The sequence below is a fragment of the Apium graveolens genome, chromosome 4 (assembly GCF_009905375.1).
Source record: "Apium graveolens cultivar Ventura chromosome 4, ASM990537v1, whole genome shotgun sequence".
In the NCBI taxonomy this organism is placed as follows: Eukaryota; Viridiplantae; Streptophyta; class Magnoliopsida; order Apiales; family Apiaceae; genus Apium; species Apium graveolens.
In genome coordinates, this window is record NC_133650.1 from 302,257,045 (window position 1) to 302,329,133 (window position 72,089).

A 72,089-nucleotide genomic window follows, 5' to 3' on the forward strand; every position below is an offset into this window, starting at 1 on the left:
CCCGAATTGACCAACTGGTTGATTCCACAGTTGGGCACACATTACTTAGCTTTATGGATGCTTATTCAGGATAGAACCAAATCCCAATGTATAGGCCAGATCAGGAGCACACCTCCTTTATCACAGGTCGGGGGCTTTTTTGATACATCGGGATGCCCTCTGCGCTCCTTAATGCTAGAGCAACCTACCAAAGATTGATGAACAAGATGTTCAAACACCAACTGGGAAAAACTATGGATGTGGATGACATGCTGGTGAAGTCGAAGAAGGCAAAGGATCGCGTTCGTCACCTATCAGACATGTTCCAGATCTTGAGGGAGTACGTGATGAAGCTCAACCCCCAGAAATATGTGTTCGGGGTCGATTCTGGGAAGTTTCTAGGCTTTATTGTCAGCCATAGGGGTATTAAGGCCAACCCCGCGAAGATACGAGCCCTAATCGAGATAAAATCTCCACGACGGGTGAAGGATATGCAGAGCTTGATAGGAAGGTGGACACTCTGAACCGCTTTGTCTCAAGGTCCTCCAATAAATGCCATGAATGTTAGTGTTTGTGCCCTAGAGACAACACTATGATGTTTTAGTTTAAGACATTAGAATTATTAATGTTTATGTTCTATCGATTATTCTCTTTATAATTTATTAATTCTTAATTTACTTCGATATAAATGTTAGATTAATAAATTTCCTTGGAATATGATATGCAATTCTATATCTCTAAGTACGTGACTTAGAAATAAGATTATGAGAATAATATCAATATTCCTAATGGTCTCTAGTCGAGTATTATTATTAAGGGACAATAATAATGCATTAAGACTGGTGTCTTTGTTAACCGATGATCACATCTCATCGATCATAGGTATAGTGATACTAAAGTAAAAAATCAAAGGCAGATGTATATGTACATGGTGCTGAACAGACCCAATGTGAGATTCTACATGTCTGTTGTGTCATAAGTAATTCTCACAGTGATAATGATATAATGGTTCTTAGACCTGAAGTTATTATATTTCTATACGAGAATAATATATATTGATTCCATTAAAAGTTATCCTTGACCGGGTAATGATAAAAGTGGACATTGGGTATATTATAAATCGTATGAGAAATATGAATGATCTAGATAGGATTTAACCCTCCTATTTTAGGAGTGATATTATTGGCCTCTTGTGTGAGCTAGACTATGAAATTCGTGGTCACGCTCAAATGTTAATTTGATATGATAATCTACTCATTGATCAAGGAAACTTGGATTAAACTATGATGAGGATGACACATTACATGCCTCTAGTTTAATCTATAATATCTGGTTAAAGGGATTATATTACATTGTACATTTTTCACGAAAGGTTTAATCGATCACCGATTTAATTATTATTATTTGGGTAGCAATGATGTATTACTAGATGTCGCTCATTGTTTACGATTTTTAATTAGATTTAAAATTCGTTGCCAACGTAATAATAACCTATAGGGTCACACACAAAGAATGCTTGAAGGATTATTTAATTTAAATTGGGTTTAAATTAAATTAAAGTAATTTGAATTATTTATAATATTAATTAAGTTTGACTTAATTAATTAGATAAATATTGATATTCAAATTTACTAATATTAATTATGAAATTTATTTATTAAATAATTAAGTGAGTCTTAATTATAATACAAATAGGAATTTCAAATTAATAATAACCCCTAATTAGTTAAGAGTTATAATATGTTTTTATACTCTCTATATAATTTCTCTTGTGTGGCTGATTTTTGGTGGGCAAGCAAAAGACTTTTACTAAAATCCTAGCCACCAAGAGGGAAGATGGAGAGAGCAAGAAGAAACGAGTTTGTGCTAGTACACATCCAATCCTTGAGTTCAAGCATTTGTGTGGATACCGATAGAGCGTAGATCGCGAGAGCGGGATGCGTGGTAATTGAACAAGCTTTGGATCTCCATTAATCAACCAATTGGTAAAGCTTCTTAAGGTAAACAATTTGATCTACAAATTAAATATATGTTTTTTGCATAGATCCTGCGGCGGGTTTCGAAAATTATGATTTTTTACGTTTGTAATTACTGTTTCCGCTGCGTTTATGTGCTCGAAACCCAACAATGGCATCAGAGCTACTTGCGAAAAGTATTTAATTCGTTTATGTGTTTACTGGTTTTATGATGATAACATGTATACAATATTCCATGACTGTTATGTATGCGATTTTGTATATTTTACATGTTGTTATGTTTATATATGCGTATGTATGTATATATTTTGAATATATGATATTCATGAGAGTTGTATAATCATATGATGATTATATAATCTCTATATATAATGATACATACATGTTTTGTGTTTGTTCTTATTATATTAATCGTATTTGATACGATTCTGAATCGGATGCAGCGGATTTGCTGAAATCTGGGTCTGGTGTCTGATTTTGGCGAACGAATATGCTATTTCATATGGAATTGAGCGTCTGAACAAAACTGATAGCTAAAGTTATCATCGACTGATCTGTAAGGCGTTTGACGTCGTTTAGACCCTGTAATTTATGATTTACTGTTATCAGATTTAATTTCGAATTTTCTGATTTTTGCTATATTTGGTTTTTATAATTAGATCATAATGGGTATGATATGTTAAGATCATATTATGTGTTTTAACATGTTATTATGTGTTAATTGAGCATGGTGGATGGTTATGGCTTATGACCTTAGGTTAATGGTTTTGGTTTTTTTAAATACGGCTTGCATGTCGTTTGATCTTGTAATTATTAAATCTCGAATGTAACTCGAGTTCTTATTGTAAGTACATTAGATTAGTTTTTATTTTTCATTCGTGTAATGTACATGAAGATTTGAAGATCAAGGAAGGGTAATCTCACATGGAGGCTATACAAGGAAGCAATACAAGAAATAAGACATGTAATAGTTAACCTGTATTTATTTTTCACCTTAGATTGACCTAAATCTTTGTAATTAACTTGATGAAGATCACATAGGAATAAACCATAACCAACCACGTTTATTTATTTCACTTTACATATATATGAGCATATGATGAATGTATGTGTAGAGTAGTTTATAAAGATGCATGCTTAATTAGATTAAGGATGTATGTATTATATACGACACTCATGCCATGCTTTCTAAACAAGATAAAATATGTAACGACTCAAGATTTTCAAATGAACAAACGATTATGAGATTCTCGTGTTTATGAAACACAAAATGAAATAGGAATCTTCTTTATTTCCGATATGGGGCGATTTTGTCAACAAGGGGTCTTTGAACTTGTAAGGTTGTGGGTTTTAAGCGAGACCGTTGTGACTCCTTCACTACCTGGAAATCAAACCGTTGATGAATATTGATTTGAAGTATTTTATTCAAGGAAAAATTGGGAATCTCTTTATGATGGGATCATGATCGTTTTAAAATTAACAAAACCCTAAAGTTAATATTAAGTTGATCAGATGCCTTCCAATGAGTCCAATGCGTTAACCCCTAGATCGACCAGGAATGGGTTCGCTAAAGTGAAGTACTCCTATCTATCATGGGAGATGTGTTGAAGTATATTGATACTTTTTGACTATTAGGTTTGACTTAACTAAGTTATCACAATAGGATTGTGAACTTAGAGGCATAGAGTTTGGCGAGATTTATTAGATTAATATGAACAAATATTGTTCCACCAAACTATCCAAGAGTTATATAGTTGATATAATTGACAAATGTTGTCTACCTAAATAATCATATTTTAGGAGAAAAGCCAAAGCTGACCTAACGTGTGGTGAAATATGGATCTTGGCTCACTGGAAAGGATATAGAAGATATTTTTTTCGAATTAATAGTTAGGGCTATTGATTTGATAAAAATTGTGGGAGATATATATTGTGAATATATATATGAATAATCACTTGAACATAATTTAATGATCATTAGTAGACTAAGTCATTTTATGCACTTTAATATTGTAGATATCAAATGATAAAAAACACAAATAACTTCTCTATGTAATAGTCCTTAAGAAGGACAAACTGACATGAAATAATTTCCTCGATTGAAATGGGAACTTGAGGATTGTCCTCGGGTTCAAGGATGTCACTCAAACCCCTCCCTTATTTCTTCTAGCTGAGAAATAAACATGTGCAGAACAAAATGCTTACCAGAATCAAATTAATTGTGCAACTGATGTTTCATGTCTCATACTTGTAATTATGAGTGCTGAGCTTTAGAAGCAACAAGAGCATAATGATGCTTATGATAAGATTGAGCACCTTCAAAAGATGTTTGAAGGATAGGCTCGTCAGAAAGATTTGACAATAATAAGGCACCATATTTTGCATTAATGGGAGAATCATATCTGGTTGGACCACATGTTCTAAAGGTGATAGGCATATGTACCTTGATATTTTGGGTTTCAAGAATGGTCTAGAGACTCAGCGTGATTTGATCAAACGATCTTTGAACAACTTCTATTCTCAGCTTTTCAAGAACAAAAGGAATGAGATAGATAGAACACTCTCTGAGTTGTTAAGCATGTTTAGAACTGTTGAAAATAACACGGTAAAGGCATGAATTACGTCCATATTGATGATGTTCACATGGAATACAAATGGGAAAGGAAAGTGGACAGGCAAGGTGAAGATTTGATCTTATTCGGTGCCAAACCAAAGTCCAATCCCAAAGGGATTTTGAAGCCAAATAGTGGTGTTGCTAAAGGAGATGATTGTCATTTATGTGGAAATAACTGGATGAATGGAAGTTAAATTGTCGAGCTTATTTGGAAGATCTAAAGAAGAAGACTAGCAATGGTCAAGCTTCAGGTATAGGGTTAGAATTGGAGCAAAAGTTATTGCTCTAGTTGAAGGAACTCGATACCTAATGTTGCCCATAAGGCGATATTGAGAACTTGATAAATTGTTATTACGTGCCTGCCTTTAGCGGATACATTAAGTCAATTTCTTGTCTGGACAAGAAAGGTTTTCATTTTAATTAAATAAAAAATAGTTGTTTATTATATTTCAATGATAAGACTTATAATGTTGCACAATTAGTTAACAATTTATATGTTCTAAGTTGACTCAAATCAAACATTACCTCTAGCATTGTCGTTAAGCCATATTAATGAGAAACACATTTCTGAGTTACATATAGATGAATACTTGGATAAGTTTGATTTTGAATCATACGAAAGATGCAAACTTTGTCTCATTGGAAAAATGACTAAAGCTTCTTTTACTTGATCAGGTGAAAGGGCCACCAAACGATTATGACTTATATATAATGATGTATGTGGTCGAATGCGTATGATGGCAAAGGGGGCTTATACTGCTTCATAACATTTACTGATGATTTCAGTAGATATGGATATGTGGTTCTTATGAAGAACAAACCCGATTCTTTTGAAATGTTCAAAGAGTATAAGGCCGAAGTAGAAAAGAAAACAAGGGAAAAGTATAAAAGTTTTACGATCAGATCGTGGAGGAGAATACTTAAACCTCAATTTCAAGAGTTTCTTGAAGGATTGTGATAGTGTATCATAACTTACTCCTTCTGGAACACCTCAATGGAATAGAGATTCTGAGAGGAGAAATCGTACCTTATTGGACATAGTGTGATCGATGATGAGTCAAGCGGATCTTCCATTTAGTTTCTAAGGTTATGCTCTAAAAACGGCTGCATATACATTTTACCAAGTTACGACTAAAGCGGTTCAAAATACTCCGTATGAGATATAGAGTGAAAAATGTCAAAGCATGTCATTTATGAAAATTTGGGGACGTGAAGCATTTGTAAAACGTTTAGCCTCTGACAAGCTTGGACCAAAATTAGATAGAACCTATTTTGTGGGATACCCAAGTGAGACTAGGGTATAGTTTTTTTAATCCTTCCGGGAACAAAGTGTTTGTTGCTCGGCCTGCTGTATTTCTTGAGGGAGAACTACTTTCTAAGAAAATCAGTGGGAGGATAATACATCTCGATGAAGATCGAGAACCACATGATAACATTGAACCAGAGTTGGAATAAGATCAAGATGTACATCAAAATGTTGAAAGTAATCATGTCCAAGAAACACATGTTATTCGTAGATCTAGTAGGATTCACCATGAGCCCGGGAGAAATTATGAATTTTTTTTGACTCAAGATGGTGATGTGCTGCTTACGGATAATGATAAGCCTCTCACCTACCAAGATGTTATAAACAGTTCAGACTTCAAGAGATGGCTAGAGGCCATGAAATCTGAGATGGCATCCATGTATCAAAATAAAGTACTGACTTTAGTTGATCCGCTCGAAGGGGTAAAACCTATAGGGTGCAAGTGGGTTTTCAAGAAGAAAACTACCATGGATGGTAAAGTACAGACTTCTAAGACACGACTAGTGGCAAAAAATTTCAAACAAATTCATGGTATAGACTATGATGAGATTTTTCACCGGTTACTATGGTCAAGTCCATCAGGATTTTGTTAGCAATAGTTGCTTACTTTGACTATGAGATTTGGCAAATGGATGTCAAAACTGCTTTCTTATATGGGAGCCTTGAAGATGATGTATATATGATACAACCTGAGGGTTTTGTCGATCCAAAGTTTGCTAGGATAGTTTGTAAGTTGCTTCTATCTATTTATAGATTGAAGCAAGCCTCAAGGAGAATGAATATTCATTTTGATGAAACGGTCAAAGAGTTTGGCTTTATTCAAAACGAAGATAAACCATGTGTTTACAAGAAGGTTAGTGGGAGCCATGTGACATTCCTAGTATTATATGTAGATGGCATATAACAAATAAGGAATCATATACCTTCTCTACAGGTTGTTAAGACTTGGTTGAGAAATAGTTTCTTGGTGAAATACTTAGGCGATGCTACCTATATAATAGGGATCAAGATCTATAGAGATAGACTGAAAAGATTAATCGACCTAGTCGGAGTACATACATTGATAAAATATTGAATCATTTTAGGATGCAGGAGATAAAGAAATGATATGTTTCGATGTCTCATGGGATAGTGATCTCAAAAGATAATTTCCCTCTAAATTATTAGATGATAAGGGTTGTTTGAGAAAGCTCCATATGCTTTAGCAATTGGATCTATAATGTGTACAATGATATGTATTTATCCTGATGTTTCGTATATTTTGACAATGACGAGCAGATACCAGTCTAATCCAGGTGAGGGTCACTGGATAATTTTCAAGAATATTCTTAAGTACTTAAAGAGGACTTAAGATTTATTTTTGGTGTATGGAGAAGATAGGGAACTGGTTGTAAAGGGTTACACTGATACTAGTTTCTTAACCTAATTTCTGGATAAACAATGATGATTATGTGTCTATGTCTGGTTTGTGTTTTTTCTAAATATAAGTGATGTTAACTGGAATAGTTCACAGCAAGAACATTGATGATTCTATAAAGGATGCTGAATATATTGATATTTTTTTGAAACAGCCATGGAGACTGTTTAGGCATGTCCTTAGGCAATATCGCCTTATTAATGAGATTAATGATTAAGGAGATATAAATATAAAGTGCATAGTAATGATAGTGTTTCAGACCCACTGACTAAGGCTTTGTCGCAGCAGAAGTACGATGGTCATACTAGTTCCATGAGTATTAGATACATGGGTGATTGGCTCTAGTGCAAGTGGGAGATTGTCAGTGTTTGTGCCCTAGAGACAACACTATGATATTTTAGTTTAAGATATTAGGATTATTAATGTTTATGTTCTATCGATTATTCTCTTTATTATTTATTAATTCTTAATTTACTGCGATATAAATGTTAGATTAATAAATGTCCTTGGAATATGATATGCAATTCTATATCTCTAAGTACGTGACTTTGAAATGAGATTATGAGAATAGTATCAATATTCCTAAATGTCCCTAGTCGATTATTATTATTAAGGGACTATAATAATGCATTAAGACTGGTGTGTATATTGACTGATAATCACATCTCATTGATCATAGGTATAGTGATACTAAAGTCAAAGACGCAGGCAGATGTATATGTACATGGTGCTGGACAGACCCAATGTGAGATTCTACATTTCTGTTGTGTCATAAGTAATTCTCACAGTGATAATGATGTAATGGTCCTTAGACCTGAAGTCATTATAATTCTATACGAATATTAATATATATTGATTCCATTAAAAGTTATCTTTGACCGGGTAATGATAAAAGTGGACATTGGGTATATTATGAATCGTATGAGAAACATGAATGATCTAAATATGATTTAACCCTCCTATTTTAGGAGTGATATTATTGGCCTCTTGTGTGAGCTAGACTATGAAATGCGTGGCCACGCTCAAATGTTGATTTGATATGATACTCTACTCATTGATCAAGAAAACTTGGATTAAACTATGATGAGGATGACACATTACATGCCTCTAGTTTAATCTATAATATTTGGTTAAAGGGATTATATTACATGTACATTATTCACGAAAGGTTTAATCGATCACCGATTTAATTATTATTACTTGGGTAACAATGATGTATTACTAAATACCGCTCATTCTTTACGATTTTTAATTAGATTTAAAATTCGTTACCAACGTAATAATAACCTATAGGGTCACACACAAAGAATGCTTGAAGGATTATTTAATTTAAATTGGATTTAAATTAAATTAAAGTAATTTGAATTATTTATAATATTAATTAAGTTTGACTTAATTAATTAGATAAATATTGATATTTGAACTTACTAATATTAATTATGAAATTTATTTGTTAAATAATTAAGTGAGACTTAATTATAATACAAATAGAAATTTTGAATTAATAATAACTCCTAATTAGTTAAGAGTTATAATTCGTTTTTCTACTCTCTATATAATATCTCTTGTGTGGTTGATTTTTGGTGGGCAAGCAAAAGACTTTTACTAAAACCCTAGCCACCAAGAGAGAAGATGGAGAGAGCAAGAAGAAACGAGTTTGTGCTAGTACACATCCAATCCTTGAGTTCAAGCATTCTGTGGATACCGATAGAGCGCAGATCACGAGAGCGGGATGCGTGGTGATTGAACAAGCTTTGGATCTCCATTAGTCAACCAATTGGTAAATCTTCTTAAGGTAAACAATCTAATCTACGAATTAAATATATGTTTTTTCGCGTGGATCCTGCGGCGGGTTTCAAAAATTATGATTTTTTATGTTTTTAATTATTGTTTCCGTTGCCTTTATGTGCTCGAAACCTAACAATGAATTCTTTAAAGCGATCAAAAGAGTTGGGAAGAACTTTGAATGGATAAAGGAGTCTTAAGATGCATTTCAGAATATAAAGAAGCACCTTGGCAACCCTCTCATGTTGTCTAATCCAAAGGCAGGAGAAGTTCCGATTCTCTTTTTGGCGGTGTCCGACTTTTCAGTCAGTGCTGTGTTGGTGAGAGAGGAAGGGGATGTTCAACTCCCAGTGTATTATGTGAGTAAAAGATTGGCTAATACAGAGACCCAGTATACGAATCTCAAGAAGCTGGCATATGCTCTAATCCTGGCTTCTCGAAAGCTTAGACCCTGTTTTCAGGCCCATATGATAGAGGTAAGAACCTCTTATCCCCTCAGGAAGATGATGCATAAGCCTGAGGCTTCTGGTCGAATGTTGAAGTGGACAATAGAGCTCGGCCAGTTTAAGGTGGAGTATAAGCATAGGACCGCGATCAAAGGCCTAGCCTTGGCTGATTTTATCCTAGAGTTTCCCCCACATCAGGAGAAGGTTCAGGGAGCCATCATTGTCATACCAGGGGCAGAAGAGAGTGAGCAAGGGAAGGAGAACTTCGCCCTATGGTGGAGCTTGTTTGTAGATGGAGCCTCCAAAGGGGAAGGGGCTGGAGCTGGAATTGAGTTGATCATCCATGAGGGGCACAAGATAAGACATGCGACCCATTTGGCTTTTCATGCGACCAACAACGATGTTGAATACAAGGGCCTAATCAGTGGCCTCAAACTAGCCTTGGAAATGAGGGCTTAGAATTTGAACGTGTTCAGTGACTCTATGATTGTGGTTTACCAGGTAAACGGGGGGTACCAAGCTAAAGGGCCGAGGACAGGACTTTACCTAAAATATGCACAAAGAATAATCAGCATGTTCCATGAAGTGAGGCTAGAGCTTATCCCACGCGGACAGAATGAAGGCACAGATGAGCTAGCCAAACTAGGCTCGCGTCATGAGGCCACTTTGCTAGGGGCCATTTCCCTTGATATACAGAGGTGACCTAGTATGCCCGAGCACGAGGTTAGTAATATTGGAGGCAGTTTTGGCTCGACATGGATGACCCCTATCTTGGCTTATATAAAAGAAGGAATGCTTCCGAATGATAAGAATGAGGCAAGGAGATTAAAGTGTAAGGTAGCTCGTTATGTGATATATGATGGGATCCTGTACAAAAGAGGGTTCAGCGTGCCCCTTCTCAAGTTCATAGACGGGGATGAATGTAACTATATCTTAAGGGAGGCGCACGAAGGCATTTGTGGCAATCACTCGGGGGGTATCTCTCTAGCTCAGAAAATCCTCCGTCAGGGTTACTATTGGGCAACGCCGAAAAAAGATGCCTTTGAATCTTCTCGAGCTTGTGATAAGTGTCAGCGGTATGCCAATTATTACAACAGCCCCGTGGCCCCTCTCACATCTCTCATGAGCCCTTGGCCCTTTGCTATGTGGGGGATCGATTTGATTGGAGAACTCTTGAAGGCCAGGGGGTGTCAAATATGCAGTTGTTGCGGTGGATTATTTCACGAAGTGGGCAGAAGCTGAGCCTTTGGCCACCATCACAGCAAAGAAGCTCAAATAATTTGTGTATAGAGCTATTCTGTGCCGGTACGGCATCCCATAAAAGCTGGTTTCGGATAATGGGAAGCAATTTGACAACAAGGAGATGAGAGAATTTTGTGAGCAAATGGGGATTCAGAAGAGCTTTAGTGAGGTTAATCACCCTCAGAATAATCGGCAGACGGAAGCTGGTTAATAAGATCATCAAACATACTTTGAAGGCAAAGCTAGAGGAGAAGAATGGAACATGGCCAGAAGAGCTCCCACAGGTTTCATGGTCCTATAATACCACCCCGAGAACTACCACCGGGGAGACCCCTTTCCCTATGGTATATGGGTGTGAGGCCATGGTGCCGATTGAAGTGGGGGCAGGATCTTTTCGAAGGGATAATTATGACTCAGGGGAAATTGAGGTAAACCATCGACTCTACTTGGACATGATCGAGGAGACTCGAGAGGATGCTCAGATCAGGATAGCAGTGTATCAATAGAGGACAGCTCGGCACTACAATAGCAAGGTTCAAGCCCGGACTTTTAAGGTGGGAGATTTTGTTCTGCGCCGGGTCATGCCAAACACCAAGGTAGTGAACCACAGAGTCTTTGGGGAAAATTGGGAAGGCCCCTACAAGATAAAATCAGTACTTTGGGAGGGAACCTACCACCTCAGTGATATGCGATACAAGTTGATCTCGCAAGCCTGTAATGCCGAGCATCTCCGCAAGTATTATCAGTAATATTGTTCTTTTCAGACTTAGTATTATTAAAATATTCCTAAGTCTCGGGGGATAGTGTTATATAGGTGCCTCCCCGAGGCTACAAGCATGTAATTGACTCACTTTCCGTTATCTATGAATGAATGATTGTTATTTACTTGTTGTGTGTCTTGATTTTTGACATTTGACTAAGAGACCAGCATGAGAACACTCCCTAGGGACTCCCATGCGAGGGCAAAACAATCACTTTTTTATATACTCGAGCTGGGCTCCGGACCGTTTCGGATCAGTATTATAATAACCAGCTTATATAAAGCGAGGTCATTACATAATAAGCAACATGAGCTCGTCATGAAGTTGAAGGCAGCCGCATATGCGAGCCCGTATATGCGGGCCTAAACTTGTAAGGCTGAGCCCGCGATGCCGAACGTCTAAGTCGGACGCGGGGATAAAATACTTGACAAATATTGGATGTTTTTTTTAAAAATGATTGACATACGATAAGAGCCGCTGAGCTCGGTCCATGATAAAATAAACTCACCATACACGACCAGGGTTATTATAACTTTAGGCCAGTAGTGGCAAAATTTCACCATACTGAAGGGTAATTTTTAACAAAGGAAGAAGATTGTGAGAGGATCGTATTTGAACCATCCGACTCGCATTATGCGAAAAGAGAATACAATAACGAGATACGAGCTCATGGGCCCGGCTCACTAATGCGAGTACACATGCAACAATTATGATTCAGCAGCGATGGGAGCCTTTTTATCATTAATTAATTTTACTTGTTGTACATAGGAGTAACGCGGGCATATAAAAGTACAAAACAAAAGAAAGGAAGATAACGCGAGCTTGTGGGCTCGGCCCTGCTGTCAAGGTATAACACCCGCCATATGTGGCCAGGGCTATGATAACCCTAGGTCAGTAGGGGCACATTAAACTTACACAAAATAAAGAAAATTAACAAGGGAAATTGGCTAGCATGGCAAGAGTAGGTGCGAGCACAGAAGACTTGGAAACTTTTACAACAACCATAGTTCAGAGTTGAGGCCCAAAGGCAAGATACTATAAATACATACACGAGGAAAACGGGGTGCCCACTTCCCCATAAAAAAATTATTGAATTAAATTAAATTAAGACTTGTTAGCTTCTTCCTCCTTCTGGGCCTGCTCAGCTGTGACCCGGGCCTGCTAAGCTGCTACCCGAGCCTCTTCTGCTCTCTGGGCATCTCTTTCCATCTCCAGCCTAAGTTTCTCGCCATGTCTGGTCGTGCCCGCACCCAGGAGACCCCAATCGAAGTCAAGGACCTTGCTGATAAAGACTTTCATAAGATTTCTGGCCCCTAGATTCTTGACATCTGTAAGAGCGGCCTCCTGGCTCGCGGCCTGGCTGAAAGAGACCCCTCTAACTCAGTAACTCTCTTATCCAGGGCCTCCTTCCCCCTCTTTGCATCCTCCGAGGCTAAATCATGGGCCTCATTCTACTCCCTCAACGCCTTCTCATGAGCAGAAGACAAGTCAAGTAGCTTTTGATTATAGTTATTCACAAGCTTAACCTTCTCCCGCACGTGCTCATTGACCTGATTTTGAAGGGATTTGACTTTAGCATCCAACCTCACGCTAGCCTAGCCAATAGCTCGAATTTCCTGGGTCTTGGAGAGCTGACGGAAATACACTTCGGCAGTGGCCCGGGTCAAGGCATCATTTTTAGCCTCAAGAGAAGTGGAAGTCTAATCATTAACATCCTGGTCGCAGATGTTGGCTTCTGTGAGCCGGACAAAGATGGACGTGACTGCGTTGGCAGATGAAGAAGATGGAAGGGGAACGTCAGCAGGAATTAAGAGAATGGTTTTCTTAGGAACGGGCTTGATTGGTCTCCCTTCCTTCGAGATGCGATGCCTTTTTATCCAAGGAGAAGGCCCACCACTCTTGAGATGCTCCGTTAGGGTTGTCATACGAGCTGAAGAAATATCTTGGTTGCGAGCCGATGTGGTCGCAGCAGCGGGCTGAACCAGACCCGAGGTTGCGGCCTGTTCAGCCTCCTCCATAAAGGGAATGGGTGAGATGACAATTTCTGAAAATATTAAAACAAAAAAATATATTAGCACCGCTAGATAAGGACATGAAAAAGATACAATTTAAAGTAAGATGCGAGCAAATAGGAGATGCAGATGAAAATGCAATATGGAAGATGCGAGTAAAATATAGGGTGCGATCCCATCAACTCGCACGTGCGAGCCCAATATTCCAACCATTCCTATTTCTCTTTTTTGGTTTTTTCTTTTGAGGAGTGAGTCTCACTCCTTCTTTCAAAAACCCACACTCGACCAGGTTCGAGGTGGTAATGAGTTTACGGATAACTATGTCTGTTTTGGGAAGCTCTAAAAGGCTGTCTACATTTCTTTTTTCCTGCCCTTGAAGGACAGTGCGAGGAGGGGTGGCTGGAGATAAATAAAAAAGATTGATTGTTAAAAAAGAACTATTATAAAGAAAAGAAATGCGACCATAAAGGACTTGTCTTACATGGATTGTAGTAAAAGTGAGTTTGGACTCGAGGCACTTCATGAACGTAGAAGTAAAGGCTTTTCCACTTCCCTAAGTTGCTCGGTCCGTTATGGATGAGATTTTTCTTGCTATAACATGGCCAGATAGATAGGTAGAAATATCCAAAATCATTTGGCAAATGTTTCAGGTTGAGAAAATAATCGAACTGCCTCACGGTAAGAGGAGGGAACCCGCGCTTGTGGTACATAATGTACAAAGCGATAGCGGCCCTATATCCATTTGGATTAATCTGAAGCGAGGCGAGCTGGTAGTACTCGCACACATCTCTAATGAAAGGGTGGAGGGGTGAAGAAATTCCTAGCCTGAGTAAGAAGGTGGACAAGAACATGCGAGGCACCCTGCCTCCATTTTCTTGATGATTAAATCTGTAGCATCGCATATGCGGCCTGAGAAGAATCACATGTCCCTCGAGCTGGAACTGGTCAACGATGTCGGCCAGATGCTTCTGGGTAAAAGAGGTGGCCAAGTCACGGCAAGCGAGCACTTTTGCCTCTTCATGGGCCGAGGTAGAACTCTCCTCCCCATCTAGAATGATTTACTTTCTAAAGATGATTTCACCCTCGAGTTCGGGCTCGGCAGGAGGCACATATGGTTCAGGGGAAGCAGCGGGGACGTAGGCATAGTAGCATACATTGACCTGACTTATGACATCAGCCACCTCCTCGCTCATTGGAGGAAAGGATGGCAATCGGGTCGGATCAGATCGAGTATTACAGAATCCATATCCAAACCCGAAAATTTTATCCATACCAGAACCCGACCCGAACCTGAAAAATACTCGAAAATGAATACCTGAACCCGATCCATCGGATTTCGGATCGGATTCGGGTATACCCAAAACCCGATTTTTTTTAATTGGATATTCATACCCGAACCTGAAACCGAACCCGAAATTTGAAAATTTGTATAATTATTAATATTGTAAGTGCTAGGGATTGAACACGCGACTTGCAGAGAAAGAGTAATTTTAACGTGTCATCTTCAACCACTCCACCACATCATTAATTGTGTTATTATATGTATAGCTAATATTTAAAAAATCAACTCAATTGATACCCAATTTTTTAAATTTATTACTAAAAGATGTTTTGTTAACCTTATAAAGCTTATCACCCGATTATATGATTGAATAATTATATTTCATTAAACTTTATATTTAGTTATTTTTTTAACATAAATATAAAAATATATGTTCTAATAATTATTTAATAATATATATAATGTGTGTGTATATATATATTACAATGTGTAATATATATAATTCTAATATTATATATATAATTTATATGTGTAATAATAATAATAATTTGGGTTTTTTTTCAGATTTCGGGTTCGAATCGGGTTCAGATAGAGTTTCGGATTTCGGATCGGGTTTCAGATCGGTATACCTAATATCCAAATCCAAAAATTTTCGGGTTTAAAAATTAAATCCATATCCAAATCCAAAAAATCGGGTTCGATAAATCCAAAATTTCAGGTTTCGGATCGGGTATCCATCCGTCAGATCGGATTATTTTGCCATCCCTAATTGGAGGGTCATACGACCAATGCTAGCCATCCTCTTCACCCTCGAGCCCTAAGATGGGGTATTCTGTGGCAATATGACTCTTTCCTTTATTGGTATCATAGTGAGCGATGCCTGGATCGCTGTCGGTTCATTCAGAATCGAGATAAATGGGGTCGAGGTCATCGGCTGCAGCTTGCTTAAGGAGCTCTCTCGAAACATTTCCCTCAGAATCTCCTTTGCCTGCTCTTCGTCGATAAGAGTGGGCTCGTGTATTAAAAGTTCCTCTACTCCAAGTGATGCAGGAATCTTGGAGAGGTCCACGGGTCTATTTCTCCAATCGTAAATATTGGTCTCCTTGGTGTAATCTTTAGGGTTGGGGTCAAGATGGATGTTCAGCGAGCTAGAACCACTAGCTCGCATCTCATTTTCAACTCTGGCTATGTTCATGGCTCCTTGTGGGGTGATAGCGGAGCCGGGAGAAATAGGTTGGCTAAGGCGTCCAGAAATGGAGGTGAGCTCGCGTTGAAAGTCCTTTGAGCCTTGCTACTTAGGAGGATATTGGTTCAAAGGAGACGGGGTAGCTGAAGAGCGAGTCGGGCTAGAGGAAGAATGAGATGACCCATAAAAGCGAGCAGAAGACGCACTCGACATCTGTAAGAGATGGTGGATGTTAGTGTGTGACCCTATAAAAAATGTATATATATAGATAAATTATGGGTCGCACATAAGTGTCCTCGCATCACACACGAAATTGCACCTAAAAGTCTACGTGAGCTCATGGGCTCGCATCGTGGGGATTCAAACGAAAAAAATGGGTGATTGTGGATCAAAATGGTACCTGTAGATGATTCAAACAAAGATCCTGAAGAATTTGTGGTCGGAAAGTAACGTCACCGGTAGACGGTTGTTGTGGCGATGATGGTTTTAGTTGCGGTAGATCCTTGGGCAAAATGGACAGTAGTTCGTTAGTGTTCTTGGAAATGTGAGAAATAAAATGAGGATCTCACATATTTATAGGGGATGTGAGAGAGATAGGGGTGACACGTGTCATCCTCTCAGGGGTTGACACAAATCCCTATGTCAACTGAGAGAGAATTGTGGATTCATGTGTGAGTTGGGCCAGCACTTGCGAGCTGAGCTTCACATACGGGATGGGCTCCCACATGTGATTTGTGCTCTCACATGTCTCTCACATGCGAGCTGGGCTCTCACATGTGAGTTGGGCTCGTGATGTGCGAGCTGGGCTCAGGTGCCCATATGTGAGCTGAGCTTATGTGCCCATAGGCGAGTTGGACCCATGAGCCCATATCTTGTGGAAAATAAAGGAAATATTTTATTTATTGATTTAGAGAAAAGGCGGTGCGGACTGAGGCAACCAGGTCGACCCGCGTTTGAGGACTTTGTGTGTAACATGGAAAGTGACTCATAGATGACTGAGTTGCTCGTAAATTTCAGGGCCGACATGGGGTATTTATGCAATCACGGGAAGAAATACGGAGATGCCGCGAGATTGTAGGGAGCGTGTGGAGCCGGTCGAGATTTACGTGACTAATTGGCTGAAGGCCTGACTTTATCATAGGCTTGGGCTGCACGGGTCGAAGAACCCTAACCCTAGACTATGTGACTTGTTCCCCAATAACTACGTGAGGCTTGATCCCTATAAATAGGGTACATAGGCACTTGTATAGGACATGAGTCAACACTTGATAAAGAATAAAAAAAAATACCCTATTCTTTCTTGAGAATTCAACATACAAGCTCAGCCACCACCATACATAACCTTCCTCCGCTCAAGAACACCATATTTGATCTGTATTCCGGCCAATAACCTCCAAAATACTTTTATACGAAATTCTCCCTATTACAGGGCACATTATTGATAGAAATTATGAACTTTCAAAATTGTGTCACCATGTATTTGTGGCCTTAGCAAGCTGTTGAATTAAATTATATGTTATGTCATATGGATTTTTGGACAATGATTTTGGTTTTATAAATTTATGATACTTGATTCAGTAGTGTAGAATTATTTTCTTGCTGGGCTCCTTGGCTCATTACTTACAAATTTTCACGTGCTTAGTTTTTGGGACATCCTAAAGTTGGACTTGATTTGAGATTGCTTTCGAATAATGTTTTTTAGTGATTATATTTGTATTGGAGGTGTGTCTCCCATGATTTGCTTTATTTTTGGCTATATGATGTTATTTATGTTTGGGATTAAAAACCGTGTAGGCTTATTTGAGACTTATTTTAAGCATGAATAAAATTTGTAGTTTTAGTTTGATATTTAAGTATAATTTATTATCTAAAAAGTCGGGGTATTACAATAATAATTCAAAAATATATCATAATATAACCAAAATGAATTAATTACATGATCACAAAAATATTTGGAAAAAAACTCGTAATGAATTCAACATTCTTTTTAATTAATTTGTAAATTTTTTTGCGAAAATATTAATTTGTAATTTGATCGTACTGTATAATCATACATTCTATTGTTGGTAACGTAATTTATTAATGTTATTTAGCAGTGTCATACTATACTATAAATAAACTTCTGAGCTTACAATACAACCTTAGAGCATCTCCAACCTGTATAACCCTTAGCTAAAAATCATTAATACATACTATAAATAAAAAATATGGAGATTATGTAAAAAAAATCCATCTCCAATGATACATTCCCCTTGTCTATATATATAGCCAACATCTTGATGTTGGCTATATTTGTTGAACCAATACAAATCTGTAAAAAATCTGTAAAAGAAATTCTAATCATTTATTACCATATTGAAGTAATATATTCTATTTATAACAACATAAAATTTTAAAAACATCATATTTTTAAAATATAGCTAACCAATATAGCCAATACCATTGAAATACAATGTCTTACAGATTCAACAAATTTTATATATTGTCTTACAGGTCCGGTTTAGCGAACCAATTATAGCCAACACCATTGGAGAGGCTCAACAAATAAACGAACTAAATAAGTAGTCACTTTGTTTTCAGATCGCTTAACATATATAATAAAATTATTTGAACTATAAAGGATTATAATAGTTTTTCTATCGATTCAACCTACACCATCCCCGAAACTATCAACATCGCAGTTGACTTTCACATAAATGTCAGATATATCCCAATATTTTGTTTTTTGGTTACATTGACTAAAACGGGGGAATAGATGCCCCCAAGTTACGAACAGTCTTTTGTTGTGAAAAGTAAATTTTTGCGATATTCATCAGTGTCCCACTTTAAATAAAAGAATTTTAAATCTCCAAGAAAGCCATATAACTCATTTTTAATGAAGCCACACCAAAACACATAAACACTTCAAATAAAACATGCTAACACCAATAGATGGGTACAACCTTGATAACAATGTACAAACAAAATCCCACCCAAAATTGATTAGATCCCACCCGAAAAGGATGTTTATTCGAAACTTTTGAAAAAACTGAAAAATAATAGAGAGGATGAAAGAGCGAAAGGGGTTTAATCGGTAAAAGACGATTGTGAATCTGTGAAACGGAGAATGAATGAGGAGGAAATTAGAAATCTAGATCTGAAAAATAAGAGTCAGCTCTCAATAAGATTTTTTATGATCAATCCATCGATAACATTATTTGATTAGTAGTGTCGTTTTTAAATCAACTGATTTTCCTATTTTTATCTTTATCTTCTTCCTGTTTTAAGTTTTCTTATTTTTATGTTTCTCTTCCTATTGTTTTGAACTTGAAGGCTTGAAGCATTGAAGCATTATCATAATAAGCAAATAGAGTATCCTCAATTTTTTCACACTAATTCGTAGAAACCCTGCTTTATAATAGCCCGATATATGAGAATAATTGGTTGAAAAACATATATTCCTGAATAGAGCAGCAGAACATTTGCACAAACACACAAAACAACCAACGTATAATGCATTGGATAATAAATTTGAAAAAGAGTAGTGCTAGAGGTCCAAATTGGGTACCAAAAAAAATTCAAACAATGTGGTATATGTGATGTGCCAGTATAGACTATTTTAATTAGTTTTTTTATGTGAATATATGGGGGTTCATATTTTTAATTACATCATAACCAATTAGGAAATGCCACGTGGAATTTGTAAACCATTTTGAGATCCAATTTGGGCACTGTACTTTCCTTCAAAAAATCATATTCAGATTCTCAATTTTTTTTATCAAGAGATACGTTATACGTAGCTGAATTGTATCAGAATATGATAGTTGGAGCTAAGAGTTTCTTTTATTCAAGAAAGTTTACCATCTAACCGTCGGATATGCAAAGATGACCACAAACATTTAGACGATAAAATTTTAATGTTTGAGAAGAAAACACCCATTTTGTACAAACACCCATCATCCTGAAGCAACTTGAAAAAATAAAATAACAAAGAAAAAGATGTTGGGTTTTGAGGCATAAAACGCAGCGGAAACAATGTTTAAAAACTGTAAAAACCAGAAAAATTGAAACTCATCGCATGATCCATGCAAAAAGACACTATTTAATTTGTGGTTAAGATGTTTACCTTAAGTAACTTTACAATTTTGGTTGTCTAATGGAGGTCCAAGCTTTCAACAATCACCACGTATCCCGTCGTGAAACGATCTACGTCTTGAAGGTATCCACGCGAATGATCGAATGGAGGATGAGTGTGTACTAGCACTCGTAAATCAGAAGCCGACTTCTCTCTCTCCCTCTCTCTCTCACATACACACACACATAAGCTGCTAGGATTTGTGTTAAATCTTATAAAAACGTAAAACCCTAGTAGAGGTTTAATAAGATATTATATAGGTAAGAGAAAAATACTTTTGACCCTAAACTAATTTAGAGTTTTAATAAAACTGAAAATCCTAGTTATTATTAATTAAGTCTTACTTAATCATCCAATAACTCAATTTGAATTTAATAGTAAATTCAAATTTCTTATTTATGTAATAAATTAAGTCTTAATTAATTAATAACAAATTATTTGAATTACCTACATTTAATCTAAATCCGAATTTAAATTAAATAATCCTCCAATCATTTTTTGTGTGACCCTTTAGGATATCATTACATTGCTAACAATTTTAAATCTAATTTAAAATTGTAAACAATGAGCGGCATCTAGTAATACATCATTGATATCCAAGTAGTAATAATTAAATCGGTGATCGATTAAACCTTTCGAGAATAATGTACAATATAATTTAGTCCCATTAACAATATAATATTGATTAAACTCAAGGCATGTTATGTGTCATACTCTTCATGGTTTAATCTAGGTTTCCTTGATTAATGAATAGACTATCATTTCAAATCAATATTTGAGCGCGGCGCCGCATATTTCATAGTCTATAGCTCACGCAAGAGGTCAATAATATCTGTCCAAAATTAGGAGGGTTAAATCCTTTGATTTAACTAATGTGAGCCTTTGATTACACATGTATTTTAACTAAAATATAACCCAATGGGTCCTTTGGATATAATATATATGATAAACTAATATTGAAATTTAAACTAAACCGTTATACACCAAACATCATTAAAAAATTAAAATTTGGTACACACCAATATATAACATTTTGGTATGCAACAACACATAAATATTTTGGATATAATCCAACAGCCCTATTAGAGGTACAAAAATTCAAATCTTAAGCTCATGGCTTAACTAGCACTAAAATATCCATTAAAGGTACATAGAAGACCTTTAGTTAGATCCTTAAACAAGAAGTTGAATAAATACATACAAGAACAATACCGCCAACTCTCAAGACACCATCAATTTCAATAAAATGATACATATAAGAAGAATCAAGTAGTTTATCTTAACTCCACATATACCACACTGAATATCTATATTGAGTACGAGGTAACACAATAAGAAATGGGTTGCAACAATCAAAATAATAATTTATTTGACTTTACAAAGCAAAACACATACTTTCTGTACACAAGAGACAATTTAAGCTTAGCCGGTGAATACATATATCATAAGTATAGTACTAAAAAATCAGCCACAAAATTGATTGCAACAAGCCAAAATTAAGTCTGTAGATTAAGCATCAAAACATGAATTTAAGAAATGGTTGTACACTAGTCAGAATTGTCAGTTCTATTAAGATAAAACAAAATTAAGATAAATTCTTAATATTTTAAACAAAAGAGGTAAATTCACAAATTAAGCCAAGTGCACAGATTATCTCCAATTAATAACATAGAGCAATCAACCAGAATAATGTCCACTAACCTCAATACAACACAATCTCGATTATTTATCAATTTACCACAATATTGATCATAATTTAGGATTTGAGTGTGCAAACCTCAGCCATGGCATTGAATCGATATAAAATTACCTTTATCCATACCTTAAGATATGAATAACCGAGCTAGTGATATATATTGAGCTTCGCTGAGTTAACTCACCCCGAGTTGTTGGGTGGACTCAGTGAGTTGAGTCGACAATCATCGAGTTTGATGATACCATAGCCTTGTGGACCTTCGTCTTCATGTGGATACCCTGGAACCGCATTGTCCCATCTTAGAATCTCCATCGAAAATGGTGCATCGTCATTGTAGAACTGGAATCGCCGAACTGGGAGCAAAATCGTCGAATAGAGCTTCGAACAAACAAGATTAAGATTATAGCATTCTATTTATCTACAGATTAATGCAAAATCGAGGAGATATCATCAATTTTATGAGAAATTGAAGAATTATAAGAAATAATTTAGGGTTTGCGCATGTAAACAATTCGGGAATGGAGATATATTAATATGTATATGAATTGAAATCTGGAGAGTTGTAGAACATAAATTCATGATCGAATTGACTGAAAGAAGGAGGGTTTGGCCGAAATTTGCAATTGAAGTACTAGGGTTTTAGTCGGGTTTAAATAATCGAATAAGGACACATAAACAATTAATCAAGAGAGTTAAATTTTTGTATAGAGCAGTTAATTACTCTCGTTTGAATTTTTTTATATAAGTATATTTACTTATTGAAAAATATTTTTAAATTCTATTATATTTTTTTAGAAAATACATCTGAAAAAATTGGTGAAAACTGTAAAATCATGTTTTGAACCCTACACGGATTTTAAATTGAAAAAAAACATGAATTAAAAACTGTAAAAAACAAAAGGTCTAGGTTAAATTATAATAAACCCTAATGTTATACCCAAATTTGGACATGTGTTCTAAACAAACTCACCTTAAACTGGGACGAGCCAACCAAGTTAGAGAAACTGAAGATGGAAAAAACTCAACAATATACATGAACTCACAACAAGGATGATAAGAGCTCATGTCTACTTTGCTAAAATGAATCTCGGTTCAGTTCTCTAAGGGATTTAGGATCCTCTCTCTAGTAGAGATTCAGACTCATTTCTCTCTAGGATTTGTGATATCCTCTTTAACAGAGATTCGGTTCTCCTCTCTATAAGAGACCGAGACTTACTTCTCTAAGGGATTTGTGCTCTCCAGGCTCTCCACTCTAGAAGATATTAGGGTCCACCTCTTCAGACTCGCATATCTAGAAGAGATTCAGACCCTTTTCTCAAAGGTATTTAGGCTCATCTCCATAAAGAATTTCAGGCTATCATCTCTAGTAGAGATTCGAGCTCTCCTCTCTCTTGTGGATTCAGGCTCTCATCTCCCTTAAGAATTCATGATCACATCTTTAGGAGATTTCAGTCTCACCTCTCTAGTAGAGGTTCAGGCTCACATATCTATAGAGCTCAACCTTACTTCACTAGCAAGATATTGACCCCACTTCGCTAGTAAGAGTTTCAGTCCCACTTCGCTAGTAGGAGATAAGCCTCACTTCGCTAGTATGAGCTATGACTCTAATCATATGCATGATTTAAAAGGTAGAGAAAACCACCACAATTGGACAGTTATGAAGAGTTAAAGTGAGATAAGATGCTAGTCAGCTCTAATCATGGAAACAAATACATAAAGAAAATACGGAAAAGAGAACAAAACAGCCCTAACAGGTAGGTTTGTGCGAGCCGAGGCTCTAGGTTGGCTCACATCGCTTATGTGTGACCATGATATGGAAAATGACTCATAAATGACTAGGTTATTGTAAATCTTGGGGTTAACACAAGTTATTCTTGTAATCATTAAAAGAAATGCGGAGATGTCGTTGGATTGTTGGAAAATGTTGGACTACATTGGGATGAGATGTCCCAACCCTAATTATGTAACTTGTTCCCCGTAAAATACGTGAGGCTTGATCTTTATAGATATAGTAAGTATGCACCTTATATGATGATGTAAATTGATACTCGTTGAGAAATCATCATATATGCCCTTTCACTACCATAAAACAACCTTCCTCTGCCACTCAAAACCATCTTAAATATTTATTCCGATCACGAACCTCCAAAATATTATTAAACGAAATTTTCTCTATAATACATAATAATATTAAAATACAAAAGAAATTAAATATTACTCCCTCCGTCCCGTTGAGATGTATACATTTGCTTTTGGCACGGAGATTAAGAAAAAGTGGAATGTTGCGAGAAAAAGGAAGAAAAGTGGGTAAAATGGTGGGACTAATCAATATTAAATATATAAAGTTAGTGTAGTGAAAAAAAGTAGTGGTTGCAAATGGGTGTAGTTAATTTTTATATTATAAAATTTTTACTATTTTTGGTAAATTTTGAAATGTATAGAATTGAATGGGACATCCCAAAAAGGAAAGTGTATAGAAATGAATGGTATAAAGGAAGTAGTTATACGAAATTTAAATTTTAATAAATCAATGATAATTTATAAATTTTTAAAAAAGCAGTTGTTTGCTGAGTTTATTAAAATTCATATAAAATCTTATAAATTGTTGTAGTATCGTAGATCCTTCAAAATTTTAAAGAATTTATTAGATGTTCATAAAATAATGAAAAAGTATCAAGATTCTTATCGAAATTGAAAAAAATTCAAAAATAATAAAACTAGTGTTAAATATACCTAAAGCTTTACCAAAAATTTTCTCGAATGACGTGTTCTGCCACATGGCGAGTTTTGATTGGTAGATACATATATACATGCGGGGTTGTCACATGATTATTAGAAAGGTTATCAAATATACATGTGATTAATCAAAATTTGAGAACAGTTTTAGAATGATTTTTGGAATATCTAATATTTATCAAATACCAATGTAAGTTAAAATATCATAAAATCTTGAAGAATTTACAAAATCTTAATTGCATATCTAAAAATCTTAAAGATACTTTAAATATTTATTGGATATCAATACATTTAATCTAAACAAAATCTTCATATTCAAATAAATTATCAAAAATCTCTAAATTAAATATATCTTTATCTTTATATTAAACAATTTTGTTTGGATATTATAAATATCGGGCTTCAATTTGAAGGGACACACCATCGTTTTGATAAGATGGATATCAGTTCCACCTTGAGATGCGCATTCCGGATGTGCGTAAATAACATATAACAACAATGTATATTGTGTTTTTCTTTTCTAAACTTTCACCGGATATGGTGTTCTCTCATGCGTATTATTATGTATATTATTGAATACGCATCATGTAACAGCGCAGGTATGTAAAAGTTAATTCATGTATATACAATGTGTATGAACTAGATTCAGGAAAAAAAGAGAAAGAATGAATTCAATTTCACATCATGAAGAAGCTCAAGGTATGTTACGGAGAAGATTACATTGTCTCCCATTATTTGTATCATCAAACAATGAACATCGATTAACATGAAATGAGAAATTCGTTATTGTAAACAATGAAATTAATACGTATTTCTTAATTGCGTATATGATAAATAACTTTGACCACCGAAAATTGGAAAATCTGATTTTCATTCATAAAAACGAGATATCATTATCATTCCAACAATTTCGAGATTTATTTCGAGATTTTACATATTTCGAGATTTTACATGGTTAAACATCGGAATTCCATAACCATACCTTAAGCGCGTGACTCATTTTACACACACGAGGTACTTATATATGACCTAAAACCCCCTCTTTTCGAATTTTTGCCCGGATCATTCTACAATACACAAACACAATAACAAAACCCCTATCAATTTCAATTCTTATAGCATAAAGATTTGATTTTTACATATTTTTTCTTCTAATTCTCTTCTTTTCTGTCAAGATTAGATTTGAATTACTCGAGATTTGAATCTCGCGCTTGTGGATCATCGAAATGGCAGAATCGGGTCAACAGGGTCCGGATCGGGTCGTGCCCGGGTCGAATTCCACCGCGCCTGCTGTTGGTATGGGTATGTACATACATGTTTTGTATAGATTGATTGTGTAATTGAAGTTTTATTGTGTTTTATTGTTGTTGATTTAAGTCAATTTTGGAATTTCTAGGGTTTTGAGAAATTTGGGTATTGTTATACGTGGAAATGTGTGTTGTGTGTTTTGTGGTGATTGCGAGTAATTGTAGTTAGATTGATTTTTGGTGTAAAGAATGATACTGAGTTATCGTAGATGCTATCACTCGGTTTTGTAATTTATATGCCATTTTTGTTTTCGGCTGGGCTTGAGTTTTGGTGGTATGAGTAAAAGTGTGTGTTTATTTATATGTTGGTACGTTTTTTTTGTGAATTTAGAGTGTATGCGATATGTATTTTTTTCGTGAATTTAGAGTTTTAAGTGTATGTGTGGGGGAGTAAGGATTCGTACCTGAAGAATTTTGTTTTTGTGTATCCAAGTACCCCTTTTCGTAAGTTAGCTGCATTTTTTGTGTTCTATGACGAGTATAGAGCTGTTGATAAGTCCTTTATGTGGTAGAAATAGTGTTTAAGTTTTAATGGTTTATATATTTGATGCCAGCGATTATTGTAAGTATAGTTGTCGAGTAAATAAGTGTGTTATCTTAAACTAGTTGGGGTAAGCTAATAATGAGTCATATATATGTGTGTGAAAAGAAAGTGGATAAAATTGAGTAGAATTGCTTTTAGTTCTAATTCTATTCAGAAATCCGACTTTCTTGAGTGGTAGTTCGTATTGTTTCTCTGTTATTTTTTGCTTTATTGAATACTTTGTGACTATTTTGTCAGTTTTTAGCGAACTGACCAATTTGTCAACTGATGCAGCTGAGAGGCACTTTAGTCCTGATAACCCTATTCAACAGGTAATTAGGATGCAACCAGAATCTTCTGTTCACTTGTATAGTTTTACCTGCAATGTTTATATTTAATATATGTTGCATTCCTTATTAATACTTTGAAGATTTTAATTTCAGATATTGCAACCTAAACAGGAGAAGGTTGTGTCAGCGAGTTCTTTGGATACAAGTACAACCATTGTTGGGCCGCCAAGCATTATGACAGGCACACCAGAAATCTTGGCTTCAAGTGGAGCACTTGCTACTTCCTACCAACCCAATACATATGCTCCGCTGGATCAAAGTTTCTACTATGGAGGTTATATTTCTAATCAGCCAACATTACGCTATAAATAAAATGAGTATATAATTCTAAACTGCTTCTAGTGCTTGATAAGGTGATATATTTTCTTTGCCCTAGAAATACTGTTTGGTAATATTCAGTAAAATTTCTATGGAAAAGAAAGATTTAAAGAGGATATGTATTTAACAACAAAAATATTGTGTTGTAAACTTTGTCTGACTGCAAAGCTAACTAGGAAAGGTGTCAAGATTGGAAGTACTAGGGATCCGGTATGCTGCTTTGTATATAATGATTAAACTATGGTGAAATTGAGCAACTCTTGTCTATTTGCTGGCATGATAGACTGATAGAGAAAGCTTTGATCATAATATCATATATTGGCTAAATGGGTGTATCTCTATTGATGAGTTCTATTACTTTCTTCAGTCATTTCTAGTTTTTATATTTTAATATGACCTGTTTTGACATCTAAAGTAGTTTGCGGGTTGTGTGAGTGAGTAATGCTGTCTATGACGATTTAAACAGACTACTAAGTATATGATGATGTAAGTGAAGGAAAATTGATGAAGATTGTTTTGTGGAGGGATTAGGGAGAAAGTTGACTTTTGACCGCTATGAATTACTTTTTCCAACAGAGAAATATTTTGTAGTATCATTTCTACTAATTTCTAATTGGCATGCTGACTTGAAACTGAATCCTTCAACTATTTGTAGCTAAAATGGCATTTGCTTTACCTTACTCTGCTTGCTAGTTGAGTTCGTAATTCCCCACATGTCATCTTTATTTTGCTTTTGGTTGATGTATTGCTTCTCTTATTATATTTCTTCTTGATCTTATTAGTTATCTATTTCTTCTTTGTTTTGCATCAGGTTATGAGAATAATACTGGTAATTGGGGTGACTATTCAAACTATGTTAGTGCCAACAACTTGCAGATTATACCTCCAGTGAGTAGTTGTTTTAAACTTATTTTAAAGTTTATTGCCTCTGAATTAACTCACTAGATGTTTTCATGTTTTAACATAGGCTATGTTCAACGAGAATTCATCACTCTTTTATCCCTCCGGCTATAGCTTTGATGCACAAATGGCTTATGGCCAGTTTCCTCCCCTGCCTAGTCCAATGTCCCCGTTTTTGGTAGATGGTCAGCTGTATTCTCCACATCAAATACCCATGTCATCGAATTTTTATCCTCAGTCGATCTCTCCAGGCCTACCACATGTTACGTCTTCTCATTCAATGTCACAAACTGAGATGGTGAACCCAGTAAGTACAGGTCAAGAGAGTGTTAATGATAATATGCTTTTTGGACCAGGATCTGGTTATTACTTGCATTTTGGATCATTCCCTGCTAGTAATGGACCTGCGAACAGTAGCCTTGGCTTGTACAAATATCCAGGAGAGTTTGGATCTGGTGAAAATCCATCAATTCGATCAAATTCCAACGACACGGGCAACATTTTGTCTCCATTGACACCAGGAGCAGTTTACACACAGCCAGTTGGCATTCTTGGATCATATGACCAGAACTTGGCACAGGTTCGTCCTCTACATAGGAGATTCCCCGTAACAGTAAATTAGACCATGCGAGTATTGCTATTGATATATGTTATTTAAATGCTCTAAATATTCATATTATATGTGATATATTTTAGTAACCAAATTTACTGTTCTGATGTTTTATAGGATTAATATGATTGGTATCATCACCCTATATACTTCTGTTACTGCATAGGAGATTCCCACAGTAAATTAAAGCATGCGAGTATTGCTGTGAATATATGTTATTTAAATGCTCTAGATATATTCATATATGTGATATATTTTAATAACCAACTTTACTCTGTTGATGTTTTATAGAACTATTATGATTGGTACCATTACCCTATTTACTTCTGTTAATGCATTGATGATAATCCTAGAAGCACCCCACTTTTAGGATACTCCTAAATGTAAACCTATAAGACTATACTTCGAGTTTAACGTTCTATAACTTCTGTCATAACATTATGTGTTGTGGTTGAGGGAACTTTTTGGTTCATATACTCTTATACATGCATTGCAATTACTCCCGCCCCCGGGGCAATGGTTTGTAACTGCCACCTAATTACAATGCTGGATTTGCGTACATGGTCTTTCGATATGTTGCTTGTAGGTTGTAAGTTGTATTTATATTGGTAACTTCAAACTTAATGTAACTCTTGCCTTTTCTCGTTTCTTTTCTCTTTGTTTATCAACTTGAGTTTGTTTTTTACACAATGAACCTCCGATTTACCATCACAGTTCGACATATTTGTCTTATCTTCCCTGATCTTGACTCTGCACTCCTAGACTGCAGATTATCTTGTTATAAGGACTCTCAATTTATCATAACTAGTACCCTCGCGCATTGACATGATACATTTTTTTGGGTGCACATCATGTTAAATCTGTTTGATATTCAGTACTTTAATGGGAACAAAAATACTCCTATCTTTCTTTCCTTTCTGTCTTTGTTTAAGAGACCAAAAAATGTATTAATAATTGAAGTTATAATAACCAATAGAGGTTTCACCATAGTTTCTGTTTGGTGAATACAAGATATGCTGTTTTTTGTATTGAAATTTTTACATAACATGTGTTTGAGTATTGTAGTTTATCGAACTTCCATAACTAGTTTATATTTGCAGGCTTCTCAGCAGCAAATACCATTCACAAGGCGCTATCCTAATAGTAACTCTTCTAGAATATTTAACTATGACAATTGGGATGCTGGTCGCTTCAACCGATTTACTTCTGATAAAGGTGGGAGAAGGGAGAGGGATTCAACTAGTGTTTCTGCTGATTCACATGGCATTTCCAATGATCGCAATCGAGGACCAAGAGCATTAAAGCCGAAGATTAAAACTAGTACTGAAGAAATGGCTGCACCTGGTATTGCTAAAACAGGTGCATCTACTTCTGGAGTCAACCTTGATCTATACAACCGACCAGATTTTGTCACGGACTATGAGGGAGCCAAGTTCTTTGTCATAAAGTCTTTTAGTGAAGACAATGTTCACAAAAGTATTAAATACCGGGTTTGGGCCAGCACACCTCTTGGAAACAGGAAACTTGATGCGGCCTATCAAGAAGCTAAGGATGCTAATAGCGTTTATCCTGTTTTCCTCTTCTTTTCGGTATGATACTTTAACTCTCTCAATCAAATGTAATTTAGGTATTATTTAATCAAATAAAATTTGGATTTAATTTAATTTATATGTAATCAAGTATATAAATTACAAAATTAGTCAAAAAGTATATAAATTACAAAATTTGGGTATGTGGAATATATGGTGGTTGATTGTTTCTGCTCGTCAGGAATCTGATTAGAAGCAACACCATCTAATGTTCCTATGGATTGCCTAGTTGTATTTGACTCGTTATCGCACACATATTCATCCGCCGACCTGCACTTGAATGGATTGTTATATAAACAAAAACTCCCCATCAAAGTTTTTAGTTTGAAGCTTTATATGTTGGGTAAGCGTAATGTGATGACTTTGCGCTAGTATATGCTACAATAAATTTGTACTTGATGATTGGACTTACATATGTAGGATACTCATTTTGATTTTTAATTAGATTTAAAATGAATAATATTTAACTAAGACTTTATTAGAATATGCCATGGCGGTACATTATCTTCTTCGATAAAAGAAGGCTATATCAGAAAGTACTAATCTAGAAAAGTTAGAAACTTTTGAGTATAAATCTTGTTATGGGTTAGGACCCAAACACTCAACCCACCTTAGCCTATCTTTCTATGTATATATTTCACCAATCATACTTCTACATTCTTTTCCTACAGCAACAGGCTTCCTTAATCTGTAATTCTGTTTTAGCCAAGTCTCTCGAATCTGTCCTGGATCCGAATATTTATATTATTTTGGAACAAAAGAATACCGGAAGTGGTAAATGTCAATTAGTGTTGAGCTCTTATGCTGTGGAGAGCTTACTGGTTGTACCATTTAAAGAAAATTGACCAAATCTGTTGTATAATTGTTAGGCTACTACCAATTCTGTCATTTGGGTGTACATGGAACAACTGCTTACATGCGTTTTAATACTTGAAAAAATTGTCTTAATTTGGGCAAGATTCATTATTTCTTGTTTGATTGTATAATTTGCATTGGATCTATGTATGGAAGATGAACCTGGCTTAAGTATTGAAACAGAGCGCACTTGTTTCGATTGCTGATTCATAAATGTTTACTTCATTTCTCGTTTATAAAAGAAATTTGTAACTTTAAAGTTTAAAAGATGGAAATCACGGAAAACATGGCACTCTACAAGACAGAAGATGAATCAAAGCATGACTTCTCATTAAATACTAAGGAAGATGCAATAAATGAAACCTAGATATAGCACCATTTTCTGTATCTGTATTTGTTTGCTTATATTTACGTTCTTGGTTCTATTTGTTCTAGGACACATTTTCAAACTTTGCTCATTTGTTTTCCAGGTTAATGCTAGCGGACAGTTTTGTGGTGTGGCTGAGATGACTGGTCCTGTTGATTTTGAGAATGATGCAGATTACTGGCAGCAGGATAGATGGAGCGGTCAATTTCCTGTTAAGTGGCATATAGTAAAAGATGTACCAAATGGTCGATTTCGTCATATTCTACTGGAAAACAATGAAAATAAGCCTGTCACTCACAGCCGAGACTCTCAGGAGGTACCTAGCAATAACATTTTTGTTTCCAGTTATCCTTTCTATTTATAAGTATATTTTTTTTTCATGGTCGTTATTACCTGGGAGAAAATTAGAAAATTAACAGGATGTGTCAAATTATTTGGATAGATTATTTTGTTTTTAATTGCTCATGAGAAATACTTTGCGGTCCAATTGCTAATTTAGGCCCTTACTTGCCAGACTCTTTTCTCGTAAAAAAACTTGTGGAAAAAGTGAAGTGAAATATTGGTTCTATTCGCCAAATTAAAAATACCTAATTAGGGGCATCTTGGGTTTTGGCCCACCACCCACACCCACAATATGTTAACTTCAACAATCAGTCTTACTAAAGTCAAACTTGTACAGTCAATTTGGTTACATAGAGAATAAGGTTGACCTTGAGATATTCCCTAACTACCAGATCGTTATAAATATTAGTTTTATTTTTTACTGAGATTTGAAGAGAAGTATGTAAACAAATGAATCTTATTAAATATTTACTTGCCATTTTTCATTTTATTTTTAAATTAGGAAAGTAGATAAGTAAGTGCTTAATACAATACACACAAATTAATCATACCTCAGGAAACTTTTTCTAAGGTCTACCTTAGGAGATCCTTATTCTCTATTACATATGTATTGAAGTACTGTAAATAGCATGTTTGCATAGTTTGGAAATTTTTAAAAATAAGTTTTAGGTTATATCTCCTGCTTTATTTTGCCTTCATGCTACAATTGAGATGATTCTGTAACTTTGTTAGCGCACACAACATGACATTTGTTTGCAATAATATTAGGTGAAACTGGAACAAGGTCTTGCGATGTTAAAAATATTCAAAGATCATGATGCTGATACATCGATGTTGGATGATTTTGTTTATTATGATGAGAGGGAGCGATCATCGCAGGAAAAGAGGGCTAAACAGTCCAGTCCAAGCAAAATTCCTGATGCTTCAATAAATCAATTATCCGAGAACCTTGCTGGTACCCTTCATCTGAAAGTCAGTGAAGACAAAAGAAAGTAATCTGTGGAGTGCTGTGGCAAAGCCCCAACTGATAGAGAAGGAGATTGATTCATTTAGTCAAAGCCGGGTTTGGCCATTTAGGAATAGAAATACTGAGCAGTTGAGCATTGCTACTTTAGCAAAGAAAGCAATGACAGGGAGTACTCTGCTCTTGTATTTTCTGGTCAATTAAGTTCATCTGTACACTAAGTTTCTCTTTTTTTCACCATCGCCCTAGTTTATTTTCCTTTATGTTTTTCTAAATTATCAATTGGAGCATTTGCTGGATATTTGGATTTTTTTGGCAAAAGATGGGGGAGAAAAGTAGGTATACATTTAGAGACCATCAAGTTGGCTTGGTTCTATACAAGCATATGCTATTGGGTGTATTTAGAGACCATCAAGTTGGCTTGGTTCTATACAAGCATATGCTATTGGGTGTTTTGTAAGTTTATTTTTATTATATAAGAACTCTAGCGCAGGCCGTTAAAATTGTGCTGCTGCACAGAGGGAACACAAAGACTCACATCTTTGATTAAGAGATGTCTGTGTTCTATTGTTTTGTTTTTGAACTGCTGCACAAAAGGAACATAAACCTTGATTAAGAGATGCCTCAGTGTTCTATTATTTTGGTTTTTTTAGTTGTGTATACTTTTACCGAGCCCCGTGTTTGAATGCATTAGGCAGGTTACTTGCAGTCTTGAGTAGAATGTGTAACTAACAAGTTAGCTTTATGTTTAGACTCTATTGTAGACGGAGATTTACGATCTCCGTCTTATATAGATTTTGTTAGTAGGCTACATATCAATATCTATTATAATTTCTTGTAAGGCTTGCTCATAATTACTTTTTACCACTTTGTGGTTGCTGTGTATCTATATTAAAAATGTCAAGAGACCCAAGGAAGATCCTAAATTTTTTCGCGAATGCCCAAGTGAAAGCATTACTTTGGTTCATGCACTAATGCCTACACATTGCATTGGTTCATGAAGTGATTTGGGATCTTTTCAGCTTCTCTAGCATTGATCGTATGCATATCTAAGTTGTCTTAATTATTATTAAGATATATTTAAATTTGTAATCATGAAATTTGATCAAGTTCATAATAAAATAATACAGAAATAATTAAATTTGCTCAATTTCAAATATTTAAGGACCACTTTCAACCTGCCTGATCTTTTGAATAACTAGGTTTATACTTAAAATAAAGTATTTGTTTTAACAAATCTCGGGGGTGAGGTGAGCGAAAATCAAACTCAGGTCCTGGAACGTACAAGAGATACTCATCACGCTCTAAACCTACCTGGTTAAAACCTCTAAATTGTTGTATGAAGACCCTGAATAAATTTAAAGGCTAACAGACACTGCCGCACAGGATAACTCAGAAACAAAATAATACTTTCGAATCAAAAATTTCACAATTTTCCAGCTTAATATGAAAATAAAACCAATATGTAGGAAAAGCTTAGCATATATCAAGAGAAGGCTTTATATAAAATACACATCAAATCTCTCCTATTACTACAACCAAATAAATCCATAAAAATGAAAAACCACAAATTAAGCAGTTCTTATAATAACTTTCTTTCTCCTATCTGAAGAAAGAATTAACCCTGATAGATACACAAAGGGGCCGACGGAAAATCACCTCTTTCAGTTTTTTCTTCTTTTTTCAACTTTTTTGCTTTTCGAATTGCTTACTCTTTCTTACTTACAGCTGCAAGTTTCTTCTTTGTGCTACGTCAGTCAGTAGTCATTGGTTGGCTCATGCAGCACCTGAATCGGGCCTTACGCACAGTTGTCATGACCTCAGTTTCTGCATACTCTAGCATTTGGACAACCTCGAAGAATGATGGCCGTACATCAGGATTACTATCCCAGCAGCGGGTCATTATATCACCAAGAATCGGTAGGCAGTCTATCGGGATGTTTGGACGAACACCTTTGTTGACAACTGCAAATGCTGCCTGCACGGCAGTCATGTTTTGAAATGGTAGCATTCCTGTGATGAGTTCCCACAGAACAATTCCGAAGCTATAAACGTCTACCTTATGGGTGTACTGCCTGTGTTGAATCATCTCCCTAACAAGTGAAGGAAAAAAATGCAACTAAGACAGAGTATAATAAATAAAACAATACTACAGATGAACCAGTACATAACAATAGCTTTGATACCTTCCCCTGCAAAAACAACGGAAAAATCATATAGAGTAATTTTTAGTTCTTTCAATATCATATAGACATCAGACTTAAACTAGCCAAGTTCGTTGCAGACAAACACGAGGCTCTACACTAAATTCTGATAGAAGGATCACGTTATATAACATTTTTCCGAAATATATGTAAAATGACTATGTTAAACAAACTATTCGTGTCTTGCTTAAAAAATTGCTCTGGTCTTTTGAGAGACCAAATCACCAATCAAGTCATTCTCAAACTAAATCCATTTGACCTTTCTTAAGACATTACAATTCTTTTAATATTTATTATTGAAGTATATTTTTTTTTAAAAATTATGTTTTTCCAATGCTTATAACTCCGACTATTGTACTCAAATATGGATGGGGGCCCTATGTGGTGATTTATTTTGCTTAGGCTCATCTAGCAAACATCAAATGCTCAAAACTTTACTTTTCTCCTAAGAATATTAAAGTAGATAATTAGGGTGAAAGGATAATGTTGTAATAACAGAGAAGTTTGCAGCAGGCAAACTACCCACACTGCAAGTGCATCTGGAAAACTACAGACACAGCCATGAAATAAAACTGCCGGGATAACACCAAATTGTTGGGCTTAAACTCACGCAACCCATAGCCCAACAACAAAATATATTGCAGATAGACAAAAGAGGGATGTAAGATTGTAATCATGCAGGAACAAGATTAACAACTTGACCCAAGTTAACCCCGAGGTGAAGAAATTAATATTAAGCTGCCATTCTGCCTGATTAAGTATTAAAACATAAAAAAGAAAAGAATATACAGTATATAGTTATACCAGCAACATAGGCACACCTTAACCTTCCATATAGATTTGCAAGCTTTAAATCACTACTAGGAAGGCATATAATGTGATTGACTATGAAACAAGGCAACAAGCTCATGCCATCTTGCGAGTAATACATGTATAGCATTGCTTTTAGCAGGACTAGAGTTGTAATTAGAACTGGACTCGGCTCGGCTCGAGCTCGTATACGAGCCGTCCGAAGCTCGTTTAGTTAAAGGAGTTGAGCCGAGTATGTGCAGAACTGGACTAACCCAGCTCGAAACTCGAAAACTCGGCTCGAACTGTTTTTATTTACATCAAATTATTATTACTAAATTTTATTTTATTATTTATAAATTTCAAATTAATTATATTTTTTTATTAATTTTTAAATTGATGAGCTCGCAAGTATACCCGGCCCGGCTTGTTTAAACTCAGGTCGATTAGCTCGCGAGAAAACTCGACACGAGTCGAGTTCGGTCATAGATTTGAGCTCGTTTAAGTTAAACGAGCAGCTCAATTCATTTAAAAATATCCGAACTCAAACTCGTTTTTCAGCTATCCAGCTCGGCTCAGCCCGAAATACAGCCCTAAGCAGGACCAAGCTTGATTGATCTATAAAAGCGAAGGTATAAATGAACCAGACATCCGATACAAGCAATAAAACCTAGCAAATCTCCAATACATACATCTGGATTTAAGCACTACTTAAGACCCAACCCTTGTTTTTAATTTATAGTAATTTATTCAATAGACATTCAAAAAAAATAGCAGCTTCACCAGAAAACAAATGCCTAAACTATACTTGTCTACAAACATGAATAAATGAATGGTTTGCTTCAAATTTCTAAGAAATGATATGTAAATCCACAAATTACTTGTTCAAGAAAGCTTAAACAAACATCCTCGAAACCATAGACATTTACAGAGCCTTGATTAAGAGGACATCAGCACAAAAAAGCCTCCCGAGAAGAGTTTCTTCTTGAAAAAATCAGATTACATTTCTAATGCTTAATATATCTTATGAAGAATCAATTCAACAACCAGAGATCAATTCACCAAATCAGACTTGTTGATCCTTATAAAAGTACAAAAAAATACAAGAATATAAGGCAAATAGCTACCAATCCCCGAATCATGTGACAAGTTCCCCAGAGATATATGAGTTTTTTTTAAAAAAAAAAATGGCACTCGTGTATAAACCAAACCATCAAATGCAAATTAGAGTAAAAGGTGGCTTAACATAATTGTGATGATCAAGGAGACAAGGACTAAGCTCTCATATGTGACGAACAATTTGGCCGCTAACAGTAGCTGATGATCAAGCAAAACGAGACAAGAGTTGCCTCACAGCTTTAATATTTCCCATTATCTTCTTCATAGTTAGTTATAATAAACTAATCATGACCCAGAGCAGTTAAACAAAAAAATTCCCTCAACAACATATAAATTATCTGTTCAAAATTAACATGGTACACTCAGTCATCGAAAGAATTATAGACCCATAAAAGATTAGACAAGCATATGTAATACTCTAAAACAATTGAACACTTACGGAGCCATCCAGCGATAAGTCCCTGTCTCTGGAGTCATTCCTTCAGTCTGCACTTCAATTCGAGCAACTCCGAAATCTGCAATCTTGATTGATTTGTCAGCAGAAATCAATAAGTTGTCTGATTTTAAGTCCCTGTGAATATAACCAAGAGCATGAACGTATTCCATTCCCCTTGCAACATCCAATGCCTGCTTCACAGCCAATTTTAAAGGCACTGCTCGATTCTGTCTCTTAGCCAAAAACTGCCGAACTGATCCCCCTTTGGCATATTCTGTGACAATACACCAGACCATGGGTTTGCGACACCCACCAACAAATCGAACAATGTTAGAATGTTTTAATGTTGCCAACATCATTACCTCCTGCTGAAACTGCTGCTCCATTAATTGAGCCCTTTCTAGGTCATGTTCGGGTCTCTCCAAAAGCTTGATGGCAACATCCTCACCATTGTAGGTACCTTTGTAAAGTTTACCGAAAGCGCCCTGTGCAAAAGCTGGTCCCATGTTAAGCTTCCTGAGATCGATGGTCCACTCGTCAAAATTCTGAAGACCCTGTGTGGGGAAACGATTGTCCATTAAAGCCTGTGCTAATGCATCATCACTGAGGCCATGAGAGACTTTTCCGCGATTAACACTTTGGACAGCTGAGTAATTATTGTTAACATGTTTGTTTCCCTGATGGCCTAGGATACGAGTATGGGAATCATTGGAACCAGAACTACTATTACCAACAGACATGGCAGTAATTGACCCTCCGCCATTGCTCAACTGCAAACTCCCAAAACTATCAATCGACATGTTCGAGCCTTCACCAAGCTTACGGTAAAATCCCTGTGGTATATCGTAATTATCATGGTGGCTGTTCAAGTCTATAATACCGGTAAACTTTGCTCCTTCCAACATCTTTACCACTACAAATATGCAGCTTTGCACATCCACTCACTTCTGCATCAGTACAAGCCAGAAACAACCTAATAAAATCACACCAACAAAATAAAATCACAAATCTAAAACTACACCATGATACTACGACAACCCTTAGTAACTTAAACATTTTTTTAACAAATCCAACTATAATTTTCCGAAATGCATCGATACTTGGTATATTAAAGCCACTCCTTCCTACCGCCGGCAAGAGCGAGAACAACTGATTCCTCATATACCAAGCTTACAACAACTCTAAAACCACAACCCACAACTCTCGATAGACTAAAACTTCTAAATTTACAGATTACAGATACCAAGTTGCTTTCCAATTTTCGACACATACATAAACAAATGTAACAAACAAGTAAACACTCCCCCAAATTCCAAAATACCCACATAGAAAACAATCCAAGAACCACATCAATTAAACCCTAATCTCATTTCCCAACATCATCATTAACTAAACCCACCTCTCTTCCCATCCAAAACAAAAAAAAATTACAACCTTTGACCTCAAGAACCCAAAAAAACCCATTTTTCACATAAAATCAAAACTTTAACACAAAGATAGCAACTTTACACATAAATATCCCAAATTTTCCCACAAAAATGAGAACTTTAACTCAAAGATACAAACTTTGCACATAAATTTCCCAATTTTTCACACAAAAATGAAAACTTGAACACAAAGATAGCAACTTTACACATAAATATCCCAAATTTTCACACAAAAATGAAAACTTTAACACAAAAATATAAACTTTGCTCATAAATATCCCAAATTTTCACACAAAAATGATATCTACAACTCAAAGATAGCAACTTTACATATAAACATCCAAAATTACAGCACAAAAATCAAGAATCAAAAATAAAAACCCAAGTCAAACATACTAAAATCAAGAAAAAACAAGTGATCCAAATGTAAAAAAAGCAAGAATATACCTTGATCAATAAGGCTTGACTTGGGTTTGTATTAGAATTGGATAAAACAAGAAAGATTGAGAGAGATCGATTCACCCAATGAATGCTTGACCCGACCCGACAAGTTGAACACAGATAGATACAAACAGTTTGTGTGTATATGTAGAGAGAATGAGCAAAAAAAGAGAAGGAAATAATAAAAACACACAAAACACACGCTAGAAGAAGAGGAGAGCTAGTCTTCGTCTTACATTTCATTTTCACAAGAGGAGTGATCTGGTATGGTTCAACCCATTGTAGAGAATGACACGTGGCGTGATCTAGACTGTTGGAATTGTTTGAAGTGTTGAGATCCGTTGGTTGAGGGAGAAGAGCCGAGTAGGATTGGAAGATGGATGAGTCATGAGTTGGGTGGGAGGTGGGGTCCAGTTGTGTGGATTTTAGCCAATGGGATGAGGACATGTAGGAAATGGTGGGGGATAAGAGGTGTCTGGAGGGCGCTTGATCTCCGGTGGAATGACAATATCCGACACGATCTAAAATTTGATTCGAGATTCGATATATAACATGCTTTATCAAGAGAAAATCTGAAAATGATCCACACGCGGCTCGTTTAGCCTGAAATTAATTGAAATCATGAAATGTTATGTATTAAAAATTTCATTATTTTAAATGCAATTATTTAATTTATTTCATATAATTTAATTTAATTCAAAATTAACCTCCTTAAAAATATTATTACGCTACTCTCGCAAGTGGTAATGAGTAGTAAATAATCAGCTCACACCAAAAACGTGATTGGATTGTGTGGATGAGATATATTACAGAAGAATACAGTACAAAAGAACTGTTGTGTCAAAAATATTATATTTATTTATTTTATAAAATTATATTCAATTTTTATTGTGTACACAATTACAAAATACAGCATAAGAGCATTTCTAACAACGACAATCACTTGATATTCAAAAAAATACTACAATAACCTGACTCTCCAGAATAATTAAATTTTATTGTAATATCCTAGCTATAAAAGAACAACCGGAGAGCTACTAAATTTAACAGAAGGAGGTAAGAAGCTGAGCATAGAAAGAAAGCTCGGGTGCATCTTTCTTCATTACCGAGTGTGGCTATTTATAGCCAATGTGAATTTGCAAGAAGCCAAGAACATTAAATGCATACACAAATTCTACTCCTATAAATCATATCCCTACTATTTGATTCATTGACCACATGCATGACAATCACTATATTACAACACTCCCCTTTGATTGTCATGATAGTGTGGATCATCAATTGCCTCGTTAAAACCTTGTCAAAGAAAAACTCAGTGGGATAAAAACTTTAACGAAGGAAAAAGAGTACAATCTCCCCTTGGAAGAAAACATCAATCACTGGAATTTTGTTGCAGCATATTCTTGAGTCGACGCATTCCAATGTTATGTCGCAGCTTTGCAAAGGTTGAATTTGGTAATGATTTTGTGAATAAATCTGCAAGGTTGTCACATGATTGAATTTGTTGTACATCAATTTCTCCATTCTTTTGAAGCTCATGAGTATAGAAGAATTTTGGTGAAATGTGCTTCGTCCTGTCTCCTTTGATGTATCCCTCTTTGAGTTGATCAATGCATGCAGTGTTATCCTCAAACATAACAGTAGGACTTCTCGTGATGTCCGGCAATCCACATGATTCTTGAATGTTCTTGATAATAGATCGCAACCAAACACATTCTCTACTGGCTTCGTGAATTGCAATTAGTTCTGAGTGATTTGTTGAGGTTGCCACTGTAGTTTGCTTCGTGGATTTCCATGAAATGGCTGTACCGCAATATGTGAATACATATCCGGTTTGTGATTTTCCAAAATGAGGATCTGACAGATATCCAGCGTCTGCATATCCAATCAACTGAGATGTCGAGTTTTCTGGAAAGAATAACCCAAAATCAACGGTTCCACGAAGATAACGAAATATATGCTTGATCCCATTCCAATGTCTGGCCATCGGAGCAGAGCTAAATCTAGCCAATAAATTGACAGCAAAGGCAATATCTGGCCTTGTATTATTCGCAAGATACATAAGTGCACCAATTGCTCCAAGATATGGGATTTCAGGACCAAGAACTTTTTCATCATCTTCTAGTGGTCGAAATGGATCTTTATCTGGTTCTAAAGATCTAACCACCATTGGAGTAGTCAACGGATGAGATTTATCCATGTAAAATCTGCTCAAAACCTTTTCTGTATATGTAGATTGGTGGAGGAAAATTCCTGATGACAAGTGCTCGACTTGTATACCAAGACAATATTTTGTCTTCCCAAGATCTTTCATTTCAAACTCTGTCTTTAGATATATGACAGCTTCATCAACCTCTGTAGCTGTTCCTACAAGGTTTAAATCATCCACATATACAGCAATAATCACAAAACCAAATTGTGATTTTTTGATAAAAACACATGGACAAATTTGATTACTAATATACCCATTCTTTTGTAAATAACGACTAAGTCTGTTATACCACATACGACCAGATTGTTTCAATCCATACAATGATCGTTGAAGTTTAATGGAGTATATATGACGAGGTTTCTTGAACTCATCCATTTTTAATCCTTCTGGGATTTTCATAAAAATATCACTATCGAGTGATCCATATAGGTATGCAGTAACAACGTCCATAAGACGTGTTTCTAATTTTTCTTTAGATGCCATACCTAATATAAAACGAAAAGTAATTCCATCCATTACTGGCGAGTATGTCTCATAATAATCAATGCCAGGCCTTTGAGAAAACCCTTGTGCTACAAGTCGGGCTTTATATCTCACAATTTCATTCTTTTCATTTCTTTTTCTTATGAATACCCATTTATTCCCAACAGGGTTCACACCGATTGGTGTTTGGACAACAGGTCCAAATACTTCTCTTTTGCGCAATGAATTTAATTCTGTTTGAACTGCGTCTTTCCATTTTAGCCAGTCTTTTCTTTGACGGCATTCATCCACACTTTGTGGTTCAGGATCAGAATTTATGTCGACATCCAATGCCGCTGAATACACAAATACATCATCGATTATGGCTTTACTTCGATCCCATAATTTCATATCATGCACATAATTTATTGAAATTTCATGATTGTTTAATCCCGAATCTTCAGGGACGGGAATCTCTTCAGGAGATAATACCACTTCGGGGGTATTTGCTTCTTCTGGAGCATGTGCCACTTCAGGGGCAATTTTCTTTGTCTTTCTTTTTCTTGGTGCAACATCTTTCGCACCGATTGGTCTACCACGCTTCAGGCGTGGCTTTGAATCTGTAACCAATTCATTTGTACTTGATTTTTGAATTGGTATATCTACTCTAGCTGGAGTATTTACTGCAGGTATATGAGATTTAATTACATTTCTAGAATCGTTAAATGCGTCAGGCATTTGGTTTGCGATATTTTGCATATGTATGATTCTTTTAACTTCAAGTTCGCATTTACCGGTACGTGGATCTAGAAAATGTAACCCCGATGCATTCCATGTTATGTCAGGATTAATCTTATTCACATGTTTATCTCCCCCTAAGGGAGGAAACAAAGATTCGTCAAAATGACAATCTGCGTATCGTGCAGTAAATAAGTCTCCAGTTAGTGGTTCAAGATATCTAATTATAGATGTTGAATCAAAACCAACATAGATACCTATTCTTCTTTGAGCTCCCATCTTCGATCTCTGTGGTGGAGCAATCGGTACATATACAGCACTTCCGAAGATTTTGAAATGAGAAATATTAGGGATTTGACCAAGTACCATCTGTAGTGGAGAATGTTGATTATAGGCAGTTGGTCTAATCCTTATAAGATTAGCAGCATGAAGTATTGCATGACCCCAAATAGATGTAGGTAATTTGGCTTTCAATAACAACGGTCTTGCAATAAGTTGAAGTCTTTTGATAAAGGACTCGGCTAACCCATTTTGTGTATGTACATGAGGAACTGGGTGCTCAACTGAAATTCCTACAGACATGCAATAGTCAACAAAGGTTGCAGATGTGAACTCACCGGCATTATCTAAACGAATTGACTTAATACAATGGTCTGGGAATTGAGCTCGCAACTTGATTATCTGGGCAAGTAATTTTGCAAAAGCATCATTACGAGTTGAGAGAAGACAAACATGAGACCATCTAGTTGAGGCATCTATTAGTACCATGAAGTACCTAAATGGACCAGATGATGGGTGGATCGGTCCACATATGTCGCCCTGTATCCTTTCTAGAAAACTTGGACTTTCAAGCTTAACTTTAGTAGGAGATGGCCGAGTAATCAATTTTCCTAAAGAACATGCCGAACATGGAAGGTCATTTTTAGAAAGAACTTTAAGATCTCTAAGAGGATGTCCGGTAGAATTCTCTATAATACGACGCATCATAGAGACTCCAGGATGACCTAATCTTTCATGCCAAAGGGTAAATGATTTTGGATCTATGAGTTTGGAAGCAATGACATTGTGTGACTCAATGGTTCTGATTTTCATCATATATAATCCTGAGGAAAGTGACTGAAACTTTTCTAAGATTTTTTTGTTGCTAGAATTAGCAGAAGTAATAAGGAGATATTCTTTACCAGCCTCAGAAGTGGTTTCGATGTGAAAATTGTTAAATCTGATATCCTTAAAACTAAGAAGATTTCTAGTGGACTTACTAGAAAATAATGTATTTGGAATATGTATGTGTGTACCATTAGGTAAGACGAAACTAGCTTTTCCAAAACCTTCGATTATATTAGATACGCCAGAAATCGTTCCAACTTGAGCTTCAGTTTTGGTTATATGGGTAAAGTATTTTTTATTTTGTAGAATCGTATGAGTTGTACCACAATCAGCAATGCATATATCTTCAGAATCCATTCTGTATATAATTAAGAAACATGATTTATTTGATAAGAACATAACACATTACATAGATAAAATAAAGCACACAGTACGCACTAGTAACTATAGTAATTCGGACCATTAATGCTCATTCCTCCGGTTACTAGTAATTTTATGAAAACTAATCCTCAGCCTCCCACATGGGAGTTTCGTTAGTCTCATTAGGACCATTAACGCTTATTCCCCCGGTTGATATTATAAGAGAATCATCTAAGTTGTTGGCGAAATTGATTTCCACCATTTTCCCTTTTGATCTTTTAGATGACTGATATAAATCAACAAGATGTTGTGGGATATAACAATTACGTGACCAATGCCCTTCCATTCCACACTTGTGACATAAATTGTTAGTTTTCCCTCCTTGTGGTGCCTTTCTTTTGCTCTGTGTTTCAGGTTGCCACTTCTGGTGACCAAAGCTATAATAAGGACGAAAATGCCCACGACCACGGCCTCGTCCACGGTAGCGACCATGGCCTCGTCCACCTCTATGCCCTTTTCCACGTACATTCTGCTGGAATGTCGTGTTATTTACTTCTGGTAAAGGGGCAGATCCCGTTGGACGGGATTGATGATTCTTAATCACCAATTCATGATTCTGCTCGGCAACAAGGAGGGTTGAAAGGAGATCCCCAAACTTGGTAAACTTGCGCTCCCTGTACATCTCGGCTAAGTTGATATTATTGGGATGAAAAGTGGATAATGTTTTGTCGATCTTTCTTTTCTCAGTAACAATCTCACCACACATAATGAGCCTAGAACTTATTTTGAATAGTGCTGAGCTATATGCCCGAACACTCTTAAAATCTTGAACCCTTAGATTAGCCCAATCATTTTCAGCTGCAGGTAGATAAACTAGTTTCTGATGATCGAACCTATCCTTTAGATTTTCCCATAAAATAAAGGGATCCTCGACTTCTAGGTACTCAGATTTTAGATCTTCATGCATGTGGTGTCGAAGGAAAATAATAGAGGTAAAATTTTCTTCAATTGTGGATGTGTTTTCTGCCTTTATTGTGTTGCCTAATTTCTTTGAACCCAAATGCAACTTTACATCTTGTACCCACGATAGATAATTCTCCCCAGAAATGTCCAATGCAACGAACAACAAGTTTGTAAGATTTGTCATTTTAATCTGAATTTAACACCAAAATTATTAACTTAAATTTTCAATATAAATATTACATACAATCCTACTGAATCTGGTGCGTTAACAAGTAAGCAATAATAAATGTGTACATCATTATTATCATCGATATTATAAATAGATCTATATATAAAATGACAAATGGATTTTCACCCGCCATACGGACGTCTGCGTATACAGGTTATCTCCAACCAATAATATATTTAAGTGGAAAATCCTTCTCAGTTCCGGCAGGGCTTCGTGCTGATAACGTATTGTAATATCCTAGCTATAAAAGAACAACCGGAGAGCTACTAAATTTAACAGAAGGAGGTAAGAAGCTGAGCATAGAAAGAAAGCTCGGGTGCATCTTTCTTCATTACCGAGTGTGGCTATTTATAGCCAATGTGAATTTGCAAGAAGCCAAGAACATTAAATGCATACACAAATTCTACTCCTATAAATCATAACCCTACTATTTGATTCATTGACCACATGCATGACAATCACTATATTACAACAAATTTAACAATATTGAACAATATTTGACTTTCAAATGATTAGAATTTATTTGAACTTATTGCTTAAGTGATTTCTAATTATAAGTTAAATTTTTTTTGTATTTTCAACCTAGAGCAAGTCCAAGTGATGTTATTTATATAATTTGAAGCCAAATGTCAAAAATTACAACTCCAAATCAGTTCTAACTTTGATGCAAATATATATATATATACATTTTTTGTTCTAAATTTGAAATTTGCATCCTCTAACCACATCATCATACTACTACAAATGAGATATATGTTGTTGTATTTTAAATGAAACTTAGGGTAAAATGACAAAATTTAGGTAAATAAGTAAATAGTATTTTGTTTTAAAATGCATTTAGGATTGAAGTTGAAACTTTGTTTTAGCATCAAAAGACGTTTTTTAATACCAAATTATAAAAATAATTATAGCTATTTTGTATCTTGAATTGGACTTCTTTTATAAACTCCTTGTTTAACCATGTCGAACGGATCATATATACATCAGATATTCTGTTATGGATGCAAATTTGCTGGTGTGCAGATCAGGGAGCCTTACACGAGAGCAGAAACTGAGACAATGGCCCGGATTGACCTTAATTTGCGCTATCTGCTAAATTGATAACGATTTATCCTAAAAAGGCCGAGCATGATTCTTATAAACTGTGTGTTTGCTGTTTTGTGTTTCTGCATTCAAGATATAGCACGTAAAACTACCAACAAGCATTTCGATTTAGTGTGTCATCTCGGGGAGAACATGAGCGTGAGCATATTGTTGAATAACATAAGATCTTGTCGGGGCCTTCGGTTTTGGAGTAACTGATTATTCTACAGGGGAACAAATATGAAATAACTAGTTAATAGATAAATTTGAGGATATCAAACCTTAAATAGTGAAACTATACTATACTGGCAATTTAGTATACCTAATATATTAGTGAAGTTACACAACTATTGAAGTATATATAATGACATAAGGTTTGATTAGGCCTGGCTTGGATGAGGAAACAGGCGAACCGGAAGTCCCTTGGCTGGAACAGGCATAGGATTAACAACAATGTTTTCGTCAGGAATGAGTTTCTCCCACCTGTACCTCTTCACCAGATTGTGCATGAACACTAGTATTTCCAATCTCGCGTATTCTTTTCCTGGACACATCCTAGGCCCACCTCCAAACGGTACAAACGTATACGGTGCAGGTCCGGATCCCTCGAATCTCGACGGATCAAATTTCAATGGTTCTGGAAACACATCCGAATTTCGGTGTGTTGAATTTGCAGTCCAATAAATCTGCAGACATGCATACACAATGTCAGTCCATTCCATGCAAACAGAACAAAAAGGTTGTGTTAAAGAGTATTAGATTCTGTTCCGACTTTCCTCTACCACCTTAAGGTTTTAGTCTGACTGGTTACTTAACATGTATCAGAGCTTGGTTTAGGGAGGGACTCGGGTTCGAGTCCTCCCATTTATTTAATTTAAATATTTGTTGTAGGTATCGATATTGATATTGGTTATATTTGTCGTTATCAATCGTAGCGAAAAGTATCGTACAATTGAGGGGGATTGTTAAAAAGTATAAGATCATGTTCGGCCAACGACATATACAACCAATACCAATATCATCAAACAATATTTAAATTAAACAAATGGGGGTGGGAGGACTCGAACCCGAGTCCCTCCCTAAACCGAGCTCTGATACCATGTTAAATAACATGGTCGCAATAAAACCTTAAGGTGGCAGAGGAAGACCCAAACAAGATTTTATACTTTTAACACGTTTTTAACTTGAAAACCATATAAATGTGTGCTATAAATAATTAGTTGATTACCTTCCAGCCTTTAGGAATTGAGAAGCCATTATATGAAAAATCAGTGAGCACTTCTCTAAAAGAACCTTGGAGTGGTGGTGCAAGTCTGAGCACTTCACAAGCTACATTCCATGAATATTTCATTTTTTGTATGTCTTCCCACTTCAATAACTCACCAGGAGCTTTTGATTTTGCAATTTCCATTTGCTCTGATCATTTCCACAAGAAAATTGAGGAAGCACGTGAAGAGTATGACAGTAGTTATAAAAAACAAATGTAGTTGGTACAACCTATTTTGAAATAATTAAGCTTATATGTTTTGCGAATCCAAAAAACTCTTAAATTTCAAAAAAAAAATCGGGATGAGCGAAAATCAAACCTATAACCTGGGACGTCTAGATATAAGTCATTTACCACTTAAGTTATCTAACCGCCTCCGGTTAATCATATTATTAATCATTGTATAGATTTATAGGGAGCAGTTGTATCCACTTAACTTGTAAGCATAGTTGAAGTTTGTTGTATAAACAGACTAATAAAATTAAAAGCTGAAACTACTAGAGTTGACTCATATATTTTTATGCATGGGACTTATTGTTTCTGAGTTCTTACCAACTAATGCAATATTTAATACTAATAGACAAAATGAAATCAGAAATTTCAATGTATGCAATTTGCATTTAAGGATAATAGTAATATAATACAGATTAATTCAATTTAAAATGCATTTTTTAGCTTTTGATTTACTTGCCTTTGTAGACTCCATCATAGATTGCAGGTAATTCAGCTAGATACTTGACAACAAATGCACATGCAGAGCTTGCAGTATCATGACCTCCAATCAACAATCCTAATATTTTATCAGCAATCTCAGAATCACCCATAAAACTTCCATTTTCATCACTTGTTAACAACATATGTGACAGTATATCTTGTGTTTTCGAAGCCTTGCCTTGTGCCAAATCAATCTTCCTCTGCTTGATGATTTTATCAAGCATTTCTTTAACTTTTATCGACGATTTTATCGCCTTGTGAAATGGTGTACCTGGCAGATCTATTGGAACAGATATGATCCCAGAAGCTATTGCACTGAAAGGCTCCAACAGTGTTGCCACTTGAGATGGTTCTTCAACACTCACAAAAAGCCTACAAGCGATCCAAAATGTGTATGTTTTTGCTAGAGGAAAGACAAGAACTTCAGCTTTGTTGTCCCAACCGGTCTCGAAATGTTTCCTTGCAATTCCATCCATGATTCCAATGTATCTCTGCAGAGCCTCTGGTTTGAGAAAGTTTGGTAGCATTTTCCTCATTTTGATAGCCTCCTCTTTTGAAGATGTTTGCTCTGAGGAAGGAAAGATTTTGTTGACCGAGTCAGGCCACCATGCTTGTACTAGCTTGTTCTCATTCGAAAACAAAAATTTGTTACATGCTGCACCGCAGAAAACTGCGGTGGACTCTCCAAAAATCGATGTTTTAAATATATTCGATGAGTACTTGGCTAAACGGTCAAATATAAATTTTTCGGGATGACCATTCCATCCCGCGGAGAGCAGATGGTAGCTCTCTCCGATAATGGGCCAGCCAGTGTTGCCCGGCGGGAGAGATAGCCCGCTGGACAAATTGGCTTTGTTTTTATAAAAGAGCAATTGAAGAGAAAAAGAGACTAGGAGAACAAAGAAAGAGAGGAGAGAAACAAAGAGGAGTTCCATTCTTTTTGTACGAGGCACTTGGAGTTTTGGTTAAACTATATTTATATGTAGCTAAATAGCATTTGAACAAAATGCATACTGAAATGAGCTGGTGGTTGGTGAATTGACAAAGTGGTACTCTCACTGTCCCTCAATTCTTTGACATGGAACTCGGCATATATTTTAATATTCTTATTAAATATAATTGTATATTTTTTTAAAAAAAATTTCTCTTATGAATAAAAATATAATATTCATAACTTTATAAAAAAATTAAAAAATAAATTATAAAAATATAATATATATATTTTTTAAAATACGAGTCAAGTATGTGAAAAAATTGTAAGGAATATTACAGTGAGTTACGGTGAGGCGAGGCTGCAGACATTTGGAGTTAGGTAGTGTGAAAAAACAAAAAAGAAAGGTTATCAATTTTTGTGAAAGTCAAATTACAGAATTATTAATTTTCTATAAAATACCCTACGTTTAGGGTTTTTCTGTTAACTTATATGTTTTAATATCATAGACATTTTATTGATGAACACGTATATGCTAAACAAAGTTAAAATTTATAATGTGTAATTAAAATCATTGACAATTAATTGATAAATACTTCTATACTTCTATGCTTAAAGAGAATTCTGAAGTTCATTTCTTAAAGTAACTGCTTGTTTTGCAATTTCAGTGTTGCCTATTATTCTACTGCCTTTCATTCAGAAATCAAAACATAGTTTAAAATTATAAACTCTATCACAAAAATTTTAAAAATTAAAAAGCTAAAATTAGTAAAATACAAGATTAAACGCGCCAGGTAGGGGTCGAACCTACGACCTTCTGCTTAGGAAACAGACGCTCTATCCACTGAGCTACAGGCGCTAATTCCAAACTTTGGTGAAGAAACTTTATATTTTAATTCTAAAGTAGCACATGTTGCAGCAATATTGAATCTTTACATTTTTCGGGATTAAGAATTGTGCAGAGAACATGCATTCATTTCAATCCCTCATGCTTTCCGATATTGAAAAATTAATTTATTATTTAATTATTAACAAAAAATAATAATTAAATGTCTTTTGATTGTTGATTCCAATTAATTTATCAAAGAGATATATTTTTATCTTATTTTGAACCAAACAGGTGATATCACGTATTAAGTTCCAAACTCATACCAGCTTAATCCGATTCCTGATTCCAACCTGATACCACCCAACGAACCAAACGACTCCTAAATTATTCGGGATTAAGAATTATGCAGAGAACATGCATTCATTTCAATCCCCCATGCTTTCCGATATTTCATCTACTTGCGCTTTCGGAAGAACTAAGGCCTCGGTCGATTCGGGCTAACCCAGCACACTAGCTCACACTTCTTTAGAATTTCTTAAAATCTCATATATTTGATTGTGTAATTTTTAAATTTAGCTAACTCAAATTTCCCTCATACCTCTTGTTCCTACAAAACACTGTAACCTAATTAGGGTAAAGTCAATGGTGTTGTAAAAATAGGTGCACCTATTGCTATAATTTAGAACGAAAAGATAATTTTTGGTGCTAAAATAACATTACGTCTTTAATGACCGGTTATATATTTAACTAATTTGTTTCAAACTTAACTGACTTTTCAATTTATGTGTATAAACTTTTTTCACTTTTACTTAATCTCTCTTTTCCTCTCTTTTTGTAACTCTTTTGTAATGCGGCAAATATATCACAATACTATATTTTATGCCATATTTAGCACAAACTATAGTAACTCTTTTGTAATGCGGCAAATATATCACAATACTATATTTTATGCCATATTTAGCACAAACTATAGAACCGTGCTATTTTAGAACAGTGTTTACACCATTATTGGATCGTCAAAGTTCACATTTTGTCCTATATTATAGATATAACACATCATTTAGCATAGGACATGCTCTTACGTGATACATGATTTTTGTCGCATATTCATATTTTTTATAATTGGTATCATATATCAATTACCAAAAACTCTTATTTTATAAAATAAATAAAAATTTGTAAATTTAGATTAAGTGTTAAAATAGATTAATTTTAAATTAAAATTTATTCATCTTATCATATTTTATATATTTAAGTATAAATTTAAATTATTTTTAGTTTTAATTCAACATTATATATTATTTTATATTAATAATTTAATTATATATCTTTGTTTGTCTTTAATATATATATATATATATTGTATCCTATTTACTATCTTATTTTAAGTTTAATTGCTACATAAAAATTCATATTCTTTTATTTTACTATTATTATTTTAAATTGATTTATCATTTAACAAGTAAATTATTTTTATTATTTTAGATGAATAATAATCAATAATATAGTTTTAGATAGCAAGTCATATTAAAAGGATAAAATAAGAATTAATCACCTAATTACAAACCAAACACAAGTTTCTAATAGTACATTGTAACTAGGTTTCACGGAATTTCCAGTTAGCACGTAACTATAAAACCAACGAAACAAACGAGGCCTAGAGACTAAAGAAGTTGTCAACTCTCAACCAAACCACCCTAAGTCTAGGCCAAGCGTGTAATTAGCAAAGTAATTTCTAAATTCCAAGAGTATCTCCAACAAACTTCTCATATAGGGTCTTAAGTTGAAAAATAAAGAGCGGTGCTTAAATTTGAGCTCCAAGAGGCTCTTTAAAAGCTTAAGAGCTCATTCTCTCTTCTCACTTCTAAGAGCCTCTAGCTAGCTCTTAACTAATATTTTATAGTATATCTCTCTTTTTCCATTTTATTTTGTACTTTAATGACTTCAAGTTATTTTTAATAATATAAAATTAAATGAGTAGTGAATATAAAGAGTATTATTGGAAATGAATGTACACTAAATTTCAAAGAGTTAATAATTTATATTATATTAAAGAATGATCTTAAGAATCTGTTGGATATGCTCTAAGCGCGTTGGCCCTCGTCCAATACCATACTCCTAAACAATCGCTGAACCCCGTAAGGCCAAAACTACCCTTAGAGCACGATGCTAAAAATGTACTAAAATGTACTATATCTATGATATAACACCCAAGTTAAAAACTATATTTGAATTAGAGATGCACAAGGATTTATCCTCCACCGTCCCGGTTTCTGAGTTCGACTCTCGTTCATCCTGAAAATTTCCTGGAATAGAAAGTTATTTTATTATTTATAAGAATATAAGTCATGTTTGCCAAAAATAAAATTTCACAGGTGGGGTTTCGATCAAATCTTGAAAAGCCCGGATTTTGCGGTCAAAATCCAGGTTTTTCGTTCAAAATTCGGCCTAAACTTGATTTTGATCAGGACGAGCCGGATTTTCAAAAAATATCTATGCCTTTTAAAGCCCTCGAGACGGGTCGAGTCGGATTTTCTTTTGGGTTCAAACCTGGACGGGGGCTTTTTCCGGGCCCGAACCAGAGTGACCATATTTAATTCGTATTTTATAAATTTTTATATGTTATTATTATTATAAATTAAATGTAAAATATATTTTTTTACGAATTACAGTCTCCGACTTAAATATCGATAATGGTTCATTTATTATCAATTTAATGATATATTAATCGCAATATTCGTATACTTCATCATATGAAGTTTGTTGTGCAAGACATGTTTGTACTTTAACATGACTAAGTCAAATTGACAACCCTGTGTAAGTTGTATTGTAATCTTAGTTTGCATTTTGTATTGTAACATTTAAAGTCTGTAAAAATATCAAAGGATCAGACTAGAGTTTTTTTCTTTAAACAGTATCAAGCCTAAGAATTATATCTGGAAGAAGATCAAGAAGATCATGCCTCAGAAGAATTATGAAAAAACTTGGAGTTGAATAAATATGTTTTGGGAAAAATGTTCTAAGTCAAGATCTCTACAAGTCACAGATATAGTGTTATAGAGAATTCATTCGAGAACTCCTGAATGACTTATAGAGAACTTAGGAAAGCTACTAGAGAACTCAGAGACATCGACAAGTCAAATTGAAGACATGGAGATTGGAGATATCAACAAGTCATTTCTTCACTAGAGAACTCAGAGTTATCGACAAATTAACATTCATTAGAGAACTCTGAGTTATCGATAAGTCAAATTTCATTAGAGAACTCTGAGATATTGACAAGCCAAAATTCACTAGAGAACTCTGAGTTATCGACAAGTCAAATTTGACTAGAGAACTCTGAGTTATCGATAAGTCAATAAGTTACTAAAGAACTCAGAGATATCGATAATCCAAAGTGAAGATATGAAGATGAGAGATCTCGATAAGCCAAATTCTCTTATAGAGAACTCAGAGACATCTACAAGTCAAATCAACTATGGAGTATTAGAGATCTCGATAAGTCATTATACTTATCGAGATGTCAAGATCTCTATATGTCTAACTGGAGATCTCAAGGTAAAATCTCAAAGTACGAATTGCAGACCAGTTCAATATCCAAGATTAACAATCAACAAACAATCCAACCAGTTGGATTGACAAGTCTACAAAAAGCAGCCTGAAGAGTGTGCAAGATCAAGGGTGAAGACTAACTGACAAAGGAAGATCAAGATTATCACAGTATATAAAGATACGATAAGCCATAAATGGAAGATATACTTTTCCTAAAATGGAAATGATAAGTGACAGTTTACTAAAGTGAATAGCATCTCTTGTTGTACACTGTGTAAATCAGCAGTTAACTATCATATAAAGTTAACACTGGTCCTTTGTTAGTAGTAACAATTAGATCAGGAATTCTTGTATTCTCTCAAGATTGAAGCTAAGCTCTTAATCAACAAAGAGCCTAGAAATTTTGTAGCAAAATATTCTTAAATTTTAATATAAAATTAAGTGAGTTTTGAAATATCTGTGTTATTCATTGTTGCATGTTTAAATTCAGTCTAAACACATATCATTACAAGATTTGATTTACTTTGTTCAAAACCATTAACACTTCAAGAAAAGCATAAAAATACAAAAACACATTCACCCCCCCCCCCCCGGTCATGTGTAATTCATTACCTAACAAGTGGTATCAGAGCAAAATCTGAAAGTAAACAGATTTAAGATCTTGAAAGAATGAATACACAGAAAATCAGTAGCATCAAAATTCCTACTTTTGACAAAGCTAACTACACTCTTTGGAAAAAGAAAATGTTGTTGTTTATCAGGATGGCCAATCCACTCTACATTCAGATTCTTAAAAATGGGCCCTTCACTCCTATGGTTAGAGTTGAGGAATCTAAAGATGGTGATATGATCATTCCGGCTCATTATGCTCCAAAAGATCCTTCTGAGCACACTGAGCCTGAAAAAGAGAAAGTTTTCCTGGATAGTGGCTTGCAGCTGATTTTGATTGATTCATTTGGCAATGTAATGTACAATAACATTGTCAACTGTGACACTGCCAAGCAGATCTGGGAAACGATTGAAATACTCTGTGAGGGAACTAAGGAAGTTAGATCTAATCAAAGAAGGATACTAATTTCACAATATGAGGGTTTTATGGCTAAGCCAAAAGAAAGTATCACTGATGTGTTTGAAATGTTTAATAAGTTGATAAATGACTTGCAGCTTCATGATAAATACTATGAAGCTGAAGAAGTGAATCTGAAATTTTTGCTTACACTTCCTGATCATTTGGAACAGAAAATTTCAGCAATCAGAGAAGGGATAGACTTGAGCAGAATAACTCTGGAAGTTCTGTATGGAATCTTAAAAACATATGAATTAGATATGATTCAAAGAAAATTATTGAGAGCTGGTCAATGACATGTTTTAGATGGTTCAAGTGCTCTAATTGTCAATGAAAGCCATACCTCCAATGATGAGTCAAGATCCCAGACTCCAGCTGCCTCAACAAGTGAGCAAAGAATCAATGATTCACAGGAACAAGTCATTCTGGAATTGGAAGAAGATGAGTTCTACACCCTAGATGAACTTGATGAGCTTGATCAGTCAATATCATATCTGGAAAGGAAGTTCTCTAACATTAGAGTAAAGAAGCCAAGATTCTTCAAGAGTAAAGGACAGTCATTCAACAAAGATAACAGCTGGAAAGGAAAAGGGAAGTACACATCTGATAGTAAAAATGGTTACAAACTGGATCTGTTGACAGATCAAAGATAAGGTGCTTCAACTGTGATGAACTAGGCCATTTTGCTATAGAATGCAGGAAACCCAAGAAAGCAAAGAAAGACAAAGCTTATCTTGAATTGGAAGCAAAGTATGAAGCTCTTCACAAGAAACAGCAAAGCAAAGCTTATATTGCAGAGGGAAAAAGTTGGGATGATTCTGAAATGATGAAGATGGAGAAGTTGGAAATTATGCACTAATGGCCTTGGAGCAAGGAAAGTTATCCTCATCAAAATTACAAGTACCAACTCTCACCACCATTGATTTAAATGTGAGTCAATATAAGGAAATTGTAGAGAAAATGAGCACATAAATGTTTCATATTCATACAAGTATGGTTGCTGCTAATGAAGAAGTTAGCAGACTAACAAAGATAAATGAGAAGCTTGAGAATGAGAAACAAGAAGCTGAATTATTGTTGGTAGAGCTTGAAGCTGTAAGACAAGAGAATGCATATCTGAAGAACAAGCTCAAGTGTGCAAGTGAGGTTGAAGCAGTGTTAAGGGAGAAGCTAGAAAAGAATGAGGTTAAGTTGAAGTCCTTCAAGAATGTATCTGAGTTAGTTGAACAATACCATGAGAAAAACAAGCCATGTGCAAATATTGCTATTGGTCTTGATTATGATGCCTTGAACAACAAGAAGAAAAATACAGGTGACAAAGGAAAAACAACAGAAAACGAAAATGTTCCAACAATCCTGTAAAAGGTTGACTCACCTATGTTCAAGGCATGTGGAGTTAACTTCAGTGAAGAAGAGTTGATTATCAAGGAAGAAATTGTTGATGAAGACTGTGAGAAGAAACATGCAGAAGCAACTCAATCTTCCAAAGCTGAAGAGAAGCTCATGGACAACCAAGACTCCAAGACACTTGTCAAAGAAAACAAAACTGAAGATGCAAGAAAGAAGAAGAAAAATAGAAATGGGGAAATTGGGATAAACAAAAGCAACAATTTTGCTTATGTTGCAGATGCTCCAAGAAAAAAATGTAAGAAATATGGCTCTGTGAATCACCTAACTCGCCTTTGTAAAAAGGTTGTTAGCAAGCCAGCTGAAGGATCCTGTAAATACAATGAAGCAGATGCAAATGATCCCTACTCATTCCGTGACAATTTTGATTGCATCCCTTGTAACTTGAAAGTGATGAAAAGTTATCACAAGCTGAGAGTAGACCTTAAAGAAATAAAAATTGGGTCTAGAGCCAATAGGGAAAATGCACAACAGTCAATGAATTCTATTTTATCTGAAACAACTCATTCTACTTCTGTTAAATCAGTTAACAAGAAGAAAGTGCCCAACACTACATGGGTTGCTAAACACACTTGAAACTCATTGTGTGTAGGGCAAAATGAAGAAGGTCATATGGATCATAGACAGTGGGTGTTCAAGATATATGACAGGTGATAAGGCCCTGTTATCACAGTTTGAGGAGAAGGCTGACCCTCAGGTGACCTTTGGAGACAACAACAAAGGATTCATAATGGGATATGGCAAGATTGTTTATGAAAATATTGTCATTGATGATGTAGCACTGGTAGCTGGTCTTGAAGTGAATCTTCTCAGTGTTAGCCAATTTGCAGACAAAGGCTTTGAAGTTTTATTCAACAAAGAAGAATGCACTTTTATCAGCAAGAAAACTGGTAAAGTTGCTCTGAAAGGAGCAAGAAAAGGAAGCTTATTTGTTACAGACTTGTACTCAACAAATAAGGATGGTATTTGTTGCTTCTACACCAAGGCATCAGAAGAGCAAAGTAATATATGGCATAAAAAGTTGTCTCACTTGAATTTAAAGGCAATTAACACATTGGTCAAAAATGAGTTAGTAAGAGACATGCCTAATCTGGAGTTTGCTCAAATTGAAGTCTGTGAAGCTTGTCAGAAAGGAAAAATGAAAAGATCAAGTCACAAGTCAAAAGTCAAAAGTTGTGAATTCTATAAGTGTGCCATTGTAGCTCATTCACGTGGACTTGTTTGGGCCAGTAAATGTCTTATCAATTTTAAAAAACAAATATGGACTTGTGATGGTGGATGATTTCTCAAGATACACCCGGGTAGAGTTCATGCACTCTAAAGATGAGACTCCGCACATCTAATTGAGCACATCAAGAAGATAGAAAAACAGGCTAAGATCATAATTGTGTAAAAAGATTGAGAAGTGATAATGGAACAGAATTCAGGAATACAACATTAAGTGAATTCTGCAAAAGCAAAGGCATTCTTCAAGAATTCTCAGCTACTAGAACACCTCAACAAAATGGAGTAGTTGAAAGAAAGAACAGAACATTAGTTGAAGCTGCTAGAACAATGCTGCAAGATGCCAAGTTGCCAACAAGTTTCTGGGAAGAGGCTGTTAACACTGCATGATATACTTAAAACAAATATCTCATTAACAAGACTCATGGAAAATCACCTTACTCAATCATGTCTAAGAGAAAGCCTACTATAAAGCATCTTCATGTGTCTGGAAGCAAGTGTTACATTTTAAAAGACAACTCTGAATATGTGGAAAATTTTGACTCAAAGATTTTTGAAGCAATTTTTCTGGGATATTCATTGGAGAGGACTGCCTACAAGGTCTATATGATTGATCAAAAGAAGATTATGGAAAGCACAGATGTGATTTTTGATGATGACAAGTGTCCAGACTTGGAATGTCTTGATGAAAATGAAGCTGAAGCCCTTGCATTTGAAAACCTCAATATTGATAGTGATTCTGACGGTGAAGATGAAGTCAATGCACAGCATATATTGAATGAAGAGACTACTGAACAGGAAAATCATGGAAATGGAAGCTCATCTCAAACATCTGAATTTGATAGCACAAACTCAGGGGGAGAAAGAGAAGAAGGATCTACAAGTCATGCCAATGATGAAGAAGATGATGAAGGCACAAGTCAACAGACTCACACGAGGAAGTGGGATAGAAGTCACACTAGAGAAGCAATTATTGGTGATCCTACTGGCTGGTGTGATAACTAGAAGTGCAACTGCTAATGAGTGACATGCATGCTTTCTGTCTCAAGTAGAGCCTAAGAAAACTAAAGAAGCTCTAATGGATCCTGATTGGATATCTGCCATGCAGGAAAAACTGAATCGGTTTGAAAGAAACAAAGTTTGGGAGTTAGTTCCTGCACCAAAGAACAGAAGTATAATTGGAACAAAATGGGTGTTAAGGAATAAGATGGATGAAAATGATATAGTTACCAGAAATAAGGCAAGGATGGTTGCTAAAGGCTACTCACAAGAAGAAGGAATTGATTATGATGAAACTTTTGCTCCAGTTGCAAGACTTGAAGCAATAAGAATTTTTCTAACATTTGTTGCACACTCAAATTTCAAAGTGTATTGAATGGATGTCAATAGTGCCTTCCTAAATGGCGAGCTAGAAGAAGAGGTTTATGTTCAATAGCCACCTGGCTTTGAAGATCCAGAATTTCTAGATTTTATCTACAAGTTACTTGTAACGACCGAGGAATTACGCTTGTATTATATTATAATAATAATAAATTATGTGTATTATTATGTGATTAAATGTGTTAAGTCGTTGAACCCTAACTGTTATGTGTTATGTGTTGGTTGTTTTGATCCAAACGTGTTTTGGATATTTATTGAGCGTTCTATCGTCAGTTATATATATTATATCAAAACCTGTACAGCTCAAAACTATGTTTTAAAAGCCCGTATTTCAAACAAAATCATTGGCCCTATTTTGCCAAAAATGCCCTATACCGTATCGCTATTCTGAACCCCTAGACGTTTTACAAATTGACTTTTTTCGCGAAAAACGACTTTTCCGGACCCCTTCGGGTACCAAAAACCCCACAAAAATCACATTCTTATTTTTATATGATTATGAAATTATCATATATCATTTTTCTTTGTATTTTTGTATTTTTCATAATTTTTGGGAATTTTTAGTATTTATTTTGTATTTATTGGATATTTAAAAATTCATTATTAATACCCAAAAATTATAAAAATTGGGGCCAAATATTTTTATTAGGAGTGTAATTAGACCCTTAATTTTACTTAGGGGTATTATTTTCATAAATATAAATACCTGAATTATTATTAATTAAATCAGTTAATTACAATTAAAAATCAGAAAAAAAGAAAAAGAAAAAGAAAGGGAATTAGGGTTAGGGTTTGTGAAGAACAGAGCAGGAGGATCAAAGGCGATTTTGATCGTGATTCCGGAGTCCAAATCGAGCGTGTGAGTATTCGTTTTGAAGCTTATGATCTGTAGTTTTCAATTATGTGATTCTTTTTAACGTTTGATTGATCGAATTGAAAGTTGTTATTTTCGGGTTTTAATCGCGAATTCGGGTTTGATTTTCTGTGTGTTGTTTGATGTTTTGGTTGTTAGAGTCGTTTAGATCGTTGATTTTGGAGTCGATTGACACCAGTTTCGTCAAATTTGGTTAACGTTTGGAGGAACTCGGTTTTCCGATGAAGTTCATCGGAGAACTTCGACTTGTGGTCGGAGATGGCGGAGGGGGGATTATCTGATGGTGGTGACGCTGTGGGTCGACGGCTGAAACTCTAGGGAATCGAACGGAGTCAAAAAGGAGGAGAAACGATGATCAGGAGGCTCGTTTTTCGCCTCGCCGGAACCCGTCGCCGTCGCCGGATTCTGGGACGGTGACGGCTGTTCTTCATGACCCGATAACCCGAGGTCGACCCGGTTTGCAACCCGGAAACGACCCGGGTTTGATCCCCTCAACCCTGAAACCATTTCCAGATTTTTTGTTTCTGGATTTTCTATTATTTAATTTATATTTTATAAATCAGAAAATCATTTTATTAATTCTAATAATTAATTAAAAATTAGTTTTATATTCTGAAAAATAGTATTATTAATTTCTAAATTATTTTATTAATTTATAAATTCGAATTTAATTATTTAATTAATTATTTAATTATTTATCTAATTATTTATTAGTTATCTAATTAATTAATAATTAGGTAATTAATTAATAATTAGGTAATTAATTAATAAATAAGGATTAAAAATAATTAAATAATATGATTAATAATTCGATAATTAGTTATTATTACGAGTAATAATTCGATAATGGGAATTATTATTCGAGCGATAGTTATTCGAATAATATTGTAGTGATTATTTGTATCGTATAATTAAATACCGATAATTAATTGATTAACGAATCGTATAAGTTTCAGTAATAATGTAATAAGTTCGATAATTATATGAGAATGGCGAGTAGCTCGTATTTATACGAGTGAGTAATAGTTGAGTTAGATTATAATTCGAACACATAGTAGATATTCGATAAATAGCGTATCTGTTAATAGAATCGATCGATTATTTGTAAATAATCGATCTAATCGAATAAATATCGATACGTTATAAATATTATAATAAATTGTGATTAATCCTGATAATTAGAGATTTATTATTTTAGATTATTCAATAGGCAATTATTAATTATTTATTAGTTATTTATTTATTCAATATTTAAAAAGGTGATTAATTATTTCGATAATTAATCACATAATTTTCAATAAACCGTAACTTCTTCATTTTAACTCCAAAAATTATAAAAAAATTATTTTTGACTTTGATTTTTCTTAAATAATTATTTAAAAATTATTTTAGGATTTAAAAGGTTGTAATAATTATCTATATTGAATAATAAATTGAATTATCAGTGTTTAATTCATAACAATTCAACCGTTAGTCCGATTTAAGTGAAACGAAGACCCCTAGACTCAGAAAAATGAGACGAATACAATAAAAATGGTTGTAAGTTATAATTTATTCTGAAAAAGAGTGGTTTGGTGATAATTGATAGTTCGTAGGTCCTAGTAGGGATATAATTGAGCCGAATAAATCCCGAAAAATTATAATAAAATCAGATAAGACTAGTAATGCAGGTATAAGCCTAGAATTGATTCTAAAAATAATTATAAATCTAGAAATTAATTATGTGCTTTATGTGTTACGTGTTATATGTGATTATGTGCATAAATGTGTTGTGTAAATATATATATATATATATATATATATATATATATATATGCGAGTCAGATAAAAACGCATGGGTAGACTGATAAGGTTGCGTGATATCAATTCAAGATACACGTATATAGTAAATTATCTAAACACCTATCTTTCCATGATTTGTTCAGTGTTAGCAAGGCAGAGCAAGCTAGGGTCAGAAGGCAGTAAGTTAAACCAGGTTAAGTACGCGCAAGGCAAGTTTTTCCCCTATTCTAAATTCAGAATAGTGATTTATATTTCCTTTCTATCGTATCAGTTCTCTTTGATAATTATTGTTCATATACACTGTTACCCATTTATATCACTTGTTCCATTTCATTTCAATTCTTGATTTACCCAATTTATTGAATTCCCTGTTCATATTTCAATTCCTTTACCCTATATATATTCTGGTATATCCTGGTGTTGGGATATATCAATAGCATACCGATTATTCCGGATGCTCAGCCTTGGACTGGATGGTTACTATAAAGGCTGGGTTTTTCCCAGACCATTAATTAATAGGCCATAGTTGCCTGAGTACTCCTTATGTTGGTTGGGTCTATGCAGTTGGGTATAGATCCGCACTATATTCTGACTGATCAGCAGATTATAGTGCATATGTTGGTTCTTGTTTCCAGTCTTGTTCATTTGGCACTCGCCATCATTGGCAAATTATTATCATATACAGATACAGATGGTTGTTCAAACCAGCAGCTTATTGGTTCATTTATTTCTCTCTCTTTATAATATATATATATATTATTGCAGGCTTGTTGAGCAATTTTGGCTCATTTCTTTTATTGTCACTCCTATTGTTTTACAGTTAAGGTAGAGAATGAAACCCATCAGGACCCGCATAGTCAAGAAGCGAGTCAAGCAGCGGGACCCTCTTATACCAAGAGTGTTCCTTCCTATTCCCGAAGAGAGCTTTGAATTGCCAGATCAGGTGTAGCAGGATAAGTAGTAATGTTGGGTTGAATAAGAGTTTTGTGTAGTTTGAATAAAAGATTGCGTAGTGAAACTGTAGATAGAATAAAGTTTTGTAATAAAGAGAGTTCTTGAAACAGGTTTTATTTAGTTGGGTTTGTAATAAAGTGTAGTGCATGATTCTTGTTTCCAACCTCAACCCTTAAAAGATCCTGAGTAGTGATAGTTCGGGGTAATTATTATATTAATATTCCGCTTGTGCAGGTATAGTTGGTAATTGTTGTTAATAATGCCCCAAATCTATACCCCGGATTTGGAGGGTGTTATAGTTGGCATCAGAGCTTAGGATTGACCTTGGAAAACAAGAATGTTAGGGTTAAGATAAGATAGGAAAATAAGATAGGATGAGGGTAAGAGTGTTAGGATTGTTTATTTATGTGATTAGAAGTTATGAGTTATAGGATTGTGATTTGATGGTTTTGTGTTATTATTTTTATGTATATTAGATGGCTTCTTTATCATCATCTACGGAGAGGACCGAGACAGATCCAGTGGATGCACAGGTAGTAGCCCCAATGTCAGAGCAGATATTACCTCCATTGCCACCTGAGCCAGCACCAGAGATACCACTTCCCCCGGAGGTACCAGGTTTTGCAGATTATTTTCCATATTTTGAGCCAGAGATACCAGATATTCCACCATTAGAGTTTCCGATGTTTGATATTCCTGATATGGTTGATCTTCCGCAGTGGGAGGATTTAGAGCCTCAGATTCCTATGCCACCAGTTGAGATTCCAGAGATGCCACCGATGGAGCCAGAGGCAGAGCCGCCTGTGTATGCGCCTATGGAGCAGCCTGTCTTATTTCCTGCCCCATTAACCATTTATGCACCTGTTCCAGGAGTGTATCAGTTTCCTCAGCCAGAGTTTATGGATGAGATCGTGGTAGATGGACCATTACCTTCTCGAGGTTCCAGCACTGATCTTCATGAGCATCATACCGTGACTTACCAGCGCTTTCAGGCAGAGAGGGAGGAGAGGATTAGATGGCAGAACCAGTGTAGAGAGATCCTTGGATTGTATGAGACACAGACGGATGGTCCTGTCAGAGCATTACGACCGGATTATATACTGAGAGAGAGACTACATCATATTCACCGGGTTAGTTCGCAGCAGCTTACTGATTTGAGACAGCAGGATCTTAGTGCGGAGACAGCATATCGCAGAGCATTGGGACTTACCGAGGCAGTGCTAGAGGCAGTGCAGGAGGAGTTGAGCCACGTACCACCAGGATTTTGAGACCAGCAGATCGATGAGTGTTGTATTATGTATATTTTGTAGATAGAGGCAGCATAGTATTGTATACTAGTTTGTATGAGTGTAGCTACTGACTCTGACTGATAGTAGTAGCAGTACGACTGTTATATCCTAGGTTTTTGTATCAAGCACTGACACCTGTAGCTGGTGTTTTACCTATATATATATATATATGAGATAATCTTTTGCACATTTTCTTTATTTTATTTCCAGTCATTTAAGCATTTACATTTATTTCAGTACCATTGCATATTTACAAATGTAGTTTTATTCACGATCATGTTGTAAAAAAAAAAAAAAAAAAATTTAAAACTATCATACTGTTTTATCTATTCAGTTATTTAATAAGTTATTTTATTTTCTCGAATCGACTGTTTTAATATATGTTTAATATACTGTTATTAAATAAGGTCCATTATTTATTTATCAGAAAAATGGCACCTAAGCGAAAAGCGCAGCCCGACTCATCGAATGGAAACACCGAGGGCCAAAACAATAATAAACAGATGGATCAGATGTTTAATCTCATGCAACAGCAAATGTTGATGATGCAACAACAAATGCAGCAGCAGCAACAGCAGTTCCAGCAACAGATGTTACAGCAAGCCGCTCATCCAGGACATCAAATACCACCAGCAGCACCTACGACTACTTTCAAGCAATTTCAGTCGGTGAAGCCACCGGAATTTATGGGTTCCACAGATCCTACAAAAGCGAGAGCTTGGCTGAAAGAGATGGAAAAGGCTTTTTCGTTGGTAAAGGTTGAGGAAGAGCAGAAGACAGATTTCGTTAGCTATTTTCTAAAAGGTGAAGCTAATTACTGGTGGGAATCGAAGAAAGCTTTGGAAGAAGGTGTGGTGACGTGGAACAGATTCACTGATCTTTTCTTGGAGAAATATTTTCCTCGTTTTATGAAGAACCAGATGGAGATCAAGTTCCTGGAGCTGAAATAAGACAACTTATCGGTTGCGGATTATGAAACCAAGTTTACTGAATTGGCAAGGTTTGTTCCAGAGCAGGTGGATACGGATGAGAAGCGGGCCAAGAGATTTCAGCAAGGACTAAAACCATGGATTCGTAGCAGGGTAGCTGTGTTTGAATTGACAACTTATACGGCTGTTGTTCAGAAGGCTATGATTATTGAAGGAGAAAGTGAAGCAGCTCAGAAAGAGAAAGGACCAGGGAATTTTCAGAATCGTTTCAACAAAAGGCCGGGATTTCAAGCTCGGGGAAAAGTAAATTTCAAAAGGCCAGAGCAAAACAACCAGAGGATGGGTAATCGACTACCTGCCCCAACTCAGCAAAGGCTTATTCGACCGCCTATACCTGATTGCAGAACGTGTGGTAGAAAGTATACAGGAGTTTGCAACAAGCTAAATGTTACGTGTTTCAAGTGCAAGCAAAGGGGACACTATTCTGGAGAATGTCCAATGGGAAAAGCAGAAGTTACTTGTTTTCAATGTGGGAGAAAAGGACATATCGCCAAAGACTGCAGAGGAATTGCAATGGCTGCCAGTATTCCAAGAGTTTTAGCATTACCTCCACCTCCACTACCACAGCAAAATCAGCCCAGAGCAAGAACTTTCAACATGTCAATGAAGGAAGCGGTACAGAGTCCGAATGTGGTTGCAGGTACACTTCCTGTAAATTCCGTAAATGCTTTAGTATTGATTGATTCAGGAGCTACTAGATCTTTTATTTCTGAAGCCTTTATCTCTAAGATAGATTGTGAGATTCAGTGGTTGGATGAAGTGTTAGTTATAAAATTAGCGAATAATGATCAGGTTGCAGTAGATCGAGTATGTCCGAGCTGTGATATTGAGATAGGAAGATGTCATTTTTCAGTTGATTTGATACCTTTTAGGTTAGGGGAGTTTGATATTATTTTAGGAATGGATTGGCTGTCTAGTAATCATGCTCAAATTGACTGTGTGAATAAGAGAGTGAAATTACAAACTGAAGAAAATGAAACGGTAATATTTAAAGGTGAGAAGCAAAAGCAGAAATTCCTATCAATAATGCAGACGAGGAGATTGCTACGTCAAGGATGTCAAGCTTATTTAGCCTATGTACGGGATGTTGATAAGGGAGATTTGAAGATTGAAGATATTCCTGTAGTTTGTGAATTTCTTGATGTTTTTCCGGACGAATTACCAGGACTTCCACCAGATCGAGAAATCGAGTTTACTATTGACTTGACGCCAGGGACTGAACCAATTTCGAAAGCTCCATATAGAATGGCACCTGTTGAAATGAGGGAATTAGCAAAGCAGTTGCAAGAACTTCTTGACAAAGGAATTATAAGGCCAAGTGTATCCCCATGGGGTGCGCCAGTATTGTTCGTGAAAAAGAAGGATGGTAGTATGCGACTGTGTATTGATTATCGTGAGCTGAACAAGTTAACTATCAAGAATAAATATCCTTTACCTCGCATTGATGATTTATTTGATCAACTAAAAGGAGCAGCATGGTTTTCGAAAATCGACCTACGATCAGGCTATCATCAGTTAAAGATCAAGGCCGAAGATATTCCAAAGACAGCGTTTAGAACAAGGTACGGACACTATGAATTTCTTGTAATGGCTTTTGGATTGACGAATGCACCTGCAGCATTTATGGATTTGATGAATCGAATATTCAAGAAGTATTTGGATAAGTTTATCATTATATTTATTGATGACATTTTGATCTATTCAAAGACGGAAGAAGAGCATGCAGAGCATTTAATAACGACATTGGAAATATTACGGAAGGAGCAGCTTTATGCAAAATTTTCCAAGTGCGAATTTTGGTTGAAAGAAGTGCAGTTTCTAGGGCACATCATCAGCAGAGAAGGCATTCAAGTTGATCCAGCAAAGATTGAAGCTGTGTTGAATTGGGAAAGACCAAAGACGCCGACAGAGGTTCGAAGTTTCTTAGGTTTGGCAGGATATTATCGAAGATTTGTCAAAGATTTTGCGAAGATAGCTACACCGCTGACCAAGTTAACTCGACAAAGTGAAAAGTTCGAATGGAATAGTAAGTGTGAAGAAAGTTTTCAAGAGTTGAAGAATCGGTTGGTGACGGCACCAGTGTTAGTATTGCCAGACGAGCAAGGAAATTTTGTTATCTACAGTGACGCTTCATATCGTGGTTTAGGATGTGTGTTGATGCAACATGGTAACGTCATTGCATATGCGTCAAGACAACTTAAACCTCATGAGCAGAAATATCCTACGCATGATCTGGAATTAGCAGCAATTGTATTTGCATTGAAGCTTTGGAGACATTATCTGTACGGTGAAAAATGTGAAATCTACACGGATCATAAAAGTCTGAAGTATATCTTCACGCAAAAGGAACTAAACATGCGACAACGTCGATGGCTGGAATTGATTAAAGATTACGATGTTACAATTAGTTATCATCCAGGAAAAGCAAATGTTGTAGCAGATGCGCTAAGCAGAAAAGAAAGATTGAATCGGTTAACTTCATGCGAAGAATTAGCCAAGGAATTCGACAAATTGGAAATCGAAATTTGTATTCCCGATGAATCTGCAGAAACTATCTACGCTATGACTTTCCAACCAGAATTGCTGGAAAAGATTCGCTGTTGTCAAGAAGAAGTGATGAGTCAAGACGACAACTTAACAGGAGAAGAGATTACAACTCAGAAAGATAATGAAGGAATTTTACGTTTTGCGTCAAGAATCTGGATCCCTAACGTGGCAGAATTAAAAGAAGAAGTTATGCGAGATGCGCACAATTCGAAGTATTCCATTCATCCAGGAAGCACGAAAATGTATCGCAATTTGAAGAAAAACTTTTGGTGGCCGAATATGAAGAAGGAGATAGCAGAATGGGTGAGTAAATGCTACACATGCCAGCGAGTTAAAGCAGAACACCAACGTCCGAGTGGGTTATTGCAACCATTAGACATTCCAGAATGGAAATGGGAACATCTAGCGATGGATTTTGTGGTAGGACTACCGAGGACTAGGGCAAATCATGATGCGATATGGGTAATCATTGACAGACTTACGAAGTCGGCACATTTTCTACCAATTAATGAAAGATTTTCGCTCGACAAATTAGTGCACATGTATCTCAAAGAAATTGTGATGCGTCATGGAGTACCAGTATCAATTGTATCGGATCGAGATCCTCGTTTCAATTCAAGATTTTGGAGGCAATTTCAAGAATGTCTAGGAACGAAGTTGAATATGAGTACAGCTTATCATCCGCAAACTGACGGCCAAAGTGAAAGGACAATTCAAACGATTGAAGACATGCTACGAGTTTGTGCGATCGATTTTGAAGGCAGTTGGGATGAACATTTACCCCTAGTGGAATTTTCTTATAATAATAGCTATCACGCCAGTATTGGAATGCCACCGTATGAAGCATTATATGGGAGGAAATGCAGATCACCCGTGCACTGGGATGAAGTTGGAGAACGCAAGATTTTGGGTCCAGAATTAATTCAGCAGACAAAAGAAAAGATTAATCTTATTCGAAAACGAATCGAGGCAGCACAAAACAGACAAAGCAGATATGCAAACCAAGCCAGGAAGGATATGGACTATCAGGAAGGAGAACACGTATTGCTCAAAATATCGCCATGGAAAGGATTGACCAGATTTGGCAATAAAGGGAAATTGAAGCCACGATACGTTGAACCATTTGAGATTTTGAAGAAAATTGGGAAGGTTGCGTACGAGTTAGCTCTACCACCCCATATGCAGCACATTCACAACGTATTTCATGTATCTATGCTTAAGAGGTATAATCCTGATACAAGGCATGTAATAGAGTATGAACCAGTAGAGCTTCAGGCAGATTTGTCATATGTAGAACAGCCAATAAGAATTCTAGATAGGCAAGAGAGGGTATTAAGAAATAAGTCTGTGTCATTAGTGAGAGTTTTATGGAGAAACCCAGTGGTTGAAGAATCAACCTGGGAGCTTGAAAGTGAAATGCTAGAAAATTATCCTCAGTTATTTGCATAATTAGATTCTGAGGACAGAATCTTGTTAAGGGGGAGAGAATGTAACGACCGAGGAATTACGCTTGTATTATATTATAATAATAATAAATTATGTGTATTATTATGTGATTAAATGTGTTAAGTCGTTGAACCCTAACTGTTATGTGTTATGTGTTGGTTGTTTTGATCCAAACGTGTTTTGGATATTTATTGAGCGTTCTATCGTCAGTTATATATATTATATCAAAACCTGTACAGCTCAAAACTATGTTTTAAAAGCCCGTATTTCAAACAAAATCATTGGCCCTATTTTGCCAAAAATGCCCTATACCGTATCGCTATTCTGAACCCCTAGACGTTTTACAAATTGACTTTTTTCGCGAAAAACGACTTTTCCGGACCCCTTCGGGTACCAAAAACCCCACAAAAATCACATTCTTATTTTTATATGATTATGAAATTATCATATATCATTTTTCTTTGTATTTTTGTATTTTTCATAATTTTTGGGAATTTTTAGTATTTATTTTGTATTTATTGGATATTTAAAAATTCATTATTAATACCCAAAAATTATAAAAATTGGGGCCAAATATTTTTATTAGGAGTGTAATTAGACCCTTAATTTTACTTAGGGGTATTATTTTCATAAATATAAATACCTGAATTATTATTAATTAAATCAGTTAATTACAATTAAAAATCAGAAAAAAAGAAAAAGAAAAAGAAAGGGAATTAGGGTTAGGGTTTGTGAAGAACAGAGCAGGAGGATCAAAGGCGATTTTGATCGTGATTCCGGAGTCCAAATCGAGCGTGTGAGTATTCGTTTTGAAGCTTATGATCTGTAGTTTTCAATTATGTGATTCTTTTTAACGTTTGATTGATCGAATTGAAAGTTGTTATTTTCGGGTTTTAATCGCGAATTCGGGTTTGATTTTCTGTGTGTTGTTTGATGTTTTGGTTGTTAGAGTCGTTTAGATCGTTGATTTTGGAGTCGATTGACACCAGTTTCGTCAAATTTGGTTAACGTTTGGAGGAACTCGGTTTTCCGATGAAGTTCATCGGAGAACTTCGACTTGTGGTCGGAGATGGCGGAGGGGGGATTATCTGATGGTGGTGACGCTGTGGGTCGACGGCTGAAACTCTAGGGAATCGAACGGAGTCAAAAAGGAGGAGAAACGATGATCAGGAGGCTCGTTTTTCGCCTCGCCGGAACCCGTCGCCGTCGCCGTCGCCGGATTCTGGGACGGTGACGGCTGTTCTTCATGACCCGATAACCCGAGGTCGACCCGGTTTGCAACCCGGAAACGACCCGGGTTTGATCCCCTCAACCCTGAAACCATTTCCAGATTTTTTGTTTCTGGATTTTCTATTATTTAATTTATATTTTATAAATCAGAAAATCATTTTATTAATTCTAATAATTAATTAAAAATTAGTTTTATATTCTGAAAAATAGTATTATTAATTTCTAAATTATTTTATTAATTTATAAATTCGAATTTAATTATTTAATTAATTATTTAATTATTTATCTAATTATTTATTAGTTATCTAATTAATTAATAATTAGGTAATTAATTAATAATTAGGTAATTAATTAATAAATAAGGATTAAAAATAATTAAATAATATGATTAATAATTCGATAATTAGTTATTATTACGAGTAATAATTCGATAATGGGAATTATTATTCGAGCGATAGTTATTCGAATAATATTGTAGTGATTATTTGTATCGTATAATTAAATACCGATAATTAATTGATTAACGAATCGTATAAGTTTCAGTAATAATGTAATAAGTTCGATAATTATATGAGAATGGCGAGTAGCTCGTATTTATACGAGTGAGTAATAGTTGAGTTAGATTATAATTCGAACACATAGTAGATATTCGATAAATAGCGTATCTGTTAATAGAATCGATCGATTATTTGTAAATAATCGATCTAATCGAATAAATATCGATACGTTATAAATATTATAATAAATTGTGATTAATCCTGATAATTAGAGATTTATTATTTTAGATTATTCAATAGGCAATTATTAATTATTTATTAGTTATTTATTTATTCAATATTTAAAAAGGTGATTAATTATTTCGATAATTAATCACATAATTTTCAATAAACCGTAACTTCTTCATTTTAACTCCAAAAATTATAAAAAAATTATTTTTGACTTTGATTTTTCTTAAATAATTATTTAAAAATTATTTTAGGATTTAAAAGGTTGTAATAATTATCTATATTGAATAATAAATTGAATTATCAGTGTTTAATTCATAACAATTCAACCGTTAGTCCGATTTAAGTGAAACGAAGACCCCTAGACTCAGAAAAATGAGACGAATACAATAAAAATGGTTGTAAGTTATAATTTATTCTGAAAAAGAGTGGTTTGGTGATAATTGATAGTTCGTAGGTCCTAGTAGGGATATAATTGAGCCGAATAAATCCCGAAAAATTATAATAAAATCAGATAAGACTAGTAATGCAGGTATAAGCCTAGAATTGATTCTAAAAATAATTATAAATCTAGAAATTAATTATGTGCTTTATGTGTTACGTGTTATATGTGATTATGTGCATAAATGTGTTGTGTAAATATATATATATATATATATATATGCGAGTCAGATAAAAACGCATGGGTAGACTGATAAGGTTGCGTGATATCAATTCAAGATACACGTATATAGTAAATTATCTAAACACCTATCTTTCCATGATTTGTTCAGTGTTAGCAAGGCAGAGCAAGCTAGGGTCAGAAGGCAGTAAGTTAAACCAGGTTAAGTACGCGCAAGGCAAGTTTTTCCCCTATTCTAAATTCAGAATAGTGATTTATATTTCCTTTCTATCGTATCAGTTCTCTTTGATAATTATTGTTCATATACACTGTTACCCATTTATATCACTTGTTCCATTTCATTTCAATTCTTGATTTACCCAATTTATTGAATTCCCTGTTCATATTTCAATTCCTTTACCCTATATATATTCTGGTATATCCTGGTGTTGGGATATATCAATAGCATACCGATTGTTCCGGATGCTCAGCCTTGGACTGGATGGTTACTATAAAGGCTGGGTTTTTCCCAGACCATTAATTAATAGGCCATAGTTGCCTGAGTACTCCTTATGTTGGTTGGGTCTATGCAGTTGGGTATAGATCCGCACTATATTCTGACTGATCAGCAGATTATAGTGCATATGTTGGTTCTTGTTTCCAGTCTTGTTCATTTGGCACTCGCCATCATTGGCAAATTATTATCATATACAGATACAGATGGTTGTTCAAACCAGCAGCTTATTGGTTCATTTATTTCTCTCTCTTTATAATATATATATATATTGTTGCAGGCTTGTTGAGCAATTTTGGCTCATTTCTTTTATTGTCACTCCTATTGTTTTACAGTTAAGGTAGAGAATGAAACCCATCAGGACCCGCATAGTCAAGAAGCGAGTCAAGCAGCGGGACCCTCTTATACCAAGAGTGTTCCTTCCTATTCCCGAAGAGAGCTTTGAATTGCCAGATCAGGTGTAGCAGGATAAGTAGTAATGTTGGGTTGAATAAGAGTTTTGTGTAGTTTGAATAAAAGAT

The 72,089-nt window shown here is 35.3% G+C and overlaps 6 protein-coding genes and 1 non-coding gene across 10 annotated transcripts; 3 read left to right on the plus strand and 4 right to left on the minus strand.

The window, feature by feature from the left end:
* The first annotated feature begins 9,319 nt into the window (after nucleotides 1-9,319).
* On the plus strand, nucleotides 9,320-10,225 carry LOC141719973 (uncharacterized). The gene is made up of 2 exons (XM_074522330.1): nucleotides 9,320-9,925; nucleotides 10,025-10,225. Exons 1-2 carry the CDS (start codon nucleotides 9,320-9,322, stop codon nucleotides 10,223-10,225), a joined length of 807 nt encoding a protein of 268 aa, XP_074378431.1.
* Nucleotides 10,226-10,231: 6 nt separating this feature from the next.
* Nucleotides 10,232-11,271, plus strand: LOC141719974 (uncharacterized). The gene is made up of 3 exons (XM_074522331.1): nucleotides 10,232-10,360; nucleotides 10,848-10,934; nucleotides 11,002-11,271. The coding sequence occupies exons 1-3, from the start codon at nucleotides 10,232-10,234 to the stop codon at nucleotides 11,269-11,271; spliced, it is 486 nt and encodes a 161-aa protein (XP_074378432.1).
* Nucleotides 11,272-25,453: 14,182 nt separating this feature from the next.
* LOC141721437 (YTH domain-containing protein ECT4-like) lies at nucleotides 25,454-33,315 on the plus strand. Of its 2 annotated transcripts, XM_074524364.1 has the most exons (9): nucleotides 25,454-25,566; nucleotides 25,733-25,854; nucleotides 26,677-26,714; nucleotides 26,826-27,006; nucleotides 27,862-27,938; nucleotides 28,018-28,530; nucleotides 29,661-30,149; nucleotides 31,475-31,687; nucleotides 32,482-33,315. In XM_074524364.1, the coding sequence occupies exons 2-9, from the start codon at nucleotides 25,779-25,781 to the stop codon at nucleotides 32,707-32,709; spliced, it is 1,815 nt and encodes a 604-aa protein (XP_074380465.1). In that variant the 5' UTR covers nucleotides 25,454-25,566; nucleotides 25,733-25,778; the 3' UTR covers nucleotides 32,710-33,315. The 2 variants fall into 2 exon arrangements, with proteins under 2 accessions (XP_074380465.1, XP_074380464.1); XM_074524363.1 differs by lacking the exon at nucleotides 25,454-25,566 and having other exon boundaries at nucleotides 25,589-25,854.
* An 826-nt stretch (nucleotides 33,316-34,141) lies between these two features.
* LOC141721439 (serine/threonine-protein kinase STY13-like) lies at nucleotides 34,142-39,306 on the minus strand. Of its 2 annotated transcripts, none has more exons than XM_074524366.1 (3): nucleotides 39,100-39,306; nucleotides 37,229-38,172; nucleotides 34,142-34,770 (listed from the first exon to the last, which is right to left on the minus strand). In XM_074524366.1, exons 2-3 carry the CDS (start codon nucleotides 38,128-38,130, stop codon nucleotides 34,431-34,433), a joined length of 1,242 nt encoding a protein of 413 aa, XP_074380467.1. In that variant the 5' UTR covers nucleotides 38,131-38,172; nucleotides 39,100-39,306; the 3' UTR covers nucleotides 34,142-34,430. The 2 variants fall into 2 exon arrangements, with proteins under 2 accessions (XP_074380467.1, XP_074380466.1); XM_074524365.1 differs by having other exon boundaries at nucleotides 37,229-38,198; nucleotides 39,100-39,305.
* A 4,808-nt stretch (nucleotides 39,307-44,114) lies between these two features.
* LOC141719976 (uncharacterized) lies at nucleotides 44,115-45,119 on the minus strand. The gene has a single exon (XM_074522338.1). It carries the CDS (start codon nucleotides 45,117-45,119, stop codon nucleotides 44,115-44,117), a length of 1,005 nt encoding a protein of 334 aa, XP_074378439.1.
* A 994-nt stretch (nucleotides 45,120-46,113) lies between these two features.
* On the minus strand, nucleotides 46,114-49,171 carry LOC141721440 (beta-amyrin 28-monooxygenase-like). Of its 2 annotated transcripts, XR_012574735.1 has the most exons (4): nucleotides 48,206-49,171; nucleotides 47,476-47,663; nucleotides 46,570-46,933; nucleotides 46,115-46,471 (listed from the first exon to the last, which is right to left on the minus strand). XR_012574735.1 is itself a non-coding variant. In XM_074524367.1 (3 exons), exons 1-3 carry the CDS (start codon nucleotides 49,161-49,163, stop codon nucleotides 46,628-46,630), a joined length of 1,452 nt encoding a protein of 483 aa, XP_074380468.1. In that variant the 5' UTR covers nucleotides 49,164-49,171; the 3' UTR covers nucleotides 46,114-46,627. The 2 variants fall into 2 exon arrangements, 1 of the variants encoding a protein (XP_074380468.1); XM_074524367.1 differs by having other exon boundaries at nucleotides 46,114-46,933.
* Nucleotides 49,172-49,945: 774 nt separating this feature from the next.
* Nucleotides 49,946-50,018, minus strand: TRNAR-CCU (transfer RNA arginine (anticodon CCU)). The gene has a single exon. It is a non-coding gene; the product is annotated as a tRNA-Arg (tRNA).
* Between the last annotated feature and the right edge of the window lie 22,071 nt (nucleotides 50,019-72,089).

Excerpts from the sequence above, each read along its gene's own strand:
- LOC141721439 (XM_074524366.1), bottom strand. The coding sequence starts at position 38,130 with ATGTTGGAAGGAGCAAAGTTTACCGGTATTATAGACTTGAACAGCCAC. Across the intron at positions 34,771-37,228 it reads ACTTATCGCTGGATGGCTCC|GGAGATGATTCAACACAGGC; the intron begins GTAAGTGTTCAA and ends TTCACTTGTTAG.
- LOC141719974 (XM_074522331.1), top strand. The coding sequence starts at position 10,232 with ATGCCCGAGCACGAGGTTAGTAATATTGGAGGCAGTTTTGGCTCGACA. Across the intron at positions 10,361-10,847 it reads CAAGGAGATTAAAGTGTAAG|CTGGTTTCGGATAATGGGAA; the intron begins GTAGCTCGTTAT and ends ATCCCATAAAAG. Across the intron at positions 10,935-11,001 it reads TTCAGAAGAGCTTTAGTGAG|GCAAAGCTAGAGGAGAAGAA; the intron begins GTTAATCACCCT and ends CATACTTTGAAG.
- LOC141721440 (XM_074524367.1), bottom strand. The coding sequence starts at position 49,163 with ATGGAACTCCTCTTTGTTTCTCTCCTCTCTTTCTTTGTTCTCCTAGTC. Across the intron at positions 47,664-48,205 it reads CTATGATGGAGTCTACAAAG|AGCAAATGGAAATTGCAAAA; the intron begins GCAAGTAAATCA and ends GGAAATGATCAG. Across the intron at positions 46,934-47,475 it reads CAATTCCTAAAGGCTGGAAG|ATTTATTGGACTGCAAATTC; the intron begins GTAATCAACTAA and ends GCATGTCTGCAG.
- LOC141721437 (XM_074524364.1), top strand. The coding sequence starts at position 25,779 with ATGGCAGAATCGGGTCAACAGGGTCCGGATCGGGTCGTGCCCGGGTCG. Across the intron at positions 28,531-29,660 it reads ATGACCAGAACTTGGCACAG|GCTTCTCAGCAGCAAATACC; the intron begins GTTCGTCCTCTA and ends TTATATTTGCAG. Across the intron at positions 31,688-32,481 it reads ACAGCCGAGACTCTCAGGAG|GTGAAACTGGAACAAGGTCT; the intron begins GTACCTAGCAAT and ends CAATAATATTAG.
- LOC141719973 (XM_074522330.1), top strand. The coding sequence starts at position 9,320 with ATGTTGTCTAATCCAAAGGCAGGAGAAGTTCCGATTCTCTTTTTGGCG. Across the intron at positions 9,926-10,024 it reads TTCATGCGACCAACAACGAT|GTAAACGGGGGGTACCAAGC; the intron begins GTTGAATACAAG and ends GTGGTTTACCAG.
- LOC141719976 (XM_074522338.1), bottom strand. The coding sequence starts at position 45,119 with ATGACAAATCTTACAAACTTGTTGTTCGTTGCATTGGACATTTCTGGG.